At 43.2% G+C, this 61,321-nt stretch overlaps 2 protein-coding genes and 1 long non-coding RNA gene across 6 annotated transcripts; 2 read left to right on the forward strand and 1 right to left on the reverse strand.

Annotated features, from left to right (window-relative positions):
• Positions 1 to 1,046: 1,046 nt before the first annotated feature.
• Positions 1,047 to 41,766, forward strand: PAIP2B (poly(A) binding protein interacting protein 2B). 3 transcript variants are annotated; one of them, XM_037048129.1, is made up of 5 exons: positions 1,047 to 1,208; positions 1,845 to 1,930; positions 31,020 to 31,168; positions 33,652 to 33,828; positions 36,986 to 41,766. In XM_037048129.1, the coding sequence occupies exons 3-5, from the start codon at positions 31,031 to 31,033 to the stop codon at positions 37,040 to 37,042; spliced, it is 372 nt and encodes a 123-aa protein (XP_036904024.1). In that variant the 5' UTR covers positions 1,047 to 1,208; positions 1,845 to 1,930; positions 31,020 to 31,030; the 3' UTR covers positions 37,043 to 41,766. The 3 variants fall into 3 exon arrangements, with proteins under 3 accessions (XP_036904024.1, XP_036904023.1, XP_036904025.1); XM_037048128.1 differs by having other exon boundaries at positions 1,845 to 1,901; XM_037048130.1 differs by lacking the exons at positions 1,047 to 1,208; positions 1,845 to 1,930 and adding an exon at positions 20,116 to 20,137.
• Positions 41,767 to 45,369: 3,603 nt separating this feature from the next.
• On the reverse strand, positions 45,370 to 54,348 carry NAGK (N-acetylglucosamine kinase). Its single transcript, XM_037048127.1, has 10 exons — positions 54,246 to 54,348; positions 52,445 to 52,529; positions 52,193 to 52,291; positions 51,246 to 51,387; positions 50,343 to 50,453; positions 49,516 to 49,628; positions 47,977 to 48,064; positions 46,940 to 47,037; positions 46,351 to 46,429; positions 45,370 to 45,697 (listed from the first exon to the last, which is right to left on the reverse strand). The coding sequence occupies exons 1-10, from the start codon at positions 54,272 to 54,274 to the stop codon at positions 45,507 to 45,509; spliced, it is 1,035 nt and encodes a 344-aa protein (XP_036904022.1). The 5' UTR covers positions 54,275 to 54,348; the 3' UTR covers positions 45,370 to 45,506.
• A 48-nt stretch (positions 54,349 to 54,396) lies between these two features.
• On the forward strand, positions 54,397 to 57,208 carry LOC118988485 (uncharacterized). 2 transcript variants are annotated; one of them, XR_005066782.1, is made up of 2 exons: positions 54,397 to 54,725; positions 56,293 to 57,208. It is a non-coding gene; the product is annotated as an uncharacterized LOC118988485 (long non-coding RNA). The 2 variants fall into 2 exon arrangements; XR_005066783.1 differs by lacking the exon at positions 56,293 to 57,208 and adding an exon at positions 55,146 to 55,505.
• The last annotated feature ends 4,113 nt before the right edge of the window (positions 57,209 to 61,321 follow it).

Below are 61,321 nucleotides of genomic sequence, written 5' to 3' on the forward strand. Positions count from 1 at the left end.
CTACTAGAGAATAAGCACCAAGGATACATTTTCATTGTCTTATGCATATCATATACCCAGGACATAGATCAGAGCATATGCTCAGTAATATTTGTTGAATGAATGAATTTATCTATGTATTTACTTCATATTATTTACATGGAGTATATATTTGACATTTATTTCTCTATTATGTGACTGAATCTAACATTAACTGTCATTTTCACTTGTATCATTTATCCACTCATTGGAAAGTCACCTACTAAGCCTCTACTTTGTGTTACGTATATAGTTAGCGTGAGAGGTGTATAAAGAAAGATTTCCATAAAGAAGTCTCCACTTCCTCATGAACAAATTTAAAGTCAAAGTTATTAGGAGGCAAAGATTGTATACCCTAAATCCAAGGGGAAATAAATTTTTATGTTTTTAAAAACATTCAAGAAGTTATGTTTGTTTCTGGAAATTTGTAAGAGTCGTTCTGCTTCCTTCCAGCCCATCCAAGGAGCCCAACTCCCCAGTTTGCTACCAGTGTCAAGTCAATTTTCCTAGCCAGCCTCGCTCGAAGTTCCTCCCTTGGTAATTGGGAGGTAATTGATTGGGAAATCCCACTAAACACCCACCTCTCCCAGCGCGCGCGAGCGCACACACACACACACACACACACACACACACACACACACACACACACACACACACACAACTTGTCATACTGAGTGGCGCGACCTGTGGGAGGGGCTGCTGGATCGACCAATGGAAGGAAGCCGGAGTAAGAGCCTGTGTAAACAAACGCAGAGGTGCTGTGCCTTGGGCTCCTCCCATCCAGACGCCCAATGCGAGGAGGCGCCCCCACTAGGGAAAGAACGAAGGGAGCGAAGAGACAGATGTTAATACCAATCAAAAGCTGGGACTTGTGAGGGACTGGGCAGTAACTACTTCACATTTAAGCCAATAAGCGCCACACGTGCCCCTCTAGGTGACTGAGCGGCATCCTCTTCAACCCAATAGACGAATAGGGCGGTGCCCAGCAACCAATGGCTTGGGTTCGGGGGCGGGGTGAGGAGTCAGTGAGCTGTAAGAGGCAACCTGGCGAGTGCTCATCTGTGCTGTGGCTCACGCTTTAGTACTGGAGGCCGAGACTGTTCTGGCGACGACGACCTGTACGGCGACGGCTGAGGCTCGCAGAAGAGCGTCTGAATAGGGTCTGAAGGAGAGGCTTCAAGTCAGCCCAGGTGGGCTCCGGCGCCCGGACTGCCGGGGAGGGGACCCGCGGAAAGCGCCGCTCTCCCGGTTTGGGGGTAGCCCCCCGCCTCCTTTTCCGCCACCTCCGGGGCTGTGAGGGGCGGTGCGTGCCCGCTCGAGCTCCAGTGGGGAGGGTAAGCCCGCAGGTCTCACGTCGCATCAGCTGCGGTGCCCCTGCGCCCTTGGAAGCACGGGGCTTCTTAGTCCTTTCCTTCCCTCAAAGGCGCGCTATTCATCTCCAACCTCCCAAGTTCTCTAGCTCCCCCCGAACCCCCAACCCGCTTCTAACACTCGGACTGAAATCTCTGGGATGCAAGTCCCTTTACTACCTCAGTACAATACTGCCAGGCAAATTAACCTTTGCTGCATCTCCTAGTCCCCCTTCCCGCGGTTGCGCATTTTGCCCCTCCCCCATTCTTGGCGGCTCCTGAGTTTTTTGCGTTTCTTCGATTCCTTCCTCCCCTCCCTTTACTCCATCCCTCATTCTTGATACCTAATTTGAGTTAGGGACCGTGGCCATTTCTCTTCTTTCCGTAACGCGAGTGAGTCCTTTACGCTCCTCCCACCCCCCCACATTTCATGCTCATCTCTCACGGAAACTAACATTTTCCACTTGCCTCTTCCAGGCAGCTGGAAGGTGAACACCGGAGAGGCAGACTGCACTGTACAAGGAGCTTTACAAGGTTGGAAACTTTAATCAGTTTTGTAAATGGTAAACCATTCTCGTCTTCCTTAAAAAGCATTGGGTCATTATATCCTCTCTAGAACCTTTGTCCCAGTAGAGTTGTTTTGGTGGTAATTTCTGAAAATACAGTTGAGAAGGATGTATTGGCAACAAGAAATTTAACGTGTATTATTGTTTTTAAGTAGATAGAATTGGGTGACATTTTAAACAGCTTAATTGAAGTGTCAAGAGAGGTTGCAGTGTGAGGGCTTGACCATTCTAGTTTGTCATAAATTATAGAATATATGCTAGCTGTATAGCACAGTGTAATTTGATCACACCCAGCCTATGGATAATATGGCCTTGACACTGTTTTAAAATGACACTCTCTATTCCCCTTTCACAGAGAATTTGTATTTGTCTTCATAGTATATCAGTTTGGGTTTCAATAGTGTTGATTCTAGCCATATGTTCTAGATAATACTGCAAACTACATTGTTCCTAAATAAAATTATGCCAAGAATCGCACGGGGAAAAAGTTATTTGCCATACTTAGATGTGATTGAGACTTTAGAGAGTTTTAAAAATATCAACCTGGGTATTGGAGAGTTTTGTAACTAAGAGCTTTGTTTTGGGTAATGGGGGAAATTGAAGTATTGAGACAAGCCTGATGGGCCCATTAGGCTGTACATGTATGAGAGTGCATGTAGAAGAGAGAAAATACATATATAACAGTGCTTAGTTTCATGATTTTACATAAGTTGGAATTGTTTTTCCCAGTTCTCAGTGGTGAATTGTAAGCAGTGAATTTAATATCATGTCTGTGCTATTTTGGCCAGAATTTTGCAAGGTTTTGTGAAAAATTGTCACCGTTTTTCTTATTCTGTCTGTAACACATATCAGTATGCTTCCATGTATGGTTAGACTGTATCTCGTATATTGAGTAGTAAGTCTAGTAGAATGAATTAAAAGGAATCTTTACTATGAGGAGACAGCATTGTCTAATGGACCATATGTTTGAGCCCTAACAAATCACACTAAAAACAGGAAAATCTCTTAAAGCTGTTCTAATAAATTACAGGTGTTTAAAATAAGAACAATAAGAACAATAAAAATAATTTATGACAGAATTATTAGCAGTCAAAAAAAAAGTCCTGGACAAATAGCAAAACTATGAGTGGGTCACTTGAGAGTTGGTATAAGCTGCAGTTGGAAACCAAAGTTATTTTTGTACAGTCTTTTCATGTGGATTTGTACTTATAATTACTTGTTTGCAAATTTAAAGGACTATAGTTAAGATGTCTTCCTAGAGATCTTGCCTTTAAGGAGTTCACACTTTAGTGGAAAGAGACCTGTAAACAAAGAATTCAATGTAGTAAAGGATGTGAACAGGACCCAGAGAAGCACTGTGGCTCCGAGTCAGAACCCTGTCACTTTTCCAACTGCTCTAGACTTTCTGAAGCACCATTTTCCTAACCTGCCTGTTTATGTCGCACAGTCCGGCTTCTCTCTGTAGGCACTGTCCTATTCTACAGGGTAAGTGCCTAGAGAGGTGCTATTCAGAATCTTCTTGAAGCTTGCCACTAGCCTCCACTCTATCCAAATAATTGTTTTCTATATCTTTTTGTTACTTTGTTATAAATAATTACAGTTGATTCTCATTATTCACAGTAATTATGGTCTATAAAGTCACCTAGATTAACAAATTAGCAAATACGGAACCATTGCTCCCAGGGAAAATCTGTTCATACATACATAAATGTGTAACATAGACTGTCAAATACTAAATACAACTCATCCTGATAAATGCTGTTTTTTTATTTTTACAAAAGAGAAAATGAGGTTCAGAAGTGTTAAGTGATTTGTCTGAGGTGGCCCCCTTACAGGTGCAAGAGTTAGGATTCAAACCCTAGAAGAAATAAGAAATTGGCTCCAGTGGAAAAGCTTCTTGCACTACACTGCACTGCCCCCTACCGTTTGTGTCTGCCAGTCACCTCTGGATGAGTGCTGAAAGAAAGAGAACACTGTTCTACCTTAGCTGGAAATGTGAGGGGCCACTCAGAGTTTTTGCCATTCTGTGCATGTCTGTGAATGACTGCACAAGTGTCATGAGTATTGATTTTAGGATTACAAATAAATTTTAACAAGCAGGAAAATTCTTAAATACAGGATCCATAAATAATGATGATCAACTGTACTTGTAAATGATCCCTGGAGTCCGTTTTCTGGTACTCACCCCCAATCCACTGTAGATGCCTTAGCTTCTTTGAGAATTCATTCACGTATTCATTGATTCAACAATTTTTAATTAAGCAGTTACTAAGTGAGGATCTGTTCCAGACCATTGTGAACAAATTAGAGATTAAGCTCCTGTCCTTATAGATGTTATATTCAAGTAAGAAGGACAGATAACTAGCAGTCTAGAGCTCAGGGGAGAGGTCCAGTTTGGAACTATAGCTTAACTTGACCAAGGCAAAACCTAGTGTGCCCCTCCCACTTCACATCCTCTACAATACTGACTTCCAGAACATTTCTGTTCTGCTCTGTGCATAAACGCTTCCTTTTGAGCCAAGCCATGCCCTTGGTGATCTCCTTCAAGTTCAACCTGTCCTTAGTTTGGGTTCTGAGTCCTGGTCCAGTCTTTAGTGGCTGAAGAGGTAGGATTGAGTTTGTGCTTTATCTGCCCCACAGACTAGAGTATATACAAAAGGAACCCCTTGGAGGCAGTTTCTTCAGAAGACATTTGAGACTACTGCAATCCTCAGTTTCCTGAATGTCTGTCCAATTCAAATACCTACCATGTGATCATAGATAATGTTCAATAAATCTTCCTTTTGGTGCTACATTTAGTATTATTATTGTGTGGTTATTTTGTTCATATGGCTGTCTTCCTTTCTAGACTGAGCCCCATGAGGCAGGATCCACATCTTCATTCTTCTGTCCTTGGCACTCAGTACGCTGCCTGTTGTATATTAATAGATGTAAAATGTATGACTTGAGGAATTCCTAACTCTTCCTGAAAGCATGGGAAAATATGAAGGCTTCCTAGAGAAGGTAGTGTTTAAGCTGGTTCCTAAAGGGTAAGTAGGAATGTCTACCCAGTGAATAAAATCTTGAGACAGCATGCTAAATAGGGATCAGCAGGTGCAAAGGCAGAGAGATACGGAAGGTTACTGAACACTCCTAGTAGATTTTTTTTAAAGCAAGCAAACGAAAAATACCTAAGGAAAAAACTATGAGTGGACTTGGCCAGAGAGCATGTCACAACTGAGTAACTGTCTAACCATGACCACAGCTACTCATTAGGAATGTAAATTTTAGGGAGAAATGTTCTCAGCATGTTGGCAGGGTATTAGTAATAGTTCAGAAATACAAATGTTGAACTCTGGAAACTGTTACACTGAAGTGAAATTACTTATTTTGTCATGAAGCTCATATGTGCCCCACACTATTCAAAGTGTTCGAAATATAAACAAAGAGCTCACAAGCTAGCAAAGAGATGGATGGATAGACTGGCTGATTTATCATGTGATAAGTGAGATAGTAAAATGCTATAAGAAGAAAGGAATAGTCAGTAATATATGAAGCACTGGGTGGAAATTTTCTCAGGTGATAATTGAGCTAGAGTAAGGAATTCACTAAATTGAAACTAGGGACTTCAAGAATTAGTATTTTATGGTAGGAGAGATTAATAATGATCTATTTTTGCTGTATCTGTTGTGGGTTTTAGTTACTAGTTATATTTATTTAAACAGTTTTTCTAAACACAATGTGAATAGTTATGTCTTTTTTAAAAATATTTATTTATTTATTTTTAGAGAGAGGGGAAGGGAGGGAAAAAGAGAGGGAAAAAAACATCAGTATGTGGTTGCCTCTCACATGGCGCCCCCTGGGGACCGGGCCTGCAACCCAGGCATGTGCCCTGACTGGGAATCAAACTGGTGACCCTTTGTTTCGCAGTCCACACTCAATTCCCTGAGTTGCACTAGCCAAGATGTGAATAGTTATGTCATAGTAGAAGAACTTTGTGTCAAAATAAACTGGTTTAACCAAAGGTTTCTGTAATGCTAGACTTCTCTAGAGCCTTTATTATATTATTGTCCATTGTGAACTGTGGATTTCCAAAAGGGGTACATTGCATTTAGCCATGGTTTCTCCTCCTTCCCCCTCCTGCTCCCATCCCCACCTTCAGAGTGTACATAAACATCTTTTGCAATAGAATTATATGAGACATAGTTTGAGGAGTGATGAATTAAAATATGTTTATCAAACCATGATTTATCAGTGCTCTCCATGTGCATTGTAAAATAATCTGTATAATCTTATAGGAAAGGAGAGACATTTGAAAAGAAAGAATATATTCTAACCAAGTTATATCATCCTCATCATTGAAAAGTATGGCTTATTGATATTTTGAAATTTCATTGGAGATACCCTGAGGCGTTCAAAACCAGAACAGAAGTCAGTGCTGGGGGCAAAGGCAAAAGCTGTCTTGAAAGTGAGAATCTTCCAACTTGAGAAGATACTACTTTTTTTATGTGTTCATATTGAGCCATATCAGACATACATTTTGCCAGTCGGGTATTTCATTTAGGAACATTCTGAAAATCCATGCCCTCTTCTGACCTGGGAGTTTTGGGGGTTGTGTGCCAATGTTCTTCTTTCAATAAGATCTGATTATATAAGCATTAGGGACTGAGGCCTTATACCGTGTAATTTTAATTCATCTGCCAATACTGACTGTGTGAGTAACTCCTAAGGAATTGTTAAAATTAAGGAAGCAATGATCATGTTTTTGACAGCTCACTGAATCTGAAGTCAGAAGATGCTGGGTTGAAATGTGTGTCTGCCAGCTTTCTGTTTGAATGACCTTGGGCACAGCTACCTAACCATCTGTGGCCTCCATTTCCTTTCTGATGAAATGAAGATACATAGGGTTAGTGTGAGGATGAAGCGGTGTGCATAAACATACTCCGTGAACTCTGAAGCACTACAGAAACATAAGACAGACTAAAGGAATGTATCCAGCTTAATTTGAATTTGCATTTTAACTTTAGTTTTTGATTTTATATTACAAAAATAGTATGTAAAATTCTAGAGCATTGGTAGACAAAATGGGGGGAATTACAAAGTCCTCCATAGATCTACCATCCTGAGACAGTGGTTAACACTTCGATGGATACATTTTATACTCTCTGTGCATATTCTTATCTGCGCATTTACAGACATACACCATTGAAACTTGGTTCTCAAACAGTTTGGTTCTCGACCAAGTTGTTCATGGAAAAAAGTCTCACCCAACAACCCTTTGATTCTCCACCCAACAACCCTTTCATGCTGACACCTGTATGATCAATCACACATCTCTTAGGTGACAGGCAAAGGAGATTCAGTTTTTGAACAAGCTGCGTCTCAAACAGTCTTCTGGAATGAATTAAGTTCAAGAGCCAAGGTTCCACTATATGCATTTTTTACATTAGAAATGGGTTCATCTTGGGTGTTTGTTCAGTCATTTTATTTTTATGACATAAATTCCCTAAAAGCAGAGGCCCCTAATCTTTTTGGCATAAGGGACCAATTTTTCAACAGACAAAGTGTGTGGGTGAGGCAGAACAGGAGGCGGAGCTCAGGAGGCCAAGCTCAGGAGGTAGAGTGAGTGAAGCTTCCCTGGCTCACCCACCACTCGCCTCCTGCTGTTTGGCTGGGTTCCTAACAGCTCAGGGGTTGGAGACCCTTGCCTAAAAGTACAATTGCTTGGTTCAAGTAATTATCAAGTCTTTTGCTGTATGTTGAGATAGATATATATATAAATATATAATGAGAACTAGAAAATGTACTTTCTTCTCAGCCTGCTGAATGTGTGATCATGTGGTAATTTAATATTCTGAATCATTTCAGAAGCTTCATCAAAGGCACATTCAGAAATGAACTTGATGTATATATGCAGTTATGCTTGGCACTGTTTGTAGTGGCATGATAGGAAAGACTCTAGTGTTTGTTAACAAGGAACTGGTTAAATAAACTTGGGTACATCCAAACCAGGGAATATTGTATAGTTGTAAAAAAGAATGAGGAAGATCTGTATACTTACGTAAAACCTCTTTAAGATACGTTTTGATTTTTATGAAGGAATAAGGTATGGAACAATGTGTTTAGTATGCTTTTTGTGTTGAGAAAGAAAAAAGGGTAGAATAAAAATATACACTTATATTTGCTTATAATTGCAAAAAGAAATCCTGAAGTGTTATATAAGAAGTGGGAGTGGGATTTTCTTTACATATATTTATATATGCATATGAGGTCTGTCCAGAAGGTGTCCGGCCATGTAATGTGAAAAATAGAGACATTTATTGAAGAAGATAAAGATACAAGAAACATTGTACATAGGACAATGATGCCTCAGTCCCCTTCAGAGTAGCACCTTAGGACCTCACACAGTTCTCCCAATTGCCATCAACTGCCCTGTCGTATTTTCTTGAATCTTATGGATGGTCTGAAATCTCTTTCCTCTCAAAGGTGGTTTTAGTTTTGGGAAAAGTCAGAAGTTGCAGGGTGCCACTTCTGGGCTGTAGCAGGGCTAAGTCACCTGGGCGATTTGATGTTTTGCCAAAAAACTCTGTAGGAGATGTGATACATGAACGGATTCATTGTTGTGATGAAGCTGTCAATCGCCAGTTGCCCATAGCTGTGGCCTTCTCAATCATCCAGATAGTTTGTGTAGAGGAATGTTCAAGCTTAATGCAAAATATGATACAGATTTTTTGCTCTACTCACTCAGTCATTTTGAATGCAGCGGCCACACAGTACACATGCTCACTCAACTGCGTCTACCACCCCCATTAACTAGTACAGTGAAGTCATCATTGTTTACACATGTGCATTCCAGTCCATCTTCCTTGGCTACCAGGTTACATTGATATTACACAATCCATTCTCTTTATATTAACAGCGGTTGGACTTTTTCTGGCCAGACCTCTTACACGTACATATACACATACATATATATTTAATCCTCACCTTAGAATATGTTTATTGATTTTAGAGAGAGAGGAAGGGAGAGTGAGAAAGAGAAAGGGAGAGACATCCACATGAGAGAGAAACATCAGTCAGTTGCATCCTATACCCATCCTGTTTGGGGATCAAACCCACAACTTAGGTATGTGCCCTGACTGGCAATCAAACCCTCAGCTTTTTGGTGCATTGAGGGGGCAACTTTGCCCGCAAGTCCCCCCACTCCCGCCCCGTCCACTGTGGATGAAAATAAAACTACTAAGACATGATCTGCTTTGGGAGGAGAGGTGGTCAATCTCTCACAGGAGAAGGACCAAGAACCCCTTCCTCAATGGCTTTTATTAGGTTCACAATACACAGGAATACAGGTAAAGCTGATCAATCAATGTCAGGCAGCAAGGATCAAACAATAGATAACATTTCAAAGAGATCTGAGGGCTTAATCTGAGTCAGTGTCTGTCAGGTAGGGGGGTTGCAAAAACTTTGGGAGTCACACTCATTTCCTGCTCAGACCCTTATATGAATGAAAGCACTCTTAGGAAAACAGGCTTCACAGGACTTTAGGAACTCTTTCTTTTGCCCAATCACCCTGGAACTCACTCTAGCCAGCAGAGGTCTGCACTGCCCTCCCTGTCATAGGTTTTTAGGCTTCAGTGGATTAGAGCCAGGAAGTGCTTCTCCCAGATGGAAATGGGGACTCAAATTGTGTCAGAATAGCCAGGGGGCGAGGGTCCATCACTCCCTCTTTGTTTCAGCCCCCGGAGTCCTTCCTTGAGGGCCTCCCAAGTGGTCTGGCTTAGGTTTCCCCCCCTCTGAGGGGTCTTACCTGCCACTGACTAACGGACCAAGCATTGGGGGCCACAGATGGATGAAGCAGAAGCGGCACTCCTGCCAGAGATAAGCTTTGTCTCTTTAGTGGCTCACAGTCTGGAGGTCGCTCACTCAGCCTTAGCCATGGGGGGCAGTTGCAACTCCTGAAGCCAGGCAGAGTGGTTCCCAACATCGCACAGTGCTGTTCCAACCAACTGAGCCACCCAGCCAGGGCTATTTATACATTTTTAAATGTTTTTGAATTTTTTGAAGTGTTTATATTACCTTTTCATAAAATGAGTGAATGAATGAATGAGGTTATAAGATAGAAGGTAAACGGACCAGAGGGCTGCCCGCCCTTTTGGTACTCAGTGAGCACATAGAGACAGTAGCAAAATTGTATGAGTGGCCTCAGAAAGCGGTTGGCAGCCTTTCTTCTTCTTTTTCTCAGTTTTGTATATTTTAAAAATAATTTAAGAACAATAAAACAATTTAAAATGTTCCCAGGTGGCAGTCCCCATTGCTTTAATAGCTGCTTTCTTTTTCATATTCATTTATAGTATTTTTCATACACATACATACTATTTTCTATTGTAACCATACTTTTTATATCGTCAGGCTTAATATTTCTTTCACAGGATGACTTTTTAAAAACAAAATGAAGGTAGGGAAGCTTTGTCTAGCACACATGCCAAAAGTGGGCTTATCTCCTTCAAGAAGCAGGTATTCAAGCCCTCTAGTCTGCGTAAGACACACAGGAGAGCAAAAGGAAGATTTAAATGAATATAAATTAAAATAACATTTCTCCTGATTATAAAACAAACCATGTTCTTATTTTGTAATTACTCAGAAAAAAATACAGAGAAAAAATATCTTTAATTTTGCCACTCAAAGCATTGCAGTTCTTTTGCTTTTTTAGACTATTTTTATGCATATAAACATTTTTAAAGGTAGAATCATAATATATAGTTTTTTCTTTAGTTAGTGTAGTTTGGGACTATTTCCCTGGCAGCAAGTACATTCTGGCATCATTTTTAATAGCTCGGTATATATCATTAGCTAACTGTTGCTGCCCCTGTGGTGAAATGCCTTGTATGTGCGTTTTAGCAGACTTGAGCAAGTAGTTTTGCACTGAATTCCTAGAAGTAGAATTTCTTGAGGAAAAAAAGTACAAACCAGTTTTAATATAAATTTTCAAATTATCCTGTAGAAAAATTGCTTGCATTTATATTCCCACACACAGTTGAGAAAACTCCAGTTTCCTTCCTACATTTGTTATCTTTGCTGCTCTTTAGGCAGAAAAAAATCTCACTTTTAACTTACATTTCTTTGATTTCTAGTGACTTTGACTCTTTTTTATGTTTCTTGGCCATTTTTATTCTTATAAGAATTGCCTGTTTCTTCATTGCCTATTTTCTGTTTGAAGCATTTGTCTTTTTAAAAGTAATTTTTAAGATTTTCTTATAGGCTAAAGCTATAAACGTTTTAGTTGTTGTTGAGATTGCAAATACTTTCCCCCAGAAAGTAATTTGCTACTTAATTTTTGTGACATTCCTAAATGGAAGCATTGTTTTTTCCAGGGCTGTAGTGTACTCACATGTATACATTTTTTTTCTTTTGTGACTTTTCACTTGGTGGCTTATTAGGAAAGACTTTCACTCATGCCAGAGTTAAAAATATTTATTTAAATGTATTTTTTTACATTTTAAACCTTAATCTGAATGTAATTTTTTAAAGATTTTATTTATTTATTTTTAGAGAGAGGGGAAGAGAGAGACAGAGAGAGGGAGAGAACCATCAATGTGTGGTTGCCTCTTGCACACCCCCTGCTGGGGACCTTGCCTGCAACTCAGGCCTGTGCTCTGACTGGGAATTGAACCAGCGACTCTTTGGTTCCCAGGCCAGCACTCAATCCGCTGAGCCACACTAGCCAGGGCTGTATGTAATTTATTTTCGTGTGAACGTAGACAGTTTGTTTGTTATTTGCCCTCCCACCTTCAGTTTTGAATGGCTAACTGGTTGTCTCAATGATTATTCTTTCTCCACTATATGAAATTCAACTTATAACAAAGGCTATAATAAAAGCCCTATTTCTGGGCTTTGTGTTCCATTAATATGTTTATTTCTATGCTTTTTCTATGCCTTTTCAATTAATTTTATATTTCTCCTTATTTTTAAACATTTTTTGAAATTCTTTTTGAAGGTTTTATCAGAATTTAACAAAAGCTTTAGATTAATTTTGGAAGAGTCAATATTTTACAGTATGTCCATCCATTTATTCAAATCATTTTTTAAATATATATTTACTTATATATATATTTATTTATTTATGTTTAGAGAGTGGGGAAGGGAGGGAGATAGGGAGAGAAAGATCAGTGTATGAGAAACACATTAATTGGTTACCTCTTGAATGACCCCAACCAGGGGCCTGGCCAGCAACCCAGGCATGTGCCTCTGCTGGGAATCAAACCAGTGACCCTTTGGGTTCCAGGACGATGCCCAACCTACTGAGCCACACCAATCAGGCATATTTAAGTCATCTGAAAGTTCTTGCAATAAATTGTTTTGTGTTCTATACATTTATTAGGTTTATTCTGAAGAATTATGGACTTTGTATGTGTGTGTATGATATTATAATTTGGGTCTTTTTTCTTTTTTCTAACTGGTTGTTGTTGGTTTATATGAAACTGTTTATTTTGTATGTTTATTTTGCAACCAGTCTTATTATTAAATTCTCTTACTATCCCTAGTAGTTTTCAAATGATTCTTAATTAGTCTTGCTGAAAAATTAAAATCATATTGGCAAAGAAGGATAATTTTGCCTCTTTCTTTGTAATAGTTATACTTCTTATTTTGTGTTCTTGACATATTGCATTGGGTGGTAACACTCAAAGTTACAGGTAGTCAGGATAGTGCATGTTCTTAATCTTTTCCCTTTTTTTTAATGGGAATGCACTAAAGTTTTGAGATAGATGCTTATGTGAATATATTGATTGCCTTAAATAAACTTGATTTTATTCATTTTTAAAAATTGTATTCCTTTCTAAAAGGATTTTTTAGAAATTTTATTTATTTATTTTTAGAGAGGGGGAAGGGAGGAAGAGAAAAAGGGAAAGAAACATCAATGTAAAAGAGAAATACGGGTTGATTGCCTCTTCCATGCACTCCAACTGGGGACTGAAACCTCAACCCAGGAATGTACCCCGACTAGGACTCAAACCAGATGACCTTTTGCTTTGTGAAATGGTGCCCAACCAACTAAGCCACACCAGTCAGGGCTCTAAAATGATTTTTTTTAGAAACAAACTTTTTTTAAAAGATTTTGTTTACTTGTCTTTAGAGGAGAAGGGAAGGAGAGAGGGAGAGAAATATCAATGTATGGTTGCCTCTCATGGGTCCCCTACTGGGAACTGGCCTGCAACCCAGGCATGTGCCCTGACTGGGAATCGAACCGTGATCCTTTGGTTTGTAGGCCCGCGCTCAATCCACTGAGCTACACTACCCAGGGCTAAAATGACTTTTTAATGTGTTTTTAAAATACATTTCTGGCAATACTGAGATGCTTATGTAGTTTTCTTTTTCCTTTGCCTAATATGATAAAATACATTTTTGTATTTCTCAATTTTAAACCATCTTGCATTTCTGGGCTGAACCCTATTTGATCAAAGTGGTTTTGTTTTAAATAAATTGCTTGATTTTATTTGCTCATGTTTTACTTGACTGTATATATTTGTAGCATGAAAATAGGTCTGTAGTTTTCTTTTGTGCTAATTTTGTTCTTTTTAATGTGTTGGATTATCTGTATACTAACCATTAGAGGACTCTTCATTTCTTTGTGCTCTGGAACACTTGCATAGGAATTATCTGCTTTTTGAAAGTAGGTGCTATTATGGACTATGTAGACTGGTCTTGCCCAACAGTAAAATGCCGTAATCTCAGTGATTTCAGCGTGCCTAGGAGCAGAACAGAATGTGATTATCTAGTGAGAGTTGATTTTAGTTTGATAGTAGTGTTCTTGGTGTCTTTTGATTACCAAAGCTGGCATTGCACTCATCCTCTGAGGGTTTGTAGGACCTTCGTTCTGGTATTGAACAGATACAACTGTTTAGTTCTGCAGTCTCGAAGATATCCAGTGCCCTTACCAGGGCTCTGCTTTGTTCTCACTGAAAGTATCAAGTTGTGCAATAAAACTTTGCTGTGCTAGAAGCTTTTGAAGAATGGGGTATTCTGGTTTAATTTTATGTTAACTTGGAAATACCAAGGTGAAAAAATCCTAAACTTTAACTCTCTGTTGAATGCAGTTCTAAGATGGAGCAAATAATTCCACTTTACTTCTCTAATAAGTTTGCTATATTCTGATCTAGTTAATGTTTTATTACAGAAGTCCTAAAGTATCTCTGAGGATCACACTATAAAGATCCTTTTTTAAAACTTTAGATGTATGGAAAGGTATTGTGTATATTCAGGCTGGATGGGTACTGATGCCTAAGTATACATTGTACATGAAATCTCATTGCAACTTGTTTTCTTATTTAACTCATAAAAATAAAACATATTTGATTGAGGATGGGAGTTGTGAGGAAATTTTGTTTTTAAATTGGTTGTCTTTATTTCTTTTTTAAAAATATTTTATTTCTTTTTTTTTAATTTTTAGAAAGAGGGGAAGAGAAGGAGAAAGAGAGGGAGAGAAACACCAATGTGTGGTTGCCTCTTACATTAGCCCCCACTGGGGACCTGGCCCGCAACTCAGGCTTGTGCCCTGACTGGGAATCAGACCATGACTCTTTGGTTCACAGCCCGCGCTCAATCCATTGAGCTACACCAGCCAGGGCAGTTGTCTTTATTTCATACTAAGATAGGCTACTATGCAGTACCCTTGTCTTTAGGGTACTAAAAAAAAAAAAACATTTTTCTACTTGCTATGTACTAGTGGTTCTCAAACTTAGATTCACCTGGAGGGCTTACTACTGCGCAGATTGCTAGGCCCTACTCAGAATTTCTGATTCAACAGGTCTAGGGTGAGGCCTGAGAATTTGCATTTCATCTAAAGTGATACCGATGCTGCTGCTGTATACTAATTGTAAATACTAGAAATCTGATTCTGAAAGAAGCTAAATTCGGTCTGGGAGTGTTGCATAGGTTATGGAGCAAATCATGAAAGATTCAGTCGTCTGCTGCCAGCATGACGTGTTCAGGGCATTAGTAAGACACAGTGATACGGCACAGTTCTTGTTTCACGATTGGCTAAGCCCTAGCCAAATGTCAAGTGAGAAATTGTTTCGTTTGCGAGACTTGGAGACTAGGGGACTCTGGTCAGATAGGATTTAGTGATTAATTCTATGGAAATAGGGGTTATCTATATGCCCCTTTCACCATTTAGCCTTGCTTTATGAGGGTCCAGTAATTTTTTTAAATGTTGAATAACTTTGAGTGCTTGTTAAATGGAAAGTTTTGTGTGTTTTTCAAAGATATTCTTGAGATTGTTTAATACAATAATTTAAGAGAATAAGAAAATTTTTCTAAAAAGGAAATCACTAGAATCATTTTACCTTATTAGAATGTTGGAGAATACTGCATAAAATACCAGAAGTGTTATGAATCTTTAATTCTTCCAGTGAGATGACATTGCATTATTTGAGGTAATACCTAGTGATTCTTGTAATCCCTCTGCAGATGAAAAGGAAGGCCAAAATCGTACACCTGGCATAGAAACTAGACACAGGAGACAGCTATGAAGGAATAGATATGTATATGTGTGTATATATACATACACACACACACACACACACACACACACATATATATACTTAGACATATACGTACATATGATGTATGTATATACACACATTTCTTAAATTATTCTTTTTATATAGACAAAGATAACTGTTCTGAACTTAGGCATCATACAGAAACTTCAAGTTGAAGAGAAAGCAAACTCTGGAAGCCACACCTTCTTACAGAGGAGATTTGCTTCAACAAGTTTTTCTTGCTTGTCTGCTACATAATTTCTTTTGTTCTACCGCTCACTGCCTCAGCTTTTCACGTCCATCAGCTGGTTCAGCATTGACTGTTGAAGGAATATCTGGTACTGCAAGCAGTGGGTTGGGCAGACTCCCTATCTGGAAATACTCCTGTTTTGTTCCCTTTTTCCTTCAGAGAAAACTGTGAGTGAGAGGAAAAAGAGTAGAACTAGATTCTACAGACTAGACCAGTGCTTCTGAAGCTTGGCTGCATGTCGCAAACAATTTCCAAGAGAGATTAGATCAGAGATAGTCAATCTTTAGGATTTCACAGGCTAGTAAATTTTCAAAAATATTTTTAGGACAATATACGATCACAATATTTTTATTTTTTTATGATTTTATTTATTTATTTTTAGAGAGAGGGGAAGGGAGGGAGAAAGAGACGGAGAGAAACACGATTGTGCGGTTTCCTCTATGTGGCCCCTACTGGGTGGGGATGTGGCCTGCAACCCAGGCATGTGCCCTGACTGGGAATCAAATTGATGATCCTTTGGTTCACAGTCTGCACTCACTGAGCCACACCAGCAGCCAGAGCCCATCACGATATTTTTAGAATAAGGATTGTAAAAACATTCTTATTAATATCATTCTATAAAAGGATATTTTAAAACCAAAAGACATATGAAGGCCTTAATTCAATGCAAAAAAGCAGTTATTTAAACTGAATAAATTTAATTTCATGAAAAACATTAATTTTTCTTATTCACCACAGGCTGGTGAATATTCACTTGGCACCACACCCGTTTGGTCATTCTTACCCTCAAGAAACTTGCTCTGACTGGTGTGGCTCAGTTGGTTGCTCATCGTTCCACAAACTGAAAGGTCACTGGTGTGATTCCCAGTCAGGGCACATGCCTAGGTTGTGGGTCAATCAGTTGAGGTGCGTGTCAGAGGCAACCAATCAATGTTTCTCTCTCACACTGCTGTTTCTCTCCCTCTCTTTCTCCTTCCTCTCCCTTCTCTCTAAAAATAACTAAATAAAATATTAAAAAAGAAACTTCTAGATTGTTTCCAAAACAAATAATGTATATATGTATAATGTATGCACTTGAATACACATATAATCAAATGTGAAATGGGGGTGGAAGTGGGGAAGACCTTAGGCAGAGGTTGTACTCAGGCTTCTATAGTGGCATTTCTTATATTATGCATTAAAAAATAACTTAAACTTTTATCAGATCAGTTGAAGACATTTGAAACCTTTGTTTTGTTACTGGTATTGTTAGTGAGAAAAGTTACATGTATTTCATATGTAATTTGCCCACTGGAATGTTTTTGAGTAGTGTTATCTGCTAAAGATTCCAGTTCTCCCTCTTTCCCCTATTAATAGCATATATCTTTTTTGGAGCTGGATATGGAGAAGTCAAGGTCTCTGTGATGTACGACCCCATGTGATGTTATCCTTGGAGGACAGTCGACAGCCTTTACCTGCCAGTGTGGAACCTGAGGGCAGGGCTGGGTACGAAGAGCTTGCCACTGACTGTAGGCAAGTCCATTGACCTTTAAATGCTTTATGGAGTGCATTTTATGTCTGTTCTGTACATTTCCCAGTAGGACAACAGCAGTGTCACAGAACATCTTTGAGGCATCATGGTTTCTAAAAGTTGTATTTTGTTAGTAACTGTTAGATTAAAAAATGTAGTAACTACTAAAGGCAATTAATTAGGGAACTGCATGATAGTTAAACAGAAGTTCTCAGAGCAATGAATTTACTGGTGCATGGATTTTTTTTCTTCTAACCAGCATAAGATTAGTGTTTTGTAGAACAACAATTAGGAAACTACTCAATAGGAATTAGAACAATTGAGAGTTGGACTGTTTCATGTAGTTTTCCACTGTATTGGAAAAATTGTCCCTGGTCTTTAGTCTTTCTATAATTAGAATCACCTATAGCAGTTAATAAGCAAAAATTCAAATGTTGGGCCTTGTTTTAGGCCTAGCAAGTCGGAATATCTGAAGGGTATGTTGTGGAGAGCTCCCAGGTGACTCTGATGTGCTCTAGTGACTGAGAACCACTGAATAGAAATAGGCCTTCTCAACACTTGATAAATGCAGTCTTTTTTAAAAATATATTTTATTGATTATACCATTACAGTTGTTCTATTCCCCCCCTTCATTCCCCTCCACCCGCACAGTCCCTCGCCCCCCATTCTCCCCCCACCCCCAGTTTATAACCATGTGTCTCAAGTTCTTTAGATTCTATATTTTGCCCTGGCTGGCGTAGCTCAGTGGATTGAGCGTGGGCCTGCGAACCACAGGATCGCAGTTCGATTCCCAGTCAGGGCACATGCCTGGGTCCCAGCAGGGGACTCACGAGAGGCAACCATACATTGATATTTCTCTCCTTCTCTTCCTCTCTAAATATGAATAAATAAAATCTGAAAAAAAAGATTAAAAAAAAGATTCTATATTTCCCCCACTATTCTTGCCCTCCCCCTATCTATTTTCTACCTACTGTCTATGCTATTTTCTGTACCTTCTCCCCCCTTCTCCTCCTCCCACTCCCCTGTTGCTAACCCTCCATGTGTTCTTCATTTCTATGGTTCCACTCCTGATCTAGCTGTCCTCTAGGTTTGCTTTGGTTTTAGGTGTGGTTGTTAATAACTGTGAGTTTGCTGTCCTTTCACTGTTCATATTTTTCATCTTCTTTTTCTTAGATAAGTCCCTTTAGCATTTCATATAATGAGGGCTTGTTGATGATGAACTCCTTGAACTTGACCTTATCTGAGAAGCACTTTATCTGTCCTTCCATTGTAAATGAAAGCTTTGCTGGATAGAGCAATCTTGGCTGTAGGTCTTTGGATTTCATGACTTGGAATACTTCTTTCCAGCCCCTTCTTGCCTGTAAGGTCTCTTTTGAGAAATCCACTGACAGTCTGATGGGAACTCCTTTGTGGGTGACTGTCCCCTTATCTCTTGCTGCTTCTAGGATTCTCTCCTTCATTTTAATCTTGGCTAATGTAATTATGATGTGCCTTGGTGTGTTCCTTCTTGGGTCCAACTTCTTTGGGACTCTCTGAGCTTCCTGGATTTCCTGGAAGTCTATTTCCTTTGCCAGACAGGGGAAGTTCTCTTTTATTATTTGTTCAAATAAGTTTTCCACTGGTGGCTGTTTCTTTTCCCCTTCTGGTACCCTTATAATCCGGGTGTTGGAACGTTTAAAGATGTCCTGGAGGTTCCTAAGCCTCTCCTCATTGTTTTGAATTCTCATTTCTTCCTTCCTTTCTGGTTGGATGTTTCATTCTTCCTTCTGGTCCATTCCATTGATTTGAGCCCCAGTTTCCTTTCCATCACTATTGGTTTCCTGGACATCTCCCTTCATTTCAATTAGTTTAGCCTTCATATGTTCCTCTAATTTGTGACTATAATCAACCAGTTCTGTGAGCATCCTGATAAACAGTGTCTTGAATTGTGCTTCTGAGAGGCTGGCAATCTGTTGGTCGCTTAGAGTTATTGGCTCTGGGACTTTGAGTTCTTCTTGAGCCATCTTTTGGGCTGTTCGTGCCTGTTCCGTAGCAGGATCGGAGCCCTAGGTCTTCACCAGAGCAGGGCAACTCAGTCGCTGGGTTGTGACGCTGTATGTGGGGGTAGGGTCAAAGAGGAGCAATGGCATCCGTCTGCCACCTCCCGCCACAGCCCCCACAGGTGCAGCAGCTGCCCCCGTCACCGGGCCCACGCGTTTCATCCCACTGCACGCAAGTGTGCCACCGCCGTCAGCCCTCGCCCCCTGGGGCCTGCGTGGTCCGTCTCACTGTGCTGCGAATGTGCGACCGCGGTCAGTCTGCCCCACACTCTGACTGGGTCCGGGCCACTTGTGCGCCTAGGTCGGGGGATCTGTCCTGCCTGACCCTGCTCCGCTGCTGGCTCTGCCCCTCTTACCATCCTCGTTGAACGGTTAGTTGTAGTTGGACTTCCGTATAATTCAATTTTCTGTTTTTTGGATGTGTCTTTGTTCTCCAAACCTTTGTTGTATTCAAACTTGGTTGTGGGAGAAGGTACAGTGTTTCCACCTATGCCTCCATCTTGGCGGAAGTCCAATAAATGCAGTCTTAATCCTATTTGAGTATGCTTCTCTTGTATATTCTTGGCTCTGGTCTAGGGACTAGACTATGTAGTAATCATGTTTGCTCTTGTCAGTCTTCCCAGAGTGTTTGTATCCAGATTTGCAGACTCCCATTTCATCAGTAGGGCGATTTTATAGGTCAGTATAGGACACAATAGAGATTGTCCTATACAGTTTCTATTGTATCCTATTTATATTGTCTTTCTTACCTGGCAGCCTTCAGTTTAAATTCTCTTTGTGATTTATTTTTGTTATTAATGTATTTTCTTTTAGGAAACCCAAATAATTTTCCTCTTGGCTTGTCGGGTAATAAGCTTTTGAGAGCTTCTTGTCGATTTCTAATTGCAGGTATGTTCAGTTTTCTGTGTGCTTAACCAGGGCATTGATATTCAACTAGCAAGCCTTTTTCTTACATCGAATAGAAGATACCTAATGGAGCATTATGTGTTGAGGGCAATATAGGAAAGCTTGGCAGGGTTGCTACTCCCTAATTTTCATTAAAGTCCATGCAGCTTTTCTGAGAACCAAATGAAATAGAAATAGAGGAAACAAGGTCATTGTAATGAGGGATGGACCTGAAAATTTTAAAGCCTTTATATACAGACCCTACCTGTCCTCCCCACCCACCCTCCATAAAAGCTGAACTTATCCTGCCTCCTTTCCACCTTGATCTTCCACCAAATCGTGTAGAAAAGCTGATGGGTTTGTTTACTTTGTAAAACAGGGAGACAGAGATTATTTTAGTGCAGAGTATAACATGCCATATAAAAATGTTCTCCATGAATTTAAAAGGCTTTATGAAATTGTTTTTGTATTGCTTATGAAGCTTTAAAATATGTGTATGTATATATACATACCTTTATACATTACAGGTATGTATGTATACCTGTGAGAAATTAGAAGATGAAACAAAGTCACAAAGTTGGAGTTTGCGAGGTTTAGTTAGCAACTGTCCAGTCAGGTAGACTTGCATTAGGGGAACATAAGCATTCCTGCCACAGGGAAGTAAAATCTGCCGTGGAGTAAAGATGTTTCCCATGGCTTTGTGATGGACCACATCTCTCCCCATCACATCTCTCCCCATCACATCTCTTTCCCGATTGCTCTCCTTCCCTCGGATATGACTTTATGCTCACCATGCAACTCTCTGTTATTGATTAAGAATCCCAGGTGTTTAGATTTTGAATCAGGGGAATGGGTTAGCTATTCAAAAGATCAGATGAGTATCCCCTCCTACCTTCCCGTGCCTGACACTGTTAGTTACTCCTTTCTCCTGCATTTGCAGCCTCTCCCTCTCCACTAGACCATTTCTATGAACATTTAAGCATGCTCTAGACTCTCCACCCTTTAAGAAATAACGTTTCCGGGGACCTGTCATCTCTTCAATTTCTGGTCATTCTCATCCCTTTCCTTGACAGCTCAGCTCCTTAAAAGTGTTATCCAGAACTTCCCATCACCTGCAAGTCATACCTCCATTTGGCTTTCACCCTTAGGTCTGTTCATGGAAACTGCTCTTATGAAGCTCATCAGAGACCTCGACGGCCCTAATTTCTGTGGACACTCCTTAGCCTTCCTCTTGACCTTTGTGTTGACTTCAAACAGAAGTCAACTTCTGTTGACTTCAACACACCTATCTACTGGGTGTATTGGTTTCCTGTCACTGCTGTAACAAATCACCACAAACTGGGAGCTTAAAACAACATACTCTCTGACAGTTCTGGAGGCCAGAAGTCAGAATCAAGGGCTGGCAGGCTGCACTCCCTCTGGAGGCTGTGGGAGAGGGAAAGTCTGTTCTTTGCCTCCTCATCTGTTGCATTCCTTGACTTGTGGCCACTTTACTCCAATCTCTGCCTCCGTGATCACATTCCCCCCTTCTCTTCCCTCTGTCTCAAATCTCCCTCTGCTTTTCTCTAATCGGGACACTTACTGGATTAGGGGCCTATTAGAACAATCCAGGGTGATTTATTTACCTCAAGGTCCTTAATTTAGTTATAGCTGCAAAGACCCCTATTCTATACAAAGTACCCTTCACAGGGGTACTTCTAGGGGCTAGGGGTGCTACCATCCAACTCTCCATACTGGGGTTCTGTTTTCCCAGTGTGGATTTCTGTGATGACACACTCTTCTGGTTTCCTTCTTAAAAATCTGGCTTCTTAGTCTCCTTTTCTATATTATCGTCCTCCTCTACCTGACTTTTCAAAATGTGTACACACCAGCCCTGGCTGGTGTGGCTCAGTGGATTGAGCTCGGACTGCAAACCAAAGGATCTCCCATTCAGTTTCCAGTCAGGGCACGTGCCTGGGTTGCTGGCCAGGTCCCCAGTAGGGGGCATGCAAGAGGCAACCACACATAGATGTTTCTCTCCCTCTTTCTCCTTCCCTTCCACTCGCTCTAAAAATAAATAAATAAATAAAATCTTTAAAATGTGCACATACCATTTGTAATAGTGTCGACAACAAAATAACATTTCTAAATGAAAAAAGCAAGCAACAAGAAAAAACCGTAAATAAAGAAATAGATAAATAAGAAAATGTGCACACACATCAGGTCTGGGTCTTGGACCTCCTTCTCATCTCATTTTGTCCTTCATCCCTAGGTGCTATCTTCTGGTCCCACGGCTTCTGTTACCAGATTTTTATGTTTATCCAGACCACTCCAGTTCTTGATGCATGTAGACAGCCTGCTTAACATCACCATTTGAGTGTTTCAGAGGCATTACAAATTTAACATCTCCAAAATAGAACTCATCACCCTTTTTAAACCCACTCCCCATCACCACCCAAGAAAAGTTTGCCCTTCCCACAGAGTTCCTTAGCTCAGTGATGACATTCCCATCTACCCAGTTGCTTATGCCAAAGTTATCCTTGATACTTTTCTCCTCCTGTCTCCCCACATAAGTTCATGACCACAGACAACCGAAAATAGTTTTGGAATCTGCCTGCTCACTCTCGTGCTACCATTACTCGGTCCAAGCAGCCACCGGTTTTCTTTCATCTGGAGTAGTACATTAGCTTCCTTACTGGTCTCCCATTACTCACTCTCAGTCTGCCCAGTCTATTTTCCATATATCAGCCTGAGTTATGTACAAATATAAATTGAATCATGTTGCTGTGGTGTCTAGAATCCTTTTTAATGGTTTTCATTGCCTTTAGGATGAAATCCAAAATCCTTCATGTAGTCTCTAACATCCTGCCCCATCTGACCCTGTCTGCTTCAGCGCTCTTCCGGGCCTTTCTCTTAGTGGTTCTCCTTTGACCCTCCGACTCTGTGCATACCCACGTCCTTTTAGTTCCTGAAAGTTCTTTCCTTCCTCTAAGTCTTTGCATGTTCTTTTTTTCTGTCTGTCTATTGCTAGCTAACTTATATTCTTTAGGTATGAGTATGTTACTTGCTCAGGGAAACCTTTTTTAAATCCCTCACTCCTGCACTTAATTGGATCCCTCTCCTGTTTTCTCATAGTCCCATTTACTACTTCTTTTGTAACAGGGATCACTGTTTTTCTTAGTTGCTTATGTCTCTCCTGAGAAAATGTAAATACTACCAGGGCGAGGACTGTGTAGCCTGTTGAAGCACCTCGAGCATAGTTGGCCAGTGCCAGCAGGCAGTCAGATATTAATGAGCGAGTGCATCTAGATATAACTAAGAATGGACAAAACCTGTGTCTAGTGGCAGTGTATTTGAAGTAAAATAAAATTTAAAACTGTTATTCACAATATTTAACTTTTTAAAAATGGTATTAACCAGACTGAATGAAGTTAACAAAACTGTAGGAGACAGTAAAGACTAGTTTTTATATCCACTGTTCAATAAACTCTTTTTTTAACCTAATTCACATTTTATTTTATTTTATTTATTTTTTAAAATATATTTTATTGATTATACCATTACAGTTGTTCTATTCCCCCCTTCAATCCCCTCCACCTGCACCCTCCCTCCCCCACCATTCTCCCCCCCTTAGTTTATAACCACGTGTCTCAAGTTCTTTAGATTCTATATTTCCCCCACTATTCTCGCCCTCCCCCTATCTATTTTCTACCTACCATCTATGTTATTTTCTGTGCCTTCTCCCCCCTTCTCCCCCTCCCACCCCCCTGTTTCTAACCCTCCATGTGTTCTTCATTTCTATGTTTCCACTCCTGATCTAGCTGTCCTCTTAGTTTGCTTTTGTTTTAGGTGTGGTTGTTAATAACTGGGTGTTTGCTGTCCTTTCACTGTTCATATTTTTCATCTTCTTTTTCTTATTCAATAAACTTTTTTCAGGCAATTCAGTCGAAAGTCCCAAATCTCATTTAGACTTAAACAGTAGCTAGATTTTGCTGTAAGCCTGTTGGATCTGAAAGGTTGTGGGAGTTTAAAGTGTTACATTGATGAAGCACATATTCTGGAAATGTCCTAGAGACATTAAAAGCACTAAACTTTTTTTAATAGTATTTTTAAACTTCATTTATTTATTTTTAGAGCGAGGGGGAGGGAGAAAGAAAGAGGGAGGAAAACATCGGTGCGTGGTTGCTTCTCACACGCCCCCTACTGGGGGCCTTGTCTGCAACCCAGTCAGTACTCTGGGAATCGAACCTGTGATCCTTTGGTTTGCAGGCCAGCACTCAATCCATGGAGGCACACCAGCCAAGCCCTAAAATTCTTTATTGCTGAGAACCAAATCCCCTATTACAAGCCATTTTAGATATGAATCCTTGACCATAGTAAAATGCTAAATCAACTGGTTGGCAGGCCTTAGTACCTCTATTTTGACTATGAACAGAGCTACATGTTTTTCTCTCTTCAGCCAAAATGACAGCTATTTTCCATTTTTGGCCTATTTGCTGTGTATAGAAGAGGGAAAGTGAGGTGGAGGGGGAGTAAATTTCAAGTACTTCTTAGATGTCATGTGGTAATATAGACACAGACCAGACATCAGCTTTTTTACCTACTGTCGCTATAATTGTAGAGAACTTCTGGACCAATGACCCACTTTACACTGCACATTTGCCCTCTCAGTAGAGAAGGAAAAAGATGTGGCAACTGATTGTGTGGCAGAGCTGGTTGTCATTGTTTAGTGAGTGTCTGCATTAGTTATTTGTTACTATGTAACAACTTACCACAAAGCTTAGCAGGTTAAAACAACAAACATTTCTTATCTCACAGTTTCTGTGGGCCATGAATCTGAGAGCAGCTTAGCTAGGTGCCTCTACCTCAGACTCTCCTGAAGTTACAGTCATGCCGTCAACTGGGATGGCTGTCTTATTGGAAGACTTGATTGGGGGAAGATGAACTTATAATTCACTCACATGGTTATTAACAGGATTCAATTCTTGGTCACATGATCCTCTCCTCTCCTCTCCTCTTCCATGGCAATATGCAACAACATGACAGCCTTCTGATTTGCGATCCTCCTTATGTAAACAAGCACTTCCCACATCTCTGGAAGCTTTGGAGGCATTTCATTTTTTGTCCCTGCTACACTACAGTACCATAATGATGTGTATCCATGTGTGCATTTGTGTGGGTGAGGATCAAGTGAAATGGTGAATGTGAAAGGTCACAGTAGGATGGTTAGAGAAACATTGTGCTCTTAGCAGGTAAGCATGGTGGATGGTGAGCTGGAGAAGACTTGGGGAAAGGGAGAATGTTACACCCACCTCTGGAAGCAGGAAAGTTGGGGGTGCTCCAGGCAATGATCCTGTCTTACCCAGTGTCTTTCCCAAGGTGGAGGGCATTCCTCAAATGCCTTACTTCCTGGGAGTCTCCAGTCTCCATCAAAGTCTCCCCATCGCCACCCTGTACTAAAGTCGAGGGGCACATTAAGCACCACTTCACTGTCACCCAGTGACCCCACAAATGAGTGTTGTTCTTGAACTAACCCAGCAACTCAGGGTGCTTAACCCCTGAATCTAGTACCTTCATTGTTCTTACTATAGAAATGTCTGGATAGTTTTTTAGAGTGAGGCTGGACAGATTGTGTGCCTTAAGTCAGAGCATAGATATTAAAGTTGTTAAGATAACAACTTGTTAAGTTGTTAACCACTATTCAAATTAAGTTGTTGGATCGCTGGTATTAAGAGAAACCAAACTTCCCAATTGTGTGGAAAACACAGGTAGAGTGGTATAAAGTGCAAATTAACACTGTGCAGCCAGCTGTAAGGAAACCACTTTCCCAGTACCAGCTGTCCTGTATCTCAGTGTTTGCAGCTTTTCTAAAGTGTGTTAATTTGGGGAACACCCCCATGTTGAGATTATGGGAATTTTTTTTCCTTTTCTCATGAACAACTACATCCTGCAATTTGCTCTCTGTGTTCCACCTTCTTCTTGAATTAGAAATGTTTTCTGTTCTTTTTTCCTCTGCCTTCCCTTTTTCCTTACAGATTTATTTTGGGAGGAAAGCCAAATGTTTTAGAAAACTGAACTCTGCCTCTCTGTGAGTGATTTTCATGTTACTAAAGACAGTTGTTGTGCTGGCTGTAAGCAACTGGCGAATGAATCTTTGGAAATATAATATGTACAGCCTGCTACCCAGTGAGGATCAGGGTCTCTAAGAATCACCGTGCTGAGGAGTAGCCTACTTACTCACAGTTGCCCTGGCATTTAGAGCAGATTTGCTTCTACCATTGTTGTGCTGAAAATGGAAGTGGTAAAAATAAAGAACTGTTTTTCTCTCTTCTGTAGAGTTATAGAATTATTATTATGGAGCTGGATTTGGAATATAAAGGCAACCTTTTTAGTACAAAAACATCAAAAACACACCTAACACAGTAGGGCAATATTAACATACAAATGAAAAAAAGCAAATGATGGAGCATCATACTATTGCTAGTGATTTCTTTTGTCTGTATTTAAAATATGTTAAACTGATACATTTGGTACTAGGTGCCCTGTTTATACCAACAGTGAATTAAATGGGTTCTGTCTTAAATGAAATACTTTTTCAACTATCAGTAGTTGTTTTTCAGTCTATTCTTTACTCTCCACAGTTTTACAAAATGTCCATATCAGGTTAGAAAATTGCAAAAATTTTACAGGGGAGTAAACAGTAATTTTTTAGTGTTAAAAATTTACCCAGAAACAAAGAACTTTTTCATGACTGCTGCCAAGATGAAAATGAATGAGGATATAATTTGTTAAAGAAAATTGGAGATGGGATAGAAAGGGAAAGTTGGCTAGGTATAGTGATCCACGGACATTTATAAAGTTCCTAACATTGAGGTGAAGTACAAAATGTATGAACCTCCATCTTGCTTTTTGGGAATTGAGAATCCGTTTACAATGAGAAAAGTTTATGCCTATGAAACAGAACAGTAAAGTAATATTAACACCACGTCTACTAGGTTCAAGAGTGTAGAGCAGGGAAGAGTTTGAGTAGAGACTACAATGGTTTTTGAAGAATGGTTAGAATGTAACTAACAGAAGACACATTCCAGATGATTGCAAACATATCAAAATAGATTTAGAAGCCAACGTGTGAACAATTTTTAGAAATATGTATGTACAAGCTCTAGCTGGTGTGGCTTAGTGGATTGAGCACCAGCCTGAGAACTGAAAGGTCACCAGTTCAATTCCCAGTGAGGGCACATGACAGAGTTGTGGGCCAGGTCCCCAGTTGGGGGCAAGTGAGAGGCAACTAACTGATCAACGTATCTCTCGCATATCTCTTGCACATCAATGTTTGTCTCCCTCTCTTTCTCCCTCCCTTTCCCTCTCTCTAAAAATAAATAAATAAAACCTTTAAAAAAAGTCTTTAAAAAAAAGCCATGAACAGACAGACACTCACACAAACTATAGACAAAAATTAAGGCCAGTAACACTGCCACCCCAAAATTAAGCAAATAAATAAAATATTTTAACTTACAAGTTATTTTATAGAAAATTAAAATTATGAAAAATATAATAAAAGTTATTCAAAAGATAAGGAAAAGATATATACTCTGATAGAAAAATGGGCAAAGTACTTTATCAGAAAAATTATAAAACAAGAAATATAAAAGGTATAAGTATGTCTCAAAATATTCAGCCTCAGTAAAAATCAAAGAAATGTAAGTATACACAATAAATTGCAAGTTTTCTCTTATGATATTGGCAGTGGTTTAAAAAAATAATAATACTCATGAATGCAGAGGAACAATCACATACTACTGATGGGAATTTAAATTCTTATGGCAGGGTGACAATAAATTAAGAGCCTTAAAAGAAAAGAACATACTTTCTAATATAGCAGTTCTATTCCTAGGAGTTATCCTAAAGCAATCATTAGAAAAAATGAGCACAAGAAGTTCATGGAACTTTTATAGTATAGAAACATTAGAAACACCCCCAAAGACAGCATGGCTACGTTAACATAGAAATGAGTAAAAGCAAGTGATGGTACATCATGCTGTTACTATAAGAATGGATACTTGGAGAGTGTGTATTTCTGTATACGCAAATACAGTAGGGATGTCAGGAAGGTTATATACACTGCATTGTCAATCATTCTTTACTCTGGTTAGCTGAACAACTGGTGACCTTAATTTTCTTCTTTTTGCTTATCAATACAATGAAGCTGTATTATTTTTTGAAATATGTTCTAAAGAAAAACAAGAATCAAAATAAGAGACAGTTGCTTACAATGCTTATTAAGAATGCATTTCCTTAGTTCTGGCCAAGCTGGAGCCGTAGGTAGAAACTCTTCGCTTCCTTGTACAACCAAAAGGAAGATTACAACCAATATAAACACAATAAACAACCAGAAGTGCCAGAAAATCAAACTGCATGGAACTCTGACAACCCAGGATTTAAAGAAACATGCACCAGACCCGTAGGAGGGACTGGAGACGGGCAGCTGGGCAGGCGGAGAGGACCCAGAACAAGGCGGTGGGCCGAGGGAGCAAGGTGGGGCTGGCTTGAATGGGAAACTAAAGACTCAAGCTAGCTGTAAACTACCTCAAGGGTTACCACAGCCAGAAAAACCCCCAGTCTCACATGACAGTTCCTTGGAAAGTGGGGCTAGAGCCAGCAAGAGAGCTGCAATGTTCCCTCTCTGACTCCTCCCCCTAAGACAGTGCCACAATGCAGCAAAGAGGGTTGCCCTGCCCTGGAGAATACCTAGGGCCCCGCCCCCTTACAACTAAACGGGTGCCCCAAGACAAAGAAATAGGGCCCAAATGAAAGAACAGAGCAAAACTCCAGAAAAAGAGCTAAACAACAAGGAGGTAGCCAACCTATCTGACGCAGAGCTCAAAACACTGGTAATCAGAATGCTCACAGAACTGACTGAGCTTGGTCGAAAAATGAAGGAACAAATGAAGGCTACCCAAAGTGAAATAAAGCAAAATATACAGGAAATCAATAGTGAAGGGAAGGAAACCAGGACTCAAATCAACAGTCTGGAACAAAAGGAAGAAATAAACATCCAACCGGAACAGAGTGCAAAAACAAGAATTCAAAAAAAAGGAGGAGAGGCTTAGGAACTTTTAGGACAACTTTAACCATTCCAACATCCATATCATAGGGGTGCCAGAAGGAGAAGAAAAAGAGCAAGAAGTTGAAAACTTATTTGAACAAATAATGAAAAATTATTTGAGAAAAATTGGGAAAACTGTAATAGTATAATCAATAAAATACACTTCCCCAATCTGAAAAAGGAAATAGACTTCCAGGAAGTCCAGGAAGCCCAGAGAGTCCCAAAGAAATTGGACTGAAGGAGGACCACACCAAGGCACATCATCATTAAGTTACCCAAGATTAAAATAGAGGAGAGAATTCTAGAAGCAGCAAGAGATAAGGGGACAGTCACCTACAAAGGAGTTCCCATCAGACTGTCAGTGGATTTCTCAAAAGACCTTCCAGGCAAGAAGGGGCTGGAAAGAAGTATTCCAAGTCATGAAAAACAAGGACCTACATCCAAGATTACTCCCTCCAGCAAAGCTTTCATTTAAAATGGAAGGGAAGATAAAGTGCTTCCCAGATAAGGTCAAGTTCAAGGAGTTCATCATCACCAAGCCCTTACTATATGAAATGTTAAAGGGACTTATCTAAGAAATAGAAGAAGATCAAAAACTATGAACAGTAAAATGGCAACAAACTCAGAACTATCAACAACTGAACCTAAAAAAAAAAAGAGATGAAAACAAAAACTAAGCAAACAACTAGAACAGGAACAGAATCAGAGAAATGGAGATCACATGGAGGGTTTTCAGTGGGCAGGGAGAGGAGAAGAATGAGGGGAAGGTACAGGGAATAAGTATAACCGGTAGGCATAAAATAGACGGGGAGAGGTTGAGAATGGTTTAGGAAACAGAAGTCAAAGAACTTATATGCACAGCCCATGGACATGAATTAAGTAGAGGGACTGGCTGGAGGGGTGGGGGGTGCAGGATAGAATGGGGAAAATTGGGAAAACTGTAATAGTATAATCAATAAAATACACTTAAAAAAATAATGTGTTTTCTTGTTTAGACATCAAGGAAGCTGTGTGATCTTGATTAGGTTCTAGAACCTATGGAATTTGCTTTTGAAAAGATTCCCCCACCACCACTTGCCTAGAAAGGCTAAGGAACCCTAGACATGTTATTGTTTTTCCCCTTCTTCCCTCCCTCTCTCCCTTCCTTTCTTCTTTCCTTCCTTTTTACAAGAGAACAAATCCATTTTATTTATTTACTTTTCAATAAATGTTAAGTCCTTGAGGGGTACAGATTACAGATTCTGTGTCCAGTTGCCTTAGCAGGAAGGTTGCTTTGGAATTTAGCACGAGCCACACCACTGTTTCCATGAGCGAGAGTTACCTTTCCCCAGGTGACTGACTGGTTTTGTTCGATTTGCCACCAGGAAGTAACCACATCTCTTGCCTAGACAGAGTTCAGTTTCATCTCGAGCATAAACGTGTATAATTTTGAGAAGAGCTGTGTGCTCTCTCTGGTTCCAGAGCCCCCTCTTATAGCCAGCAAAAATGGCCTTGGAACACAGCCTTTCAGATGTATTTGTCGTCATAGAAGTCCTGTTCACAGCAGGCCTTCACAAGCTCCACAGTGGCAGAAACAGGACATCTTTTTTTCTTTAAACTTTTAAAGAATTATACATCTGTATAGTTGATAACTACAGGACATGGTTAGTTTTTTAACAGGTACAGATTAGCAGTTTGCATTCATATGTAGTTAATAACTTTGACTTAGAACTTCAGAAGCTTCTGGAAGAATCTGAATGTTATAGGTTTTCCTTTCCTTGATCCTTGTAGCATTTTATTTTTTCTTTTGCTTCTGTTTAGGTTCTATCATAATGAATGGCTCCAGTGTGGTAAACACATCACCCATCATAAAATCCAAAGAGGACCAGGGGTTAAATGGACACGATGAGAAGGAAAACCCATTTGCAGAGTATATGTGGATGGAGAATGAAGAGGATTTTAACAGACAGGTAAAGAAAGAAGTGGAAGGACAATGATGTATATAACTCAGCAGCTCTAATACTTTATTGTCAGTCTGTTACAAAAGAAATGGGCCATTGGCTTTAGAATAACTTAAAAATACATGGAGTCCAGCTCTCCGGGTCTGAGCTGACTAGGAAGCACTTTCAACTGGTAAGAGACCACAGTACTTTGCAGGAAGATTGTGATGTTTTTCTACCACATTGACTAAGAGGATCTAACGCCATGGTGATCTGGTATAGACTTCTGGGAAACAGCAGTTTTGTGAAAATAGACCAACCTGGCATGCCCCAGATAGGAACTCAGGAGCTGGCAAAGTGTGAGCCTGAGTTAGCTGAGGGTGCAATAGAGTGGGGGAAAGGCTAGGCTGCTTCAACAAAGATTCAGCAGTAATTCGTCGTTGTCTTGTGTCTGTAACAATGGCTCAGCCCAAGGTAAGCCATTCCAGGTAGATAGGTGGACCACATAGTTCCTTCCATGTTGTTGCTTTGCCACCCCTGGGGCACTGACAGGTGAGTAGCCGAAGGATAACTGGACGTCTAGCCGCTGGGAAAGGGAGAGAGCTGAAGGCCACGACAAGGGATCTCCTTTTAACCAAGTGATGCTAAGTTCTCACATCCCTTCTGGGGACATTACATGATAACTACATGTTAAATAGTTACATGGCTCTATATGGCATTGGAGAACGGATATACAGTATTAACTGAACAGCTTAGTGCTGTCGGGGGTTGTACCTGTGGATAAGGATAGATTTATTTATTTTTTATTTGGGGGGAAGGGGAGAAAGCAAGGGAGAGAAACATCAGTGTGTGGTTGCCTCTCATATACCCCCTTTTGGGAACCTGGCCCACAACCCAGGCATGTGCCCTGACTGGGAATGGAACCAGTGACCCTTTGGTTCATAGGCTGGCACCCAATCCACTGAGCCACACCAGGCAGGGCAGGATAAGGATAGATTTAATATGGGGAACACACTGTTATGCTTTTGGAGAGAGTCAGGGCAGATCTTGAGTAGTCACGTTAAATCTTGTGGCTTGGAAATATTTTGTGGTTATTGTTGTTTTAAGTACTTTATAACTTTCTAATTAACTTGAAATTTTTAAAAAAGTGTTGTTATGGCCCTGGCTGGTGTAGCTCAGTGGATTGAGCTCGGGCCTGCGCACCAGACGATCGCGGTTCGATTCCCAGTCAGGGCACATGCCTGGGTTGCAGTCTGGTTCCCTGCAGGCCAACTCCCAGCAGGGGACGCACGAAAGGCAACCCTACATTGATGTTTCTCTCCCTCTCTCCTTCCCCTCTAAAGATAAATAAATAAATAAATACAATAAAAATAAAAAAAAAGTGTTGTTATTTATAATTGTTGAATACTACTTTTGAGTCTTGCTACCAGTAACTCTTCCTCTGAATTCATGAGGTTAAGTGTATTAGCTAATTTGGGTGATTGTTTGTGCTGGACCCTCTATGGTTGTGGCATGAGTGAGCTGTGAATTTGTCACCAGCCTCACTGTGGGAAATGGGAGGGCCAAATGTAAAACAGGAGGCCTGTTAGAATCACACAGTCTGCAGAATGAATTCTTTTGTAAGAGTTAACAATGATTGCAAATAGATACGAAATATCCTAGATATATATTGCTTTAGTTTAGAGCCATCTTTAAGAAATTTCGAGTTGTTTAAATATTCATATTATTTCTTGCTTTGAAAGAATACTACATTGATGACATTTTCTACTGGTATGTCAAAAAGTATTCTTTCTGCCCTGGCTGGTGTAGCGCAGTGGATTGAGCGCGGGCCTGTGAACCACATGATCGCAGTTCGGTTCCTGGTTGGGGCACGTGCCTCCGTTGCGGGCCGGTTCCCAGCGGGGGACTCACGAGAGGCAAACATACATTCATGTTTCTCTCCTTCTCTCCTTCCCTTCCCCTCTAACTATAAATAAATAAAATATTTTTTTAAAGTATTCTTTCTAAGGTTCTGCAGTGTTTTTCTCCCTTGGGGGCCTCATTATCAGAAAAGTGGCCAGAGGCTGAGAGTTTGTTTTGATGTAATGTCCACTCTCCAGGTAGTAGTCTAGTTACAGAGTTCCTGTATTTATAGTTGTAAAATGGGAAATTTAGGAAGAGTTGCTTCTTAACAAAATTGAGAAAAGAATTTTAAGCTTTAAAAATGACTTTTGTTAAGTGCCATATAAATGGGAAATATCTGTGTCACATATTTAGAGACCTTGGAAGATCTGTGAAGAATTTTTGCTACTTTGAATAACTATTTTCTTAGTCCTGCTTTGATGGACTTTGGTTGAAAAAGTTAAAAATTATATTTTCTCCAGCTAGTCATTGGAAGCATCTTAATTCTTAGTAAATGACATGCAAGATCATTGTTAATCTTGGAGTAATAAGCTCTGAAAGAAAGAGGTGGAGGAGAACTGGAAGAGTGCCACTGGGACAGTGAGACTGAGCTCTTCACCTTTGCTTGCCAGGTGGAGGAGGAGCTGCAGGAGCAGGATTTTTTGGACCGGTGCTTCCAGGAGATGCTGGATGAAGAAGACCAAGACTGGTTTATTCCATCACGAGACCTGCCTCAGGTCATGGGACAGTTGCAACAACAGTTAAATGGACTGTCTCTCAGCAATGGTCACGATTCTGAAGACATTTTGGTAAGAGCCATAAGTACATAAGTACACATGGGACACAGTGAAAGGAATGTGGAATCTGGAGTCACAGACTTTCTTTCTGGCCCTACAACCTTGAGCAAGTCTCTGGAGCCTCTGGGCCACTATTTCTTCCTCACTATGTGAGCACTAATAAGAATGTACCTTGGTCCTGACCAGTGTGGCTCAGTTGGTTGGGCATCATCTGGCAAAGCAAAAAGTCGCTGGTTCGATTCCCAGCCAGGGCACATGCCTAGGTTGCGGTTCGGTTCCTGGTCAGGGCACATATGAGAGGCAACAGATGAATGTTTCTTTTTTTCTTTTTAATATATTTTATTGATTATACCATTACAGTTGTTCAATTCCCCCCCTTCATTCCCCTCCACCCACACTCTCCCTCCCCCACCATTCTCCCCCCACCTTAGTTTATAACCACGTGTCTCAAGTTCTTTGGATTCTATATTTCCCCCACTATTCTTGCCCTCCCCCCATCTGTTTTCTACCTATCCTCTATGCTATTTTCTGTGCCTTCTCCCCCCTTCTCCTCCTCCCACCCCTCTATTTCTAACCCTCCATGTGTTCTTCATTTCTATGGTTCCACTCCTGATCTGGCTGTCCTCTTGGTTTGCTTTGGTTTTAGGTGTGGTTGTTAATAACTGTGTGTTTGCTGTCCTTTCACTGTTCATATTTTTCATCTTCTTTTTCTTATATAAGTCCCTTTAGCATTTCATATAATAAGGGCTTGGTGATGATGCACTCCTTGAACTTGACCTTATCTGAGAAGCACTTTATCTGTCCTTCCATTCTAAATGAAAGTTTTGCTGGATAAAGCAATCTTGGCTGTAGGTCTTTGGATTTCATGACTTGGAATACTTCTTTCCAGCCCCTTCTTGCCTGGAAGGTCTCTTTTGAGAAATCCGCCGACAGTCTGATGGGTACTCCTTTGTGGGTGACTGTCCCCTTATCCCTTGATGCTTCTAGGATTCTCTCCTTCATTTTAATCTTGGCTAATGTAATTCTGATGTGCCTTGGTGTGTTCCTTCTTGGGTCCAACTTCTTTGGCACTCTGTGAGCTTCCTGGATTTCCTGGAAGTCTATTTCCTTTGCCAGACTGGGGAAGTTCTCCTTTATTATTTGTTCAAATACGTTTTCCACTGGTGGCTGTTTCTTTCCCCCTTCTGGTACCCCTATAATTCGGATGTTGGAACGTTTCAAGATATCCTGGAGGTTCCCAAGCCTCTTCTCATTTTTTTGAATTCTCATTTCTTCCTTCCTTTCTGGTGGGATGTTTTGTTCTTCCTTCTGGTCCATTCCATTGATTTGAGTCCCAGTTTCCTTTCCATCACTATTGGTTTCCTGTGCATCTCCCTTCATTTCTATTAGTTTAGCCTTCATAAGTTCCTCTAATTTGTGACTATAATCTACCAGTTCTGTGAGCATCCTGATAAATAGTGTCCTGAATTGTGCTTCTGAGAGGCTGGCAATTTCTTGGTCACTTAGAGTTATTGGCTCTGGGACTTTGAGTTCTTCTCGTGCCATCTTTCGGGTTGTTCATGCCTGTTCCATAGCAGGATCAGAGGCCTAAAATGTTCACTAGAACAGGGCAACTAAGTCGCTGGGTTGTGACGCTGTATGTGGGGGCGGGGTCAAAGAGGGACTATGGCGTCCTGTCCGCCGCCTTCTGCCAGGGCCCTCACTGGTGCTGCAGTTGCTACCGTAACCGGGCCCAGGCGTTTTGTCCCCCTGCATGCGAGTGTGCCACCGCCGTCAGCCCTCGCCCCCTGGGGCCTGCGTGGTCTGTCTCACTGTGTGCGAATATGCGCCCGAGGTCTGCCCCGCACCCCAACTGGTTCCCGTCTGCCTGCGCGCCTGGGTCGGGGGCCCTGTCCTGCCCGACCCTGCTCGCTGCTGGCTCCGCCCCTCTTACCGTCCCGTTGAACAGTTAGATGTAGTCGGACTTCCGTATAATTCAATTTTCTGTCCTTTGGTTGTGTCTTTGTTTCTCCAAATCTTTGTTGTATTCAAACTTGGTTGTGGGAGAAGGCACAGTGTTTCCACCTATGCCTCCATCTTGGCGGAAGTCGGGAGATGAATGTTTCTTACCCACACTTTCTCCCTCCCTTCTCATTTCTCTAAAACATAATAATACTAATATAAGTAAATAAGGTACATTGAAGATGCATTTCACCTGATAAAGCACTACGAAAACATTGTAGCATCACCAACTTTCATTTTCCCCAGTAGACCTTTCAAAGTAGAATTGGGATTAAGGATAAAGAATTGAAAGGAGCCCTGGCTGGCATAGCTCAGTGGATCGAGTGCGGGCCTGCGAACCAAAAGATCACGGTTTGATTCCCAGTCAGGGCACATGTCTGGTTTGCAGGCCAGTTCCCAGCAGGGGACCCACGAGAGGCAACCATACATTGATATTTCTCTCCTGCCCTTCACCTCTAAAGATAAATAAATTTAAAAAATATTAAAAGAATTGAAAGAAAAAGGCTTGGTTTCAAATTATCATTTGCTGCCATTCTTTTACTATTCCTCAAATCAGTATTTATATTTTTGAATGATGCTGTTGTAAAAATTGTTCATTTTGGAAGGAACATACTCGTAAGAGGCCATTTTCTACTTAACATTAGAAGACCAAATAAATGAACCCTCTGCCTTCCTTGTATGAATTCTGAGTGATTTAGTTCTCACACAGCCCATGTTCTGAATGATTGTTCCCCGCAGTTTGCTGAGGTATTGGGTATTCACAAGAGAGTTGACAACCAAAGAAAGTACAGCAAGATTAAAAAAAGATATATGTTTATAGGGATTGTGGTACCAAACTGGTTTGATGGTGTTCTCTGGTGTTTATCGAGTTAAGGTACTCAATGAATTGAGTTGTTTTTGGAGTCAAACTTACAAGCCCCCAATGAAAGCAGCATAAAGGGAGCAGGAGTCTGAAGCAGGAAGGAGAAAATGAGGTTGGTCAGGGCTTAGTATGTCAGGAGCCACTGAGAGCAGCCCAGCAGTAATAATAGCCTGAGTTGCAAGGAATTCTGTTTTTTTCTCTCCTTGAAGCTAAGAGGAAGGTACTGGTAGTAATGGAAGCAGGGAGAAAGTAAGTTTTAAAGTGCAGCTTGCTGTGAGATTTATTATCTCTTGGTTCTTATTTCAGAGCAAAAGTAACCTGAACCCAGATGCCAAGGAATTTATTCCAGGAGTGAAGTACTGAGCTGACATAAACACTTTGAGGAGGACTTGTATGTCGCCACATCTGGGGACAGTGCTGTATACAAAGGCAGCGCTAAAGGGGGGTGGGTGGGCTAGGGCTGCACAGTGGGGAAGGGTAATAGCGGTTTAATGACACTGTGACTGGAGTAGCTAATGTGCGCAGTCTTACTCTGCAAGCCTGAGTGTTTCTCTTTTGTCCTACTGACTTCCATTTTGAGCAGTTTCCTATTATTATTATTATTATTATTTAGTTTTTGGCTTGAGTTAAGGAAATTGCAATATTCTTTTTTCTCACTTCATCAGGAATGTTCTGCTATGTGTGTTTAAACAAAATAAGCTGACCAAGAAAATCTGGGTGTTTACAAATGCCCTCTCACCCTGCTGTATACTTACAAAGGCAGTACACACCTAGAAAACTACTATCAGTCTGTTAAGCTGGATGGGAAGAGGGATGAGTGGAAGAAGCAAGTGTCGTAAGAGTATGCAGCTCAGCTCTCCCAACCCCTGGGGGCTTCCTGCAGTGAACTGGGACTACCGATGGCCTGCTGAACCCATGTCTTCCTGCCTTGAACCCTGTTCAAGAAAACACAGACTTAAAGTACTGGTTTACAGTAACTCTTTTAATGATTGATTAAATTTGATCAGGAGGGGGAGATTATGATGGTATTGTCACTTGAATTGTACAGTTACTGTTGACCTACTCCTAAGCCTCTGTTTACAGCTACTGTCAGACTCATCATATCAAGGTACAAGAGCACTAGGGTAGATTTGCCTCTTTGTGTCTCATGGTATCTCGTCCTCTATCCCTTTCCACTCCTACCTTTCTCCGATTTTATGAAAAGATACTGTTACCAAAGGTGAGAGAGAGGCACGCTATGCTGGGCATAAGCTTCAGGCTGGAGAATTCATCCTTGAATCCTGTTAGTTGCATCTTAAGTTTATTTTGAGAATTTTTTTTTACCCCTATGAAGATTTGATCCTTTTGGTGTCTTCCCTTAGAAAGGTTTATGCACTTTTACAAGTAACTATATTTTTTGGAACACTAACAAGAAGCTCAGTTCATAGTTTCCATGCTTTTCCCACTTCATAGAATTATGCAAAAGAACTAAAAAAAAAAAGCCCAATACAGTGAATTCTACTTGACCCAAGTGACTGTGTGACCCCCCAGGAGAGTTTCAGCAATTACCAAATTTTTCTGTTCCTACATGCCCAGCCTTGCAAGTTTTCTCAATTGGGTTCTCTGGGTCCATTCCTTTTGTCTTTCCTGCCTGAAAGGAAAGACTTTTTTTGTTGTTGAAACTCATAAGGAACTAAACTGGGCACAGGTACTGCCTTTGTGTGATAGAGATGTGATGGGAGAGTCAGGTCTAAAGGACAGTGTGTCAGGTCCTCGCTGTCCTCCCAGGATGAGGACTTGGGGAGGCCTGAGTACAGTGGCTTCTGTGTGGCCGCTGCTGTGGGTGTGAGAGGCACATCAGGAAGAGATCATGAAACTTGAAGTAAAGTCTGTGTGAATTCAGTATGTGGAGGTGGGACTGACGTCGGAAGGAAAGGCCTAGGGTCTGGAAAGCCTAAGAATTTCTCCTTTTTCTTATGAGTTCTTTGTTGACTTTTGGAACAGCCACAGCCTAAGGTCAAATTTAAAATACGAACCCACATCTTTCTCTCATACAAGTCTATTGGATGGCATTATTTGAAAACTGGCCTCTCCTTGTTAGGTCACATGTCAAAGGAGAGTAACTTGAGGAGCTTGTATTGCCAGATGTGCATGTTAATTCCCAAAACCTCTACCTCAAGAGAACGGAACTCTAGCTTGTTTTCAGGGAGATCTACAAATAAAGAAATCTCTTTACCCAGCTTCAGCTTTCAGCTGGGATTGTTGCCTGAAACAAGTACAGGGCCTCTTCTGGGGCTTTCTTTCATTAGCTTGTCCAAGCTCAGAATTATAAATACTGTTGGAAATGTGCTGTGATTGCAGAAAGAGCCATTTTCTAGACCCTGGAGGTTTCCATCACAAAGAGTACAATGGATTCTGGTGTGGCTCCCGTCTGGAAGGTGCTGCTGAAATCCAGATCTAGTCATTTCTTCATCTGAAGAAGCCTTGCTCTTCTGACACCAGGACAGGCTAACGTGCTGGGTGCTATCCCTCTGGCATGGGGTTCCATTTTGGGTGTCAGTCTTCAGCATGGTTTCACAAGGCATAGTTTGTCAGGACTATGAAATCTTCCAGCCCAGTGATCAGTGAACCTGGGGGCTGGACTTTCCAGGACTGTTCAGACACACAGTATGCTAATCCAGGATCAGAAAGCAGCTAGCAATGTGACCCCTTTTTAACGTTTCAGCTGATGCTTTCAGTGGTTCCTCTTACAGCCCACCTCTTTCCTCCATCTCTTTGGTTGTGAGGTGGGAGCAGAGCTGTCGTCCAGACCACAGGCTCAGCTAACATTAGAGTTTGCCGGCTCCTTAAGCAGAAAATACATTTGGGTCTCATTGTACCTTGACTGGGAAAAGCTGGGAGCCTTTGGCTATCAGATTTTTCATCACAGGAGGTCTGGGTGCAAGCCAGGCTGGCACCTTTACCCTTTAAAGGTGAGACTGGTATTTAGGTAATCACTCTGATGTTGAATTTAAGTTGTTATCCTGTTGAAACTTTTGTATTGGCAATAAGGAATTTGAGAATTTGTAAAAACAGATGTATTTTTAACAGTTGTCAATTCTGGCTGTTCCCAGTGTTAGTTTTTTAGTGGTTGATTTGTGATTTTTGTGATTATTGAATTCTAAAACTCCAAGATGAAAATCATTTTATCTCTTGCTCTTTAAGGAGAAAATCATGAAAATAAAGGAAGTATCTTTTCAGTTTCTTCAGGCCTTAGAACTATAGCAGAAAATTTGATGGATGCAGCCTAGGCCTGAGCACCTGCAACTTTGGGTCTTTGGGCCAGTTTCTGAATGCAGCAGTTGACTTTTGGGATCATATAAGGTCAAGCCAAAAAAGATCATAAATAAAAGGCTGGACTGTTGTAGCACCTCAATTTCCAAAGTCAAAATACCTGGGGATCTTTTAAGGTCCTACTGTTAACTATAGCTTTAAAGTGTTTATAGCGAAATACTAAACATTTTTCAAATTGTATATTGCTACGTCAAAGTTTTATCTTAATTTCGGAGAGGCTGGGAATTAAGGTCATTTAGATACTCTGGAAATTACATGTCAGAGTTGTCTGAAGTGGCCGAAGGAACCAGCCTGACTTGAATCTTCTATCAGTGCTGCTGCAAACACCATGGAGAAACAGTAGGAGCCCAGGAGGAATCTACCTACTGTGATTGGGAGGGGAAAGTGTTCATTGATAAGGGTCCCAGCAACACAGGTTAATAATGTGTCTTGGTTTAGGTGATGTTGAGGAATGGGGACAGGCAGAAGAGACCTGACATTTGACTAAGATTTGGAGATACCCATCTTTTGGGGAAGACTCCATATGCCCCAGCACCTTTCTTGGGGATTATGCAAACCTCATCAGTTTGGGCGGTGAGTCAAGAGAACAGGGGGTTGACCCAGACCTGGTATGCATCTGGAACCTTCACTTCCTACCTCTGCTCACAATTCCCAAGTGAATCACTCCTCATTGCTCATCTAGATCTTAGTTGCTCGGCCCCCTGCCCTGTGTAGCGCACAAAGCGCTTTCTGCTGCCACGCAGAGTTCATCCCCAGGCTTGGTTAGTCACAACTTGGGAAGGTGTTTTTCCCCTTTGTTTCTAACCTTCTGTCTTTATTTGTCCCATATGGCAGCTGTAATTGGTGACAAGGGACAGGGCAGTAGGAGGCCAGTGCCCTGGCCTTAAATTCAACATCAGGAGGCTAACCAAAGGCAACACTTGTTTTTTGCTTGCTACATGACCTTCTGCTCACCCCGCTACTGCTGTCCCCAGTCAGTCTAGGTTTTTGTAGGAGTCACAGCTGAACGGGACAGCTGAGTACGCTGATCTCCACTGGGTGTAAGTGAAGACTCTCCCTCGGGGTAGAAGAGAAATCTGCAAAGGGGCAGGTGCACCACCTTTATTGCAAAAGAAAAGGCCCCCTTAGATTCTGATGTTGCTAGGAGTCTCCTTTTTGAGACTACCTTCTGATTGGCCACCTTTGTATTTTAAAATAATGAGGAAACATTCTAGGCAATAAAATAGTCCAATGTTTTCATTCCGTAACTCAACACTAGGTGATAACCCTGACCTGTTGATTGTGAACTTCAGGAATGTTTAGTGCTTGATGGATGGTTTGGGAGTCCAGGTTTTATTTATTTTTTAACTTTGAGACATATTTTACATATAAAACTCACCCATTTCAAGTGTTAAATTAATTGATTTTAGTCACTTTCCTGAGTGGTGCAGCTATAACTCAGTTTTAGAACATTTTCATCCCCTGCAGTAAGGTCCTTCATTTATTACACTATCATTCCTGTTCCCAGCTCTAAGTGACATCAGTCTTTGTCTCTATAATTTGTCTTTTCTAGAGATGAGATGAATGGAATCATACAAAACAGGGTCCCTTGCCTCTGACTCTTTTCACTTAGTATATTTTGTGGTTCATCCATGATTAACTTGTGTTCGTAGTTTGTTCCTTTTTACTGCTGCATAGTATTCTACAGAAATACACCACATTTTGCCAGCAAGGAGTCTCTCAAACTTGGATTTCAACCTCTCGTGGTCTGAACGCTCAGAACACAGGACCGCAGGGGAAGCTGCTGCGCACGTCAGAGGGGCTGCTCGTCAGAACCGGCCTTGTCATCAGAAGCTCCACATTAAGAGCCTGAACTGCTGCAGAAATTTTTATAATTTTGCAACTTCTTTTTTATAAGGAACATTTTTGCTGTCTACATGTCAGGACTTTTGAAGCATCTGGTAATTAATTTATTCTAAAGTATGAGCATGTTTGGACAAGAAATGAAACCATTGATAATACTGTGTTGGAGATTTTTTCCTCCCCAACTGGATGGGGAGTCTCTGAACTTTCTAAATATAGTATTGTCTCCATCACAAAGCGGAACCTCTATTAAAGAACACGCTGCCTTTGTTGGACAGATTTGGGGGGAAGGAAGACCCCGGAGAGGAGGTGCAGAGCAGAAATGCAGTGCAGCTTGTGAAACAAGAGGCCCCCAGAGGGTCCGTGCATGGCCCACCTTCTGTTGGTGCCGATGGTGAAGCGCAGATAGTGTTCAGGGGCAGCCTGGCACTTCCAGCAGGCCTGGGTCTTGACTTTGGACTTTTATCCCTGCTTCACAAGCGTTTAAAAGCTCTTTTTGTTCCCCTTTCCCCCTAAATAAACATTACATGGTAGTTATTAATACTTCTTTGGAAAGGGTAGGGCTTTAAAATTGAAAAAATAATTTTCATAAAAATATCAAAAATGGAAAATTACTTTACAAAAATTGCTATACAAACCAAATGGCAGCTGTTGAAAGTCTCAATAAAAATGAGAATAAAATGTACTTGCTGGCAGTGGGGCCCTTTTCCTCAATTTGGGTCACTATATGTCATATACAGGTAGTCTACGTGTAGTGTGTTTGTGAGAGAATTTTTTTGTCTCAATATTGATCACAGTTTCAGTTGCATAATTTTCCATTCTAAATAGTGTTACAAGGAAGCATTGGGCGTTGGCCTGGATGTTACGGAACTGAGTGAATTCCACCTCCACCACTTTCCATGTGACTTCAGTCTGAACCTCAGTTTACTTGTAAAGCTGCACACCTCCTTTCTGGGGCTAATGTGACACTTGTACTGAATTGAATTTCAAAACACTGCCTGGCACAGTAATAGGCACTTAATACATGGTGGCAATAATGCGTACAGCTTTGAACAAAGGCATGGTAACAGGAAATCCTCAGGCTTAAAGGGAAATTGGCTAGCTCCTGTTTTTCATTTCTGGGCAAAACTCTTTTCTAGAATACAAGCACTCTGTATCTGCCTTTCAACTACTGAATGAGTATGAGAGGCTGCTAGGTTCCAAGATGACAAGATGTTTCTGCTATTGTGGAGATTACTGTTTACCTGTAGCCTGAACCTCCCAGTCATTCTCTGAGGGGCCTTATTGTATGGTACAAAGATCATGGGACCAGACCACAGCCCGTGGGTTCTGCTTTGAGTGCTGTCATTTCTCCGTCTCCTTCCTAAAACCAGGAGAAAAAGAAATTTGGCTTGCCAATTTATAACTTTTTGAAATGCTATAGTTATGTATATACAGGGACTGAACTATTCACATCTTTGAAGATGTGAATGGTATATGTTCATTTTTAAAATTTTGTTATGCCTAAGTGTTACAGAAAAGCATAGACATTGTAAACATGCAGTTCCATAAACTTTCACCAGCCTTCAGTTGGCATAAGGTGTAAGGATGTTCTTTTTTAGTCCTTAGAGCACCCATCACTGAAGACATTTGATAAATGCCTGCTGAATGAATGGAACAGATGAGGCTGTGTTGCCCACAAGATCACACAGGTGGATTAAGGCCATGCTGGCCTCATGGGACTTCAGGTCTTGTTCTAAGCTCTCTTGCCTTGTCACAGGCATAACAGGCTCAGATGAGGTGGATATGTATTCTCTCCACCGCCATGGCAGAACCGAATCCCATTAATTACTCCTGATACTGGATTAGGAAAGAGTACAAGTTTAAAATTGAAGGGGAAAAATTCACCAAAAATCACTTCTTCACTACCTCTGCATGATAGAGCTTTACAAATGGAGAGTAAGCTACCTCATCACTACCCCTTTGGCCAATGAAAGTGGGGACACATCTGAACTTGTGTACTTTAATAACTAACATTTCTTCAGCTTTTGCTCTGGCATTAAAAAACAAATCATGACGTGCTCCTTGCACTGTCCAGTTGGAGTAGTTGCGCCTGGATAATAGTAAGGAAGATAAGGCTTCTATTTTAAAGTCTTTGCCAACACAGTTTTATTTAGATTCTAAATCCAAAATACTGCTTGATCCTTATGCTGACATCATGTAAAAAATCTTCTCCAAAGCTCATTGCTCATTAACAGGGTTACTGGAACAGAGATCTATCAAAGGCACCTTACTGTGCTCTTTGCCTGCCTTGTACCAGATAACGTACTGGGGACTTGCTGAGAGCTGGACCCCACTGGTTCGGACCACAGCTACATGCGAAGACAGCTGGCTGTCCCTTCAGAAGGGCCTAAGCTTGAGTTCCTATTGCTCAAAGCTTCACTCTACTACGTTGGGCTAGAGCTGATGGAATGAGGGCTGCTGCCACTACACTGTGATGTAAGTGTTACCGGGCTTGGGAGACAAATATCCAAGATCCCTTCAAGGACCTCGTCCAAACTCAAGAACTGCAGGGTAGAGCTCCCTCAAGTGTAGATCCTGGACCTCTGCAGCAGAAATTATGATTTTTAGAAGTGAAAATTCCCCATCTCATCCTTGACCTATTGAATCAAGGCATCTTCCAGAGGGGGAAGAAAAACAGAAATTTGAATCTAAAACAAGGTCTAGAACAATTTATACATGTAAGTTTGAGAACTGATGTCCAGAAAATAAACCCATGCCTTTTAACAGCTTATACTCTAACCTCCTAGAAAGGCACCTACTATTAATCAAGACTCTGGTTTCCATCTTCTCTAAGCAGCATGGGCAGCAGAACAGGAAGCTTGGGGCTTGTCTTAACCAAACTACAGTATCCAGAGGACAGGAATCATGTCTGCTCTTCACTGATGTTCATCTTTCCTGGTGCCACATAACAAGTGCAGTGTCATACTGTAACCAGTCAGGCTAGCAGTCCCAGAATGGGTAGTTAACCTAGGTAAGTTGTATCTAGTTGGCCTTGGATCTCAGCCATCCTCATAAACCTCTCAACTCATTCATGCAGAAAAACTGCAAAATGTGCTGCTTACCCATAACTACCTTATTCAGTAAGGTAAAAAAATTCCCCCAGACAATATTTGCACCCTGTCCCGTACACCTAACTTGGGACTAACAGGAGAAGGTGTGGTATGCCTAAGGGTATTCTTGGTGATGGTCAGCACAGAGAACATTTAGTTCCACTGAAAATGCTATGGCAGGGATCACTACCCACTTTGACAAAGTCGGGATCACAGGTTAACTGCAGCAGCAGAATAAGTATGCTAACACAGCAGGGAGGGGTGGCACACAGATAAATTACACATCCAACTGCAGGGCAAGCAGACTATAATCCACAGGCTGAGCACCAGGGGAGAGGCTTTAAACTCTGGGCTAAAATCATTCCTGAACCCTCTGGGATACGTGCAATCAGGTACACTGAAAATGTACACATCAAGTGTGCCTTACAACACAGTCCAAATGGGGAGTGGGTAAAGTGCATTTATTTTCTTCTATGCGTGTTTTTTTCTTTAAAAAAAAAAAAAAGAAACAAAAAAGGCCCCCTCTGTTCCAGCACCCAATGTCCACTGAGCATGGAGGGGGTGGAGCCAGGGCCAGCCCCCTAGGAGAAGGTATGAGAGTAGAAGGCAACGGCATTGGCACTATAGTCCATGGGGAGGAGGTGCCCGATGTGCCTGGCCCCTAGGCTGGCCCCGCCCAGGGCGGAGGAGTGCCTCAGCTTCATCAGGGTGAAGCTGGAGAAGCAGTTCTGAGCCTGGATCTCTCTGCCCTGGGTCAGCGCCAAAAGGAACCCTGGAGAGAAAGAACGCAGAGGGCATTGACGAGACAGACACTGTGATAGAGACCGTGGAGGGGACAAAGAGTGGGGAAAGATAAGGCCTGGGCTCTGAGATATTCCTGTAGGGGGCCTACAGTGGCCCACATGCCAAATCCCCAACAGGCAGTGCACCAGCGTGGTAAGGCCAGTGCTGAAACCAGCTGCCGCCCACCCCCCACCCACCCACGCCTGATGCCAGGAACTCCGAGGCAGCAACAGGTGTCCTCGGGCTACTTCAGAATGTCTAATGGGAACCACAGTTGCCCAAAGCAAGGCAGCAAGGGCAAAGGTGGCACATTTCTTTTGTTCTGACCAGGACTGTGTTGCCTAGGCATGTCATCACATGCTGCTCGGAAGCTCTGACTTTAAATTAGATTTGTCTTTAATTTTTAAAAAGTGGTGCTTACTTAATAAATCCTTTGGAAAAGAACATCTTTGTAAGAGCTCAACGGAGCTGGATGGGACCTTGTAAAGGGCTCCCTGGCAGACCGAAGGTTGCAGGTCATAAGCTGAGCCATCGGTGAGCCGCCCAGGCCTCAGGTCCCACGTCCTCCCTGGGGCGGGCAGCTCTCCTGAGCCACCTCTTTTCCAGCACCAACCCTCACCCTTGCCCCTGGCCCATGCTTACCTTCCTTCAGCAGCTCCCAGCTCTTCCACACAGACCCCACACACAGGATGGGGAGGCCAATCTCCCCCTTGAATAAAACCTGGGCAGAGAGCAGAAATGGACAGTGGGGGTGACCACGTCTCTCCAGTGCTGAAGGGGGTACTTTCTTAAGACCAGTGCTCCCTATCCCACTCACACTCCCTCTAGATGAGAACCAGAAGGTGAACTTGAGAGAAGGAAAAAAGGAGGGAAAATAGGGAGATTCATAAAGACAAGGGACAGAGAAGACAGAGGTTATTCAAAAGGCACTGAACAACCACAGAGGAAGGACCGAGGAGAGGAAGACAGGCACCGACGTGACTGAATGGGGGAGCGCGGGCACCGCGGTGAACCAGTGTGCTACACAAAGGCTACAGACCGGCCACAGAGGCGAAGCACTGGACCGGAAACTTTTTTGTGTTCTAGACATTCTAAAAAATATTTCTCAAACCTGAGTTTTCACTTAAAATCATATCCAGTTTACAGAGTTTGATGGGCAGCGTCGCCCCTCACAGGAAAGGGCCAAACCCAGCCCGGCAGCTCCCAGCCTTCATTTCCCACCTCAACTCACCGGATCAATCTCAGGCAACACGGCCACAACGTGTCTGCCCAGCATCTCCCCCGCCTTCCTGAAGATGTAACGGGAAAGGGGATCTCCCTGCTGAGCACCTGGGGGAGGGAGGAGGGAAGGGAGTGGTGAGTACCCGGGGAGCCACCAGTGCTCAGCTGTCCTTGCTCTCTGGGGCAGGGCCACAACAGCTAGGTCTCAGTCAGGAACAGACACCCACCTCGCAGCATGTGGGTAAAAGCAAGCCTCCAAAGCTGCCACTCTACCCTTACCTCTCCCATCCCCACCAGGCACTTTGACCCTTGGAGGTGGCTCATTCCATGCACTTGAGAAGGGAAGCGCAGAGCAGCACACTGGCACCCGGTTCACACTCCAGATCACACGGAGTCACTGAGTCCTCTCCCTGAGGGCCTCTCGGCTCTGGGACGTAGGACCCTATCGAGCAGCTGGCTGGTGTTCCTGTCGGGAACCCCCATCCACCTCCAGCGACCTGCTGTTGGTCAGCCCCTTCTCAGCTCTGCTCTGAAGAGGCCTCAGTTCAGGGGGGCCTAAGAGGACCTTCCAATGCCCTGAGTCTGCATGAATCCAGATTAAGGGAGTATGGACCATATGGTGGAGAAAGAGTAACGTGCAGATAAGCAAGCCCTAAGGTTCAGCTTTTCCTGACACCCAACCAAATAACCAAATGTGATCCCCTAGTTCTTTGGGTATCAGTGGTTTATAAAAAAAAAAAGTTAAAGTTTGCCTAAAGGACAACTGCTTCATGAGTTTCTCAGACACAGACACACAGCCCGCACAAGCCACAACAGCTGTCAAGAGAAACAGAGTATAGACAACCATCAACACATCCATGTGTCCTGTCTCCACCTCAAGGCCCACCAGTACCAAGGCCCACGGGGGCAGAGAACAGAGGTCACCGGTCAAAGGGAGACTGAACTGGCTTCAGGTGCCATCTGAACTACTCCACTACGCCACCCACTTCCCACCTGGGAGGTCTTTGGGGAAGAGAGCCAGATAAAACCCTGCCCCACCTCTAGTACCTTCTGCAATTTTCCGGCAAAACCCAGCAAACCTGCATTTATCAAAGTCCCTATACAGGTGTACGAGGATTCCCAGCCGATCTGGCACCTGAGAGGCGGAGAAAGGGCACAAGACAGTTATCAGAAGCAAAGGAAAATTCCCAGTTGGCCCACCTAAGTTGGCTTTCCTGATGTCTCTACTGTTTGAAAAGCTGGAATAATGTTTTGTTTTGTTTTTAAGCTCTAGAGGGTGCATGGATTTGTGATTTCTCATTTGAGAAAAGTTCATTTCCCCCAACATGAACTCCACTGTTCCCTACAGATTTGTCTGCACAGAGCACAGATCTCTGCTCACCAAAGTGTGCTCCACAGTTCCTTGAGGTGCTCTTGAAAAGCTTCCTGGTCAGAGGAGTCTGAGGATTACTGCACATTCCAACTCTCCTTAGAGATTCACAATGCACACTGGCAAGCTAACGCCTCAGAAGTCCTGAACCAAGAAATCTACGTATTTGTATCCCCTAAATTTACCAGACTATGGAAGGTCCTTCTTCCACTTCAACAAATGAACCCACTAGTAACACCTCTAAAGGTCCTGAGGAACCAGCGATTCATTCCCAGGTATGTTACTAAGATGGAGGAAGGGGGGCGGGTGCTGAAATCTGGGCACCTACAGCAATGTAGTAATAAGCATGTTATACAGTCTGTCCCATTTACTCTTTGTAATGACCTTATAAGAATGACCAAAGGATGAGAGAGGGAACAGCAGACATGCCACTGGGGGTTAGAGCCACTCTGCTGTGTCAGAAGCCTTAACTCCACTTCCTACAGCAGCTGCTATAGGAGGTGATTTCCCTCCTCAGCCTGGTGCAGGCCAGTTTCACCATAATCGTCAACCCCTGAGCCTTGAGAATACAGGCCCTATTTTCTGGCATTTCTAATCTCCTTCCCTGGCCCCAGCTCTAGCTCACCTGAGTGGCCTTCAGCCAAAGAGACATCTATCACATAAACATTTTCTTCTCCTTTTCCCACCTTCCCAAACCCACTACAGATAAGCACGGCTCAGAGCAGAAGGAGGGTCAATCCCTGATAGCCTGGGCTGGAGGCTGCCCCCCCTAAGAACTCTCCCTGCCCACCTCCTAGCGCTCTCCTCCCTTCCTCCCTTACCCACACAGGCCAGAAGCAGCTCACTGCCTGCCGCATCTGTTCAGACTTTAGCTGCTGTCTCTGTGTCTGTGAGCACTGTTCCTGATCTCACCCTGCACTTCTCACTCCAGCTTAGAATGTCATCTGCCTTCACCTGCCCACAGGGTCTAGCTGCCCAAGAATGAAATCTAGCTAACCACTCGTCTCCAGCCAACCCCTCCCTCACCCGTGACACCCTCCTGGCATACACCACCCATACCATTCTGAATCCTGTCTTCACCCATGACTTCTCCATCCTCCAGCTCTGACCCATGACTCAGCCCAACTTTCCTTTGACTCACCTAGCCTCTCCCCTGCTGCTCAGCTTCCCAGTGCCCTAGCCCAGGTGTGTATGTTTACTGGGGCAGGGGACAGTACCTGGAAATAGCTGAACATGGCCTGTTTGACGAAGCCAATGTCATGAGGAGCTGCCTCCAGGTTGTCGATGGAATCAAACACTATTTTCACTGCTTGGTGTGCAATCCAGTAGGCTGTGGAGAGCAGAGAAAGCTAGGAGATGGGGTAATCTCCCTGAGCTCACAAGGAAGAAAACCCCGATCTATACAGGGTTAGTGATCATCGTGTATATTACAGCAAATTAGGTGTCCCATTCCCAGCCTGAGGGCCTCTAACTAAACTGTATCTGACTGATCCACATAAGGGAAAACTGGAGGGGGAGACAGAACAGGTGACACTGAGTCACACCTGCTGCTACCCAAAACTAAAGACAAGTTCAGTCAATTGTCACACAAATCACTGGATCACTGATGAACTAGACCCCAAGGACTTCTATGAAAATGCACATGTGCTGCCTATGAAGAGGTGACAGTGGGAGAAGCTTCTATACCCTGTTCCCATCAGCAGACCAGCACAGCATCTCCTGGCCTCTATCACCTTAACCTTCACAGTGTTGATTCCTCCCCAGAGCTCCAAAAGTCAACACAGGTAGTCAACAGCTGTTATGCCGCAGCATGAACCTGAATCCTGGGTGCAAATCACTGCTGAAGCGCAAGGCCAGCCACTTGTCCAGCATTTGCATCTCTATGCTGTCTCAGTCATTATTTTGTACTCAGGACCATCAGATTCAGGAACTGTCCCCAGAAAAGTCCCAGGGGTCAGCAGGCTGAGGGCAAGGGAGAAAAGGTGGAGAGCTGCAGGAAGGGAAGGGTCCAGGACCCCGAGCTGGGCTGTCAGCATGAGCTCACCTGAGCCCTCGTCCCCCATCATGTGGCCCCAGCCACCGCAGCCACTCTCGGAGCCATCGGGGTTGATGAGCCTGCAGTTGGAGCCTGTCCCAGAGATGAGCACGATCCCACCTAGGGAAAGGGCACGGGAGGCTCAGTGTGCCCTGCATAGAGTGAGCAACAGCTTCCGACCCAGGGAGGACAGGACAGAAACCAACCCCGGCCAAGGAGTCACCACCCAGCCTTGCAGAGAAAATTGAGCTAGCTAGTTTCCTGCTAAAGGTGGGGGGCCTGGCTCTCAGAGAAACTCTGATCACATACAGCCCTCCTCTGGGGGAAAGAGATGAATACGAGCCTGTGTCTCCTTTCCCAGCCAACCTGCAAGTGACTACCTGCTTTACTGAGTACCTACTATGTGCCAGGGATGGTGCTGGGTCCTATTCAGTGATACTCAATATCCTAAACGACCTTATCAGTACAATTACCCCCGCTTAATAGATGAGGAAATTGAAACTCTGAGAGTTCTGTAACTCGTCCAAGATGAGTTACAGATGGTGCAGCTGGGAAAACGGGCACTGATTTTTAAATGCCAATCTTGTGGCACCAATGCTTTTTACATTCCTATCAGCACTCCCTCACACCTGCTTCTCGGCACTTACTGCTTTCCTCAGCCAGCCTCAGGACCTGTTTCCTTTGGGATGGAGCCTTAAGTCTGACTTCACTTCTTGATTCTCATCAAGATACTCTCTTGCCCTCCCTCCTATCCAGTCCTTACTCTGGCAGGGACTTAAGCTAATTAAAAGGGGGTGGGGAATGATAGAGGCTGACTTCCAGATATTTGCAAGACAAGTTCTGCCAGCTACATCTAAGGAGCTTTCCCAAGAAAAACAATTCTCAACCTCACCCCTCCCTCCACCTCCTCACCATCTGGGGTAGCTGTGGCGATGGAGCCAGCGGCGTCCGTGGTAATTAAGTAGCTTTCACTCAGGTAGGGAAATTGGTCCCTCAGCTCCTCCATCAGGATCCTCACCGCGTCCTCCTGCTCCCCACCGCTCAGGGATAGGCCCTAGGCCAGCGGGGAGGTGAGCAAGGGAGCAGGGCCCCAGACCCAGCTCCTTTCTCCACCCCCAGCCCTCCTGCTATCTGCCCCCTGCTCTCTAACATCTGGGCCCTGTTTATCCAGCCTCAGTCCTCCCTTCACCCCATATGATGACCCCTTGGAAGGTTGTGGCTGTAAGAAGAACCTGGACTGGAAATAGACATAGAGGAGTTTCAACAATGCCAAGTTTGGAGCTTAGGACAACATTAGTGCCATTAACAGAATCAGGCAGAGGAGCAAGCTGAGGAGAGAGAAGCTTGGCCTGGAATATGTGGGGTTTGGCTGTGCCTGCAGAGTGTCTCACTGAGGACACGTCTAGGGAGTAGCCCAAGCTACAGCAACTTGGGAGAAAGGCCTGAGGTGGAAATAACAGTGGACATTTAATGAGTGCTTATGGGTCAGGGTCTCTACCAACCACTTTAGGAGGTGTTATGTCATTTTACTTTCCCAACAACTCTACGGTAGCTACTATTGTCTGCACTCCCCAAATGAGGAAACTGAGGTTGAGAGAAGTAACCTGATTAGGGTCACCCAGATGTTGAATGACAAATCAAGATCTCAGTGACTCCAAAGTCCCTGTGCTGTTCCAATTGTTGTGACTTCTAGATGACAAATAAAGCCACAAGAACAAATGGATCACGTGAGTTTCCAGACCACAGCCCAAGTCCCCAAGGTCTTTCCCTCTGCAGTGGAGATCATCAGACTCATTCAGTTCAAACTTGCTTTCTCGGTGTTGCTGTAACTTAATTCCCAGTCTCTACCCCAGACTCACCAAGCTTCGTAGAGGTACCAGAGGATCAACCCCAGCTTTCCGTTTGGCCCTGTTCACCATCTCGTTGATCCTCTCCACACACTTGTCTGTCCCGATCAGCTAGCCCCAATCAAGGGAAGGAGGAGTTACAAAGGCCTGCACAAACTTTGCTGCCCCTACAGGCTGCTATGGGTCCCCAGCCACCACCTCCACAGGAATTACATGGCATAAAGCCACAACCAAGCCCACTGGTCCCTTCATTGTGGCTTTTACCCAGTGGTTTGTGCTGAGTCCATCCGCTTCTGCCAGGATCTGCCCATCCTCTGAGAGCAAAAGGACCTTGGACCGTGTTCCTCCCCTACAGAACACAAGGGGGCACTCAGTCTTGCTCAGAAAAACCTGAAGGGAGAGCTAAGCTTGTGCAATCCTTGTCACAGAGCCCAGTATGACAGACACTGTGTCAGCAAACCCAGTCACCATTCCCAAATGCACCTCTGTGTTTAGGCGTTTGCTGTGCTGCTGGACAGCCTCCGTTGAGGATGTCCTACTTATCCTGCAAGGCCCCACTTACATATCAGCTAGTCCTTGGAGCCTCTCATGTGTGGCCCAACCACACAGCAGCACTAGTTAAGCCTGGTCAGTACCCCATAACTTTTAAGGATTCCTCTGTATTAACAGTGTATCCAGTTGTTTTCCTGTCTGCAAGCTCCAGATCATCCATACATCTCATGCCTAGCACAGGCTCCTCTCAGTAAATGTGATTAAAGACAATGGCGTCTCTCTCTGTGCTTCTCACAAAAGCTAAAGGCTGCCTTTCAAGATCCAGCTCCAGCTGCCACGGTCTCCAAGACACTCTTGTGGGAACACTGACCAGATGGCAGGGAGAGTTTATATCCACTTAAGCAACTAAAGGGTCAAGTGCTTATCACTGGAGAAAACAGTAGTTTGGAGGAAGGTCTGTGGTGGTGTGACGTATGTGTCTTTACTGATCAGTACTTTCAGTAATAATCAGAAGAGGACATTGAAGACCTGATGACCAAACTGAAAAATGACAAGTTTCAAGGGGTAGTTAATGCACAAGATTCAACACCAAAAAGAATCTCTTATACATATAACAGGAATGAATGTAAACTCCTGTACTTATTTTTTTTCCTAGGGCAGTAAAAAAAAAAGCAAGATTGGGGAAATCAATCTTAACAATGCATGTGAAAAAAGACGTTGGGGTCCATGAGTCAGCAGTGAGATGTGGCTGCCACAGAAGTAATCCAATCTCAGACTCAAAAGTGAGTCTCAGCCCTGGCTGAGAGAGCAGAAACCTCTAATACGCCCTGATTTGGCACACCCATATTCACACAATGTTGTCACTGGCAGGGGACTTGGCGATCATCTCCGTCATCTTTCCTCTCACTTTATACACATGTGGTAACTGAAGCCTATGCTGAGCAAAATCTTGCCTATATTCATACCGAGGGGAAGAGCTATTACAACAAGTCCAGTAGACAAGCTCTACGCAGGAAAAATGCAAGAATGCCTTGGGTTCTGTCTAGGGTGAGAAGCAGGAGTGCTGACAAGAAAGTGTTTCAGGGATCCGGACAGGCTCTGAGCTGCTCCAGCTCCCAGACACCCTCCCGCAAAGGTCTAGGTCCCGGCTTCCACCACACTCCCTTTCCCTTCCCCCCAGTCCAGCAACTTCACACCTGACACCTGTCCTGTAAAACTCTCTGGGGTCGGGAATGGGGAAAAAGAGCATCTCCAGCGGGGGACAGAGTGGGTCGTTCTAGGGGGGGAAAGGGGCGTGGTTCCGCCGTGAAACACAAAGGACCCCCCTGGGGTGTGGCCGTGGCACAAGAAGAGCCCCTGAAAGGCACACATCCGCGCGAGCAGAAGCACCGTGTGCGTGCAAAGAACCCTGCTCTGCAAGGCCCCGCGCCCCAAAAGCCCAAAGTGGCCGGACTCGGAGACGGGAGGCCACCAGCCTGCTTACGGCCTTCTTTCCTCCCGCCCTCGGACGGGGTTAGGCCCAAGCCGCTTCCAGGACGCCCCTCCCGGACTCCCTCCGCCGGGCCGCACTCACCCCTCTACACCCCCGTAGAGCGCGGCCATTCTGATGCTACCGCTGCTGCAGATCCCGCCGTAAACTCCCCTCCCGCTGTGCCTTACCTCCCTCCCGCCCTACCACTCGGCACCGCCCCGCATCACGTGAACGCTGGGGCGGACCAGCTGACTCCCAGTGCGCGCGCGTGGGAGGCGTGGCCCAGGGAGCCGCCGATATCCCCAGGTAGACACTGTTGGGGCGGGTCTCTCGGGGCGGGCCGCGGCACCGTCAGCTGCTCCTCTCAACCCCACCTCTTGTTCCTGAAGACGGATACCAGATCCCAAGCGGCTGTGCCAGAAACGGGTGTCTGGGACGGACTCACTGGACGCGTCACTATTCTGCCCGCCCCTCAGCACCCGGAAGTTTCTGGCAGCTTGACCTCGCGCGTGCGCACTGCTTTTGAGCCACGTTGACCGTGGGTGATACGCAGGTATCCCTCTACCCCAGGAGGTGGAGTTGGTGCGTACCTAAGCGAGGGGTGTCGCGGGGCCTCAAAAAAAAAAAAAAGTTCAACCCAATACCCGTCTGGCGATGGCAAAAGTTACACGTGCACACAAACTACGCTGTACTTGCAGCTTGAACAAGGAGTATATAGAAGCAAGCTAGGGAAAGAGAAAAGCCATGGAGACTGCGCTATTCTTGGCCCAGAGAAGTGGGATTTAGCTTTTACTACCCTCCGGGTTTAGTTCTTTGGTTGCGGAGCTGGGGGCGGGGGGGGGGGGGAGGAGGAAGTGAGGAAAAGAGTGAAAATAGGGAATATATAAAATGGAGTCATTTTAATCAAGCTGCTAAAATTAATATTACGAAGGTTGAGGCATAAAAAAAAGTTCATTCTTACTCTAACTACCCTGGGAACTTAAAGTTTTTTAAATGTTGCAGTTCTGCCTCAATGCCTGGATATAAATCTGGACTTCCAGGTAGCCCTGTAATTACCTCGTGAAGGACTCGCCTATGTATCCACCGGACATCCATTATCCAGACCACTGGGCGTGGCCAGACCTCCTGACATCCATCTTCTGGACCACCTGGCATCTGTTAGCCTGGCTGCATGACATCTGTCTGATAACTGTCCTGGACCAATCCTAGGGGGAAGAATGCAGGACTAATAATTCTCAAGAATATATATTTTTTACTATTAGAACTTTTGACTTTTCTTCTTTGGAACGCTTCTGGGATTTTTGCCTAGCTGTATTCCTGGTTTGCAAACTCCAAGACCTTTGAATAAATCTGTATAATTTATTTCTAGCAAATCCACCTGGCTCTTTTTGAGTTGGTTTGACAAGGTATTCGTGGAAACTAGACTACCAGGCAAGGTAGCATATACAACTTTACAAACCTTTTATTGCCCTCCAGCCACCACCTGGCCAAGGGGCAAAAAACTAGCCAGGTCTGAAAGTCAAGCTAGGGCTTCTGTTCATAGTTCTGGGCTGGTGAAAAGCAGCTTCACGGGTCAGGAGGGTGGTCCGCTGCCCTTGACATCCCTTTGGAAACGTTGGGCAGTTCTCAAGCTGGCCTGTCCCCGGCTCTGTCCATACCCCTATGTGCCTGCTGTCTTACGGAGAGATCCTGCACTAGGAACCCCTTTTCCTGATAGCCATCTGGGTCTGGTTATGCTTTGGTGTAAACATTTGGCATGTATATGCTTTTTAACTAGAAGGGAGGAGTCTTTGCTTCACTTCTCACTTATTTGGAATGCTGAAACACTACAATGTCATCCGCAAGAGTAATTAAACAGTTAAGTCACTATATCATAGAGAATATCAGAGAGGAGTAGGATTTCTTGTGCCCAAATACATCATTTACATCCATTGCACATCAGAGCTGAAGGTGCTTGATCCAGCATACACATATTTTCAGAATAATATTGCTAACAGATTATGGCGGCATTAAACTGGGCATGATTTTTCAAGCGAGGGGATTGTAGGTGGATTTTGAAAGAACTGTGCGTTTTCAGACACTAGTACAATGAGTCCTGAGACATGTAGGTATGGTAATATTCGAGTTTCCCTTTGTGTTCCTTGTTTAGAAAAGGAAGCCAAGGAGAAAGTGTCAAGGGTGAAGACAAGGATTGAGTTCACCATTTACTAGCTGATAACCTTGGGTGTGTTGCACATTATTACTGCTGCATCTGCTCATCTACGAAGAGGAGATGATAAACATCTGCCTACTCAGGCCAAGATGGGGTTTCAATATCGAGAGTTTTGGAAACTGTTAAGTACTCCAAAGATCTTAAATTTTTATATATATTATTAATTAGTGTGTGCTGTCCAACACGGCAGCCACGTGTGACTACCAAGCACCTGAAAGGTGGCTAGCCCAAATGAGACATACTGTGTGTGTAAAATACACACAGGATTTCAAAGATATAGCACCAAAACAGAATTTAAAAATCGCACCAATTATTTTATGTGAATTACATACTGAAATGATAATATTCTGGAGATAGTGGGTTAAATTATATGTTATTAAAGTTAATTTTGCCAGGCTGTTTTTATCTAAGTACGGGTACTAGAGAATTTTAGATTATACATGTGACGTGTATTTGTGGCTCATGTGTCTGTTACACGGTGGTGGTCTATGCCTTGTCTCCTGTCCATGCAGACCAGAATATTTTAGAGTCCCCGAGTGCCTGCTTATATGAAATTAGTAATGGCGTAGGACTGCTTTAAAGAAGAGATGACACTAGGTAAAAGATGAATGATACTACTGTTATACATTATAGTTCTCTTATGTACTTACATCTCATTTGATCATTCTAACAACACTATGAGAATGACAGAGATTTCTAACTACATATTACAAGTGAGGAAACTAAAGCTCTGAAATCAAAGTAATTAGCCAAGGATCACACAGAGAGTAGCTGTCACTGACTATGGGTATGAGTAGTCATTGTAATGGGAAGGAAATAAAGATACTGCCACGCAGACTAGTGCTAACCCCTATACAGCCTTGTAAGTGTTTAATGCCCCTTTGGCGCTGGGCTTGCAACATCCCAGCAGCTGCTCCCGTGATGCTCATCTACGAAGAGAATGAGGTTATTTAAGGTTATTAGAGGTTATTAAAGTCCTCTAAGAATCTGAAAGTGAAAGTCTTGTTCTCTGTCTTCTCTACTTTGTCCCCATGACTCCAGGGAGGCCATCTTTCCATGGGAGTAGGGGAGCGGGTAAGAGGGACAGTGGAAAAACACTTCCCTTCCAAATCCACTTGTGTTTTTGGAGCAGAGGACTTCAACGGGTTATGTGGACTTGGTTCATGAAAGCATGACCACCTCTGTTTTTACTCACTGCTGTATTTCCAGGGCTAACCTCGATACCGGGCCCATGATAGGAGGCCCACAAATAATTTCGAGAGTGCTCATAAACTACGAAGCACTGTACCACAACTGTAAGAGGTAGTAAATGCCCCACTGTGAACTAAAGAAGACAGCTAGCAGACCCTATAGCAGAGATGATTTGCAGACCAGACTGGGAGAAAAAGATGTTTGAAGAAAATAGAATTGAAAATTAAAATGGGGAAGTGGGAGTTGGACAAGTGGCTAGGGAACCTCAAGCTGATCTAGCCCTACTCTGTCCCACATGGGGAAGTTGCCAGTACATGTATGACCTCAGTGCTGTGCTTTAGGATAATTAATCTGGCATGTTTATTATAGCAAGACAAATGGGAGGGAAGTGCCTGGAACAGGGAGACATTTAGAAGGTTGGGGCAATGGTCCAGGAAAGAAATAAATAAGGTAGTAATAAGGGACAAGGAAGAGCAGAAGTCACGGCGGGGGAGCCAAGTGGAGTGTCACGTTGACCTCTTGCTCTGTTGATCTGAGATGAGGGCAGTGAGAGGCAGGAGTTGGCTTTCCCACAGTGAAAGAGGAGTAAGGGGCTGCCTTACTGAGAAGGGTGGAGTGGGTTTCTGGGGCTGGTAGTTGGAAGGGAAGGGAAGGGCTCTCCCAGACCTGCAGGACTGCCAGGAGTCACGGGGAAAGGGCACAGGGGCCCCAGAGTCTAGAAGCAGAGAGAGATCACTGACTGTGAACAGTCTGCCCCTCAAGTCTCCTCTGCCTTGAGCCAAAGTGGCTCTGAAAGGTGTGCAGCCTTAGGCCAGCAAACCCAGAAAATCAGGTTGGTTTATTTCCTCTTCCTGAGTGTGTGTCTGTGTGTACACTTACTGATATATGCGTATTTTGGCTTATGTCAATTTACATATAGATGTACATGTAAGTAACTAAATGTGTGCACAGGTGTATGTATAGGAAATTATGTCTTTGTGCATTTTTCTGTACTAGTGTCTGTACAGAATTAGAGTTAGAATTTCAATTCCGGGCACGCGTGGGCAGATGCACAGATGTATGGATGTCACTGTGCAGCACTGTGCCAGAGCTGGCTGGCGTTAGTTCCCATTTGTCCACATCCTTTTAACTTCTGTTCGGTGATACCACGTTGCTAGCTGAAACTGCTGTGGTTGGGAATTATTTCCAACACAGGGATCATCAGCTGCTACAAAATCAGCTTGCTAAATGTTTTTGCAGAAAGCTGCCTGGTAAACACACACCAGCACACACTGAATAGGTGTTGTGCAGATTCGAGAAGGTCCGAGGTCAGTGTCTGTGAAGTACAGTATGGAAGCGGGTACCAAGTAGCAAGTCCAGTTTTTACAGACTACAAGCTCAAGCTGCAAAAATGCAATGATTTTCTTACAACTAAACTGAATTTCTGTCTCAATCCCCCACTCCTGATCTAATCACTTAGAGGTGAACTCAGTCTTTTCAGGGTTCCACTTTGACTGAACACATCCTCCTCTTGGCCCCCAGGTTTGTGTCTGAGGGCTAGGGTTAAGCAGGGAGGCGCAGCTACAGGCAATTGCAGTTTTCCCATCAGGGCCTTGGCTTTTCTGCTTCCAGTCTTTTGACATCTCTTGAGTCCCTAGGCCCTATAAAACCTCCAGTGGCTCAGTCCACACTGCTGTTGGGGGGACCTGTACCCTTGTCAAGTATTGGGGGCAGGGGAGTTGCAGTTATATTTCCTTCCTTGCGGTTCCTGGACTTACCTTCTAGGCTGTCATCTCCCGGAACCTGAAAAAAAAGGAAGAGCATCATGTCAGCTAACTATGTAACACCCTATAAGATAAACTCTATGCCAATTTTATAAAGGCCCAAACTCCCAGGGGTCAGGGGCCTCAGAGAGGGCCACGCTGGGGTTTGAACCCAGTTCCCTCTGACTAAAGCCTTTCCACTCTTCCAGAACACACCGAGTCTCTAGGGATTATGGGCACTTGGCACATGCTTTTGGTCATTAGGGGCTAGGCCACTGGGGCTCAAATAATCATAGGATTCCCAATTCTACCACCTGTCATCTCTTCCATCTCTGTGGCACGGCAGGAAACCCAGAACCTGTGTGTGTGAAAGGAGGAAGCCCAAACGTGTGTGTGTGAAGGGAGGGCAGTGAGGCCGAGCCTCCTCTGGGAAGTGTGTGGCATACAAAGCCAGCAGGCTACATTTCACCGACTTCCGCTGCCAAGCACATCCCATCCTATATCACAGTTTGTTCTCTGCAGCCTAGCTAGAGCCCTGGACAGACAACTTCCTGAGTGGCCAATATTCTGCGTCTCAGGAGAGAGTGGCAAAGGACTCAGGGTAGGGTGGGTTATGCAGACGAGACCGGAGGTCAGCTGCTTCTAGAACAGGCCTCCTCTGGAAGTGGTCCTGAGAAGTCCCCCCCCCCACCGCCCCATCGGTGGGGTTGGGGGGTGGGGGGTGGGAGCTGGGGTGGAGGTGAGGGGACAGAGGTGTAGAGGGGGAGCCTCAGCTCTCTCAGACTGCTGTCTTGCCCATTAGCAAATGTGGGAAACCCAGAGCCCCCCTTATATAAAATTCTATTCCTTTTCTAAAAATAAAGTAATTGTAGTTTTTATTGAGACAACCATAGATTCACATGCAGTTGTAAGAAGTGCTGCAGAAAAATCCCATTTCCCCCAATATCATAACTCAGATATCGACCCAGTCCGTCAGTCTTTCCAGTTCCCCCCGTTTCACCTGTTCCCATTTTCACAATTTGTGTGTGTGTGTGTGTGCATGTGTGCGTGTGTGTGTGCGTGTGCATGCGAGTTTGGTCCGGTACAGGTTGATCATATGTGCAGGTTTGGCATCCATCACCTCAGTCATGACACACAGCAGTCCCTCCCCACACAGATGCTTAGCTGCCCTGGTTTCCCCACACTCCCTCCCCCTCCCCACCCCACCTGACCCCTGGCAACTGCTAAATTGTTCTCCATTCACAATATTTTTTTCAGTTCAAGAATGTGATGTAAATGGAAACAGAGCATGCATCCTTTTTTTCAGCAGCATAATTCTCTGGAGTTTCATAAAAATTGTGGCAGGTCTCAATAGTCACATTTCATTGCTGAGTAGTATTCCATGGTGTGACTATAGTGTATTCTTTCTATAAAATATTTCACACTACAAAAATCAATGTAATGTACATAAAGGTTATGATATTATGGCTCCTTCTTACCAAGTCCTGGAGACTCACAGAAAAACCTGAGAAGTAAGAAGAAGCTCGGGCCCTGGCTAGGTTGCTGAGTTGGTTGGAGAGTCCTCCCGTGCACCCAAAGGTTTTGGGTTCAATCCCTGGGTGGAGCACATATGGGAGGCAACTGATAGATGTTTCTCTCTCGCTCACTCTCTGTCTCTCTCTCTATCTCTCTGTCTCCCTTCTTCCCACTTCCTCTCTCTCTAAAACAATACCCATATCCTTGGGTGAGGACTCTAAAAAGGAAGAAACCCCGTGGCACCTACCTTTGAGTCCTTGCAGATCAGTATCCTTTCACAGGCCTGGAGTGACTACCTGCTTGGAAAGGGCTGATGAGAATCCAGCCTCCTGGCCCTGGAGAGTGGGAACCTTAGGAAGGAGAGAGGAGGTAATCATGCCCTAGACCAGACAAGTGCCTGCCTAGACTGGGAGGTCTCTTTATGCTCAGACCTCTGGTGGGAGAGATTGGAGCAGATGGCTGCTACGAGGGCCTGGGCAGGGACCTTTCCCAGAGCAAATCACCACCTGTTCCAGCAC

Source organism: Sturnira hondurensis, unplaced genomic scaffold (assembly GCF_014824575.4).
Source record: "Sturnira hondurensis isolate 20B ecotype Veracruz unplaced genomic scaffold, ASM1482457v3 Scaffold0006413, whole genome shotgun sequence".
In the NCBI taxonomy this organism is placed as follows: domain Eukaryota; kingdom Metazoa; phylum Chordata; class Mammalia; order Chiroptera; family Phyllostomidae; genus Sturnira; species Sturnira hondurensis.

Excerpts from the sequence above, each read along its gene's own strand:
- PAIP2B (XM_037048129.1), top strand. The coding sequence starts at position 31,031 with ATGAATGGCTCCAGTGTGGTAAACACATCACCCATCATAAAATCCAAA. Across the intron at positions 31,169-33,651 it reads AAGAGGATTTTAACAGACAG|GTGGAGGAGGAGCTGCAGGA; the intron begins GTAAAGAAAGAA and ends TTTGCTTGCCAG. Across the intron at positions 33,829-36,985 it reads ACGATTCTGAAGACATTTTG|AGCAAAAGTAACCTGAACCC; the intron begins GTAAGAGCCATA and ends TTCTTATTTCAG.
- NAGK (XM_037048127.1), bottom strand. The coding sequence starts at position 54,274 with ATGGCCGCGCTCTACGGGGGTGTAGAGGG. Across the intron at positions 49,629-50,342 it reads GATGGGGGACGAGGGCTCAG|CCTACTGGATTGCACACCAA; the intron begins GTGAGCTCATGC and ends TGCTCTCCACAG. Across the intron at positions 45,698-46,350 it reads CTGGGAGCTGCTGAAGGAAG|GGTTCCTTTTGGCGCTGACC; the intron begins GTAAGCATGGGC and ends CTTTCTCTCCAG.